A 50,828-nucleotide genomic window follows, 5' to 3' on the forward strand; every position below is an offset into this window, starting at 1 on the left:
AATGGAATGTCCTCAGATCTTTGCTTAGCGGTAGCGAAAACTAAGGTCTGATTTTAATGAGATTGATGGGACCTGGGTGCAACCTGTTTTTGTCTGGTGCAACCTGGTTTTGACTGGTGCAACCTGGTTTTGACTGGTGCAACCTGGTTTTGTCTGGTGCAACCTGGTTTTGCCTGGTGCAACCTGGTACAAGTCAAGTTCAAGTTCCTTAAATCAAACCCTGGACCTCGGTCCAACATTAGATTGACGTAACTGAACAAAGTACAAACAGAAAATTATGAGAAACATTAACGCATCTCTGATGTTGCTGGATACTGTTTCAGGCGTCTGTACATGATATGGGGTTTTGAATGTGCGCTCATAGTATAGACAATGCATGACATGAAATTTAAGCTATTCACAAAGACTGAAGAACAGTATATTGCATAATTTTTCAAATATCCATGAAGTGTTGAAGCCCTCGAACTTGAAAGAGGTAAAAAAGAAACCCATTCACCCATGATGTTAAACCTGGCTCTGATACCGTATTCACGCTAATAAGCAACCCTGTGCTGAGAAAATTGACAAAGGGGGCACTTATTAAAACCATACACAATTTAAATTTGTTTTCAGAGATCAATTTGTAGTAAATAAATTTCGTTCAAATGTCGATCAAACTAAAATGGTATCGATGATCGTAATGCAATAATAAAGCCCTTCTATGCTACTGTTTTCTGTAATATACTCTATAAGTTGCCAAACGATCTCGAGGGGTATGTGCTGTGATGTACCCTGTGTGTGAGTCTATGTACCCTGAGCCAACCGGACTGTGAACTGGCTACATGGAAAATAAGTGCCCACTCCTTAACCAATCAGAAGCAAGTATTTTAAAAGTATCTTAATGTAAGATAAAGCTGTTGTTGGTTGTTTAACGCCGCACTCAGCAATATTCCAGCTATATGAGGGCGGTGTGTAAGTAATCGAGTCTGGACCACACAATCCAGTGATTGACATCATAAGCATGGATCCATGCAATTGGGACACGATGCCATGCATCAACCAAGTCAGCGAGCCTGACCACCCGCCTCTTACAACAAGCACAGTCGCCTTTTACGGCAAGCATGGGTTGCTGAAGGCCTATTCTACCCCGGATCCTCACCGGTGTGTAAGATAAAGAAAATACGTACACATAGTGTTCTTGTCATGTAAAATTCCAGTCTTAGTAGGAACACTCATAAAGACTAATTACAGATTGGTCGGGGGTGCTTATTGGAATTAAAACGATACAATATATGCATTGCTCAGCATGAAAATACACATTTTCTCAAGCCAAATTTCAGTTCATGAAAAGCATTATTCTGATGGGCAACAAGATCGGATCAAGTGTTTAGGTTCATAATATCAAGCTTGATTTTCCATACATTCTATATATACCGTATTCGACGTAATAAGCGCCCAGGGCGCTCTCAAAATTAGAAATAGTGGGCTCTTATTAGAATATTATTTTGGTGAAAAAAAATGAGTTGAAAGGTAAATTTCGTGGTTTATGCTGACAGCCTGAAATGTTTATATACGAGAGATATATTTTTCCAGAATTTAATTGCCCATAATTAAGGGTGCATATAACACACGAGTGCGTATTATACGCGAATAAATAAGTCTTGTGTACATTGATCAATCGGAAGGGGTGCTAATTGGGATTGTTCACTAGCCAATATATTAGCAAATATCGCCGTGGGCGCTTATTAGAGCGGGGCGCTTATTATGTCGAATACGGTAATTGTTATCATAAAGTACTAAGAGAATAAGATCAGACAGGTATTCACTGTTTATCTTTAAAGCTAGTGCATCGTGATGTGTGTATCCTGATGTGAGGTATGATGATTTGTTATTGGGCTGAGAAAAGTCCAAATTTACCACCTGGGTACGGAAGTAGGTACAAAATGTCTGATTGGGAATTGTTTTACCGCAGCCCTGGCAAAAACCATTCAGATAAACTTTTCAAACGATTTGATCCTAAATACTGAAGCTTTATCTTTACTCAAACCTAAAAGTCAGAGTGAATGTGTTCAGTCAGAAAGGGATGAGTAAGTGAGTGAGTCTGATTTTACGCCGCTTTTAGCATTATTCCAGCAATATCACGGCAGGGGTCACCAGAAATGGGCTTCACACATTGTACCCATGTCGGGAATCGAACCCGGGTCTTCGGCGTGACAAGCGAATGCTTTAACCACTAGGCTACCCGACCGCCCCCAAAAAGTAATGCGAACATTAGCAGCTTGTGCGACCATGGAGCTTTATTCGTATTGTCCTTAAACAAAATAATTATGCTGTGACTAACCACGGGTCCGGGTAGTATTGTGGGTACCTGGATCCATCTCAGGACCCGTCCAATATGAGTACCAGTAGTATACTGGGTCCAGGGTGATCGCCTCAGCGCGAGGAGACATGAGGTGTGACAATATGCTGCCCTGACTACTAATATCTTAGCAAGGAATATTACTGTACATTGGTCTGCCTTATTAATCCAGTTTCATTCAAAGCACACAGTACCATCAATACTATACAATCAATACTAGATGTACCAAAACACAAATAATAACTCTTGACTAGGTTAATATGCAAAAACAAATATCCGAGGACCCGACCCCTGAGGTGGTCTGACCAGACCGAGGCCGCAGGCAGTGTCCAGTCAGAACACTGAAGGTAGTTGGGTCCGAGGGTCCTAGTTTTCGCATATTGACCTTGTCAAGAGTAATCATTCGTTTTGTTGTACCGAAATTCACTTTCAAGTTTAAACAGTCTTTAAACTGTCCTCTGTTTCATTATAGTTTCGTAGCTGCGAACCGTTAAATGTTTGATCCAGACGCCATCTTGATTCTAGCAGATGGGTCATTATTCATCACTTGACAGGTCAATACTGATCATGTGACGAATCAATATTCGAGGTCAGTGTCAGTCACACGATTTCAGGGTCTACATTGAAATGTATTGTTTTGTCACATGGTACGGATTAACCAATGGAATTGCAAGATTCTTAACAGAGGTATAACAATAAATCTTAACTCACTCACTCACTTCCATGCTAACATCGCCAGTCTTATGGATTTAAGCATAACCTGTGCATGTTGCCAAAACGGCTGCCATTTTCTATAAGTCAAACATCCGTCAGTAGTGGTAATTTTCATTCTACGATATCTCGTAAAAAGACATAAAATTTATATAATTTCATATAATAAGTGATTCTCTCAATAGGAATATGCTGTTTGTTCGGACTAAATTCAATGGTACTTGACATGCCCCTGCCGAAGCAGGGGATGTAATTTTCCTGCATGACAATAGTCGCGACAAACAGGCTAAAGAGGGTTAACAATCATAGGTACAAAGTTATCTCCCTTCAAATGTACATAAACTATTGTGACAATAATCGATGCCCAGACAAACAAGTTTTCACATCACAAGTAGTACATGAGATACGGAATGATGAAATATCATAATTTCATAAGCATAATTAAGAATCCATGTGTCCTCATGAGCAAATTATTACTTTGTTCAAAAGTAAGAGTTATTACATTTTCAGTTTGTGTTTTTAAATCCCACACACATCCAATATCACTGCGGTGAGCCTCTACCGTCAACAAGAGCCAAGGCAGTGTATTCACAAACTGGTAATGGATAATAAAGTATATAAACATGTTTGATGTGACTTTGACTTAATGTAGAAGTGGTATTTGTTACAATGGTCCAACTGGTTGATGTAATCGGAGATACCTCACAGGATATTATACACTGCACACCCATATAACCCTTGAATACATATAGCCACTGTGCAGTGTAGTAGTCATGTGCCAGTGCATCTTCTTGAAGCAAGGGAGTTAACTGACTATAAAAGTCCAGTTTCCAACCTTGCCACCTAGGCTGGAATTCCCGAGTTATATTTTGGCTGGATGAATGAGTGTATGCATTGGCCAATCAAAATCATGTATCGAACTAGACATCCGTTCATAAACAGCTGGATTTGCAAAGCATGTGTATCATCTAAAGATATGTCTTTTCATGTTTTCATCAAGGTGCTCAAGTGATTAAATGTTCTTAATGGGGTAAGACCCGTTTTATTACAAAATAGATCTTGATTATCAATCAGATCATCTTGACGGGGTGCCGCCATTTTGTTTGAAGCAAATGCAAGTGATATGAGAGATGGAATCTGATTGGTCAATTGGAGGTACATAGAAAACACATAACTCGAAATTGCCACTTGTGGCGCTATGATTGCGCCTGGAAATTCCAGCGTAGTTTGGCAAGGGTGGAAACTGGACTTTTTCAGTCAGTTAACGCCCTTGCACAGGGAAGATGGTATCAATATTACTAGTTTTAGTCAGGAAATGAAATGTGACTGTTTAAAACTCATGGAAGTCAAATGAACCCCACTCTGTGCATGACCTTTGTTTGACCTGTGCATGACCTGTGTTTGACCAATGCATGACCTTTGTCTGGCCCATGTTGTACATATTGTCACGAGAGAAACTTTGTCGTTTGTGAGACGAAAGCTGAGCTTCGATCCCACTGGAACCAGGCCGCTTGATTCGCTGGTTTAAAATAGCAACAACACTGCAAAACATTTAATATATTCACGGGTGATTGAGGAACATTGTGTATACAAACCTGTGAAGTATTGCCGATTAGGTTACTTGAGTAGAATAAGAAGCTTGTGAACAGAAAGAAAAAAATATGACCTCACAAACCTCCTGTCTAGTTTAGGATGGCCATCTGTGAGACACCCAACCCATTAAACCTGCCAGTAAGTATCACGTCCATGATAATTCAAGCCTTTGATGTACATATTGTCACAAAACAGAAACGGGAAACAATAACTCGTTACTGACATACTTCAACCTATGTGCCCTGTATATATATGAACTTGGAACTGGCGCCACAGTCTATGGTAAAACTTCATTCCTCATTCTTGCTTTCTGCAGGATCTGGGTGCGTTTCCTCCTCTCCATTGCCCGGTTGCTGACCGTCTGCTTGAGAGCAGGAAGGGTGACATTGTCTCGCTGAATGTATGCTATGTCTGGCCTGGAACATCAAAACATGTAGGATGAAGAGGTACATTTGCTGTTGCTGTTTTTCTACCAATCTCATTAAAATCAGATCTTAGTTCTCGCTACCGCTAAACAAAGATCTGAGGACATCCCATTACGGGTCACGTAAGACCGACCTTGCGCGAACTTTGACCGACCAATGGAATGACCAATCAGAAGGCAGATTTCTTGTCTTTACGGTACCAATTTCAAATTGGGGACTACGCTTCGAAACATATTTTGACAAATTCTCGATTACAAATTTGAAACCTGAACAAAAGAACATTCTGGAATGGTTAATAGATGGTCTAGATTGTATGGATTCAGTCGTTAAACCAATAACTATCGTTCGGGATATCCCGTGTTAATGTTTTCGAGGTTGTATGATTAGAAATCACATTCCGACTGTCACTTACCAGATCATCTGGTAAGTGACGCTCTGATTGGTCGGATGAAAGGTTTTTCTGACGTGACCCCTAATGGGATGTCTTTGTTTAGCGGTAGCGAGAACTAAGGTCTGATTTTAATGAGATTGTTTTTCTACCAAACAAGTCTGGGCATGATATATGTACCTGTACCTCATGATATATGCAAGATCTAAATATGTTTCGCCAGGGCAATGCTGAAAAAGTTCCCAATCGGACATTTTGAGACATCTTCTGAGACCTACTGTGGGTACCCGAGTAGGGTCGGGTAATAGGGGGACGGGTACCCGGTAGTAAATTTGGACCAGCCCTAATTTCCACTATTAAATTCAGTTCTATTTATTACACTTGACATCAATTTTTAACAGTTGCAGAGAATGCATAAGGGATGGACCATTTGATATTCAGGGGTGGGTGGAATTTTGTATTAAGATTACAACATTTTTCCGCTTCAGCTACAAAACTAGATAAAAAAACACCTTGCAAACATATCATTTTTGTGGCAGGTGATTATATTTATCAAAGGTCTGAAGCATAGTTATTTTTTACAAGAATTCCTTTTTTTTCAATAAAATCCTAGCCAGGCCCACTCCCAACGTCCCCCCCCCCCCCCCCCCCCCCCCCGTCCCACCAGAACATCAAATGGTTGGTACACAGCTCCTCAGTAATCTGTCTTACATCCTGAATGATTCCTGGGTCAGCTGGATTTGTGGGATATAAATAAACTTTCTATTTAAAAAAAACCCTCTCATTAAGGTAATGTGTGAGTTAAGTTTAACGCCACTTTTAACAGTATTCCAGTTATATCACAGCATGTCAGCTTAATGTGGGAGGAAAGCCCGAAGTGATGCAGGTCTCAGACATTTACCACCCTGGTGAAACCCACAAGTAACAATGCTAGTGACGATATACAACTTACAGTTTTCTGGTTGGGTGTTTGAGAGGTATCCTGGGTAACGCTGACTTGCTGTGTGAGTCAGGGCCACTCCCGTCTTTCATGTCATCTTCTGCGATGTAGGCTTTGGCGAGAAGGTAGGCATCTGGTGTCCACTTGTGTGAATACAGAACATCACGGAGGTCAGACTTCAAACTCTCCAGCTGTAACAAAACAGACATGCGTATAAAAAATAACAGCAACCTTAGAAATTCATTCTTTTTACAGACTAGCCCAGAGGACTAGCGAAAACCTTATTCCACATGTCCTCAGTGTTTGTAGCTAGTCCTGCAAAATAAAAGTATTGGTTCTCAGGCAATGACTCGTGAAAGTAAAGTACGGGCGGGCAGTGTTTTTTTTTCTGCTTGTTCAAACAAGGTGAGGTGAAATTGGGTTTAACGTCGCGTCCAAGATTATTGCACTTATATAGCGACCTGCATGCATGCATGTGTGTGTGTGGTAGTGTGTGTGTGTGGCTGCTTTTACTAGTCTGGACTGATGCCAATTTATAGTGCTAGCCCACTGAGATACCATGCCGCAGTTTAACATGAATACCCCACTCGGAAACAGTATACAGACTACGAGCCGACCAGTCCTTGTTTTAGCCCCTTAATGCCGAGCGGCAGACAGGGTAACAACAAGTACCATCTTTTAATGTCTTTAGGTATGACGCGGCCGGGGATCGAATCCCAGACCTTCCGCTCTCCAGGCGGACGCTCTACCACTAGACCACGGAGGCGGTCTTCTTCATACTAGTATGTACCCAAATAAACAAGCATACAAACTCCTATTGCCACCATGACCATAACAAGATCCGCAGTAAAGCAGTGCGCATGTAAAGGGAAGTAACTGCATGCTTTATTCAAGGACAACAACTCCAAACACAGGGAAAAGAATCCGGGACAGCGTTTAGGGATAACAATGAAGGTTAACCTGCCTCATGTGCTTGTTGTTCATTCTGCTGCTGTAGGTGACGAATAACACCATGACTCTCAGCCAAGGTCAGAGGTCGTGACCCCTTCTGTAAGAGGTTGATGGAGGGGACAGCGGGTTCCCCCAACTGGGTGCCGGACCCAACCTCCCCACCCTGACTCAGTTGGGCCTTCATGCTCTCCACCGCTGCTTGCCTGAAACAGATTGTTACATTTAGACCTTTAGCAGTATTTTCCTGGCTTTCAGACATGAGTTGGTTCAGGAATTTATCTAGAATTTTGGCAGGCAAATGTTTGGAAAGAAGTTATTTCATTCTAATTTGGGATTTAAAAGTCTTATTTGCAAAGGTGTTTTTACTTCGCGTTTTAACTTTGCATTTACTGAGGTAAAATTAAGCCTCTTCCTTTTTATTGGTTCGGTCATAATTTGAATACAATTCACCTTGACCAAACCATCACATTTTTACTCAAACTTGCTGATGAATCACAGACGTAAATCAGCCTGAGCAGGTCCATTTAAATCCCTGAGGTTGCCAGAATTCCATGCAAGTTACAGGAGATTCACTCTTGACTATCATGGGCTCGATTTAACTCTATGTGTATAAAACATTTACAAGTGTGACCTATTATTGAAAAATGCAAACTAATATTTATGTCTACACGCACCAAGTGCTATCAAACATTTTAAAACTTGTCTTGTCCACACTTGATGTTTTGATAAATTTCCATGATTCAACTAGGCATAAAGCCTGTTTCTATCTGCACATTGACTTAGCACAAAGCCTGTTTCTGCACATCAACTCAGCACAAAGCCTGTTTTTATCAGCACATTTTTTGACTAAGCAAAAAGCCTGTTTCTATCTGCACATCGACTTACTGCCTCTTGCGCTGCTCCTCCGACTGCTCCAGCACCTGGGTGAGATACGTGTTCCGGTTCCTCGTCTCCCGCAGCGCGTGCTTCAGCTCCTTGATTTCCTCCTCCAGGAACACAACCTTGATCTCATCTAGCTTCTCCTCTGTAACACAAGGGTCGGCAGTGTGAGGGTAGTGTGACACAAGGGTCAGCAGTGTGAGGGCATGTAACACAAGGGTCAGCAGTGTGATGGCAGTGTAACACAAGGGTCAGCAGTGTGAGGGCAATGTAACACTAGGGCCGGCAGTGTGAGGGCAGTGTAACACAAGGGTCAGCAGTGTGAGGGCATGTAACACAAGGGTCGGCAGTGGGAGGGCAATGTAACACAAGGGTCAGCAGTGTGAGGGCAGTGTAACACAAGGGTCAGCAGTGTGATGGCAGTGTAACACAAGGGTCAGCAGTGTGAGGGCAATGTAACACAAGGGCCGGCAGTGTGAGGGCAGTGTGACACAAGGGTCAGCAGTGTGATGGCAGTGTAACACAAGGGTCAGCAGTGTGAGGGCAATGTAACACTAGGGCCGGCAGTGTGAGGGCAGTGTAACACAAGGGTCAGCAGTGTGAGGGCATGTAACACAAGGGTCGGCAGTGTGAGGGCAGTGTAACACAAGAGTCAGCAGTGTAAGGGCAATGTAACACAAGGGTCAGCAGTGTGAGGGCAATGTAACACAAGGGAAGGCAGTGTAAGGGCAATGTAACACAAGAGTCAGGAGTGTGAGGGCAGTGTAACACAAGGGCCAGCAGTGTAAGGGCAATGTAACACAAGGGTCAGCAGTGTGATGGCAGTGTAACACAAGGGTCAGCAGTGTGAGGGCATGTAACACAAGGGTCGGCAGTGTGAGGGCAGTGTAACACAAGAGTCAGGAGTGTGAGGGCAGTGTAACACAAGGGTCAGCAGTGTGAGGGCAATGTAACACAAGGGCTGGCAGTGGAAGGGCAGTGTAACACAAGGGCTGGCAGTGGGAGGGCAGTGTAACACAAGAGTCAGGAGTGTGAGGGCAATGTAACACAAGGGCTGGCAGTGGAAGGGCAATGTAACACAAGGGCTGGCAGTGGAAGGGCAGTGTAACACAAGGGCTGGCAGTGGGAGGGCAATGTAACACAAGGGCTGGCAGTGGGAGGGCAATGTAACACAAGGGCTGGCAGTGGGAGGGCAATGTAACACAAGGGCTGGCAGTGGAAGGGCAGTGTAACACAAGGGTCGGCAGTGGGAGGGCAATGTAACACAAGGGTCAGCAGTGTGAGGGCAATGTAACACAAGGGCTGGTAGTGGGAGGGCAGTGTGACACAAGGGTCAGCAGGGTGAGGGCAATGTACCACAAGGGTCAGCAGTGTGAGGGCAATGTAACAGAAGGGTCAGCAGTGTGAGGGCAGTGTAACAGAAGGGTCAGCAGTGTGAGGGCAGTGTAACACAAGGGCTGGTAGTGGGAGGGCAGTGTGACACAAGGGTCGGCAGTGTGAGGGCAATGTAACACAAGAGTCAGCAGTGTGAGGGCAGTGTAACACAAGGGTCGGCAGTGGGAGGGCAGTGTAACACAAGGGTCGGCAGTGGGAGGGCAGTGTGACACAAGGGTCAGGAGTGTGAGGGCAGTGTAACACAAGGGTCGGCAGTGGGAGGGCAGTGTGACACAAGGGTCGGCAGTGTGAGGGCAATGTAACACAAGGGCTGGCAGTGGAAGGGCAGTGTGACACAAGGGCTGGCAGTGGAAGGGCAGTGTGACACAAGGGCTGGCAGTGGAAGGGCAGTGTGACACAAGGGCTGGCAGTGGGAGGGCAGTGTGACACAAGGGCTGGCAGTGGGAGGGCAGTGTAACACAAGAGCCAGCAGTGTGAGGGCAGTGTGACACAAGGGCTGGCAGTGGGAGGGCAGTGTGACACAAGGGCTGGCAGTGGGAGGGCAGTGTGACACAAGGGCCGGCAGTGGAAGGGCAGTGTGACACAAGGGCTGGCAGTGGAAGGGCAGTGTGACACAAGGGCTGGCAGTGGAAGGGCAGTGTGACACAAGGGCTGGCAGTGGGAGGGCAGTGTGACACAAGGGCTGGCAGTGGGAGGGCAGTGTAACACAAGAGCCAGCAGTGTGAGGGCAGTGTGACACAAGGGCTGGCAGTGGGAGGGCAGTGTGACACAAGGGCTGGCAGTGGGAGGGCAGTGTGACACAAGGGCCGGCAGTGGGAGGGCAGTGTAACACAAGGGCTGGCAGTGGGAGGGCAGTGTGACACAAGGGCTGGCAGTGGGAGGGCAATGTAACACAAGGGTCAGCAGTGGAAGGGCAGTGTAACACAAGGGCTGGCAGTGGAAGGGCAGTGTAACACAAGGGCTGGCAGTGGAAGGGCAGTGTAACACAAGGGCTGGCAGTGGAAGGGCAGTGTAACACAAGGGCTGGCAGTGGAAGGGCAGTGTAACACAAGGGCTGGCAGTGGAAGGGCAGTGTAACACAAGGGCTGGCAGTGGAAGGGCAGTGTAACACAAGGGCTGGCAGTGGAAGGGCAGTGTAACACAAGGGCTGGCAGTGGAAGGGCAGTGTGACACAAGGGCTGGCAGTGGAAGGGCAGTGTAACACAAGGGCTGGCAGTGGAAGGGCAGTGTAACACAAGGGCTGGCAGTGGAAGGGCAGTGTGACACAAGGGCTGGCAGTGGAAGGGCAGTGTAACACAAGGGCTGGCAGTGGAAGGGCAGTGTAACACAAGGGCTGGCAGTGGAAGGGCAGTGTGACACAAGGGCTGGCAGTGGGAGGGCAATGTAACACAAGGGCTGGCAGTGGAAGGGCAGTGTAACACAAGGGCTGGCAGTGGAAGGGCAGTGTAACACAAGGGTCAGCAGTGGAAGGGCAGTGTAACACAAGGGCTGGCAGTGGAAGGGCAGTGTGACACAAGGGCTGGCAGTGGGAGGGCAGTGTAACACAAGGGTCAGCAGTGGAAGGGCAGTGTAACACAAGGGTCAGCAGTGGAAGGGCAGTGTAACACAAGGGCTGGCAGTGGAAGGGCAGTGTAACACAAGGGTCAGCAGTGGAAGGGCAATGTAACACAAGGGTCGGCAATGTCAGGGCAATGTAACACAAGGACCATCAATGGTTACCAATTTGAGCAAACACCACTAAATTATATTATGTGTGACAAGGGTGGAAATATTCAGTGCAGGTGACATGTAATATGGCGCGAATAAGCAGAACAGCTTCTGTAGAATACATATACATGAAATGTTTATTAAGAGCTTAGAAATATCATATCTCTAAACAGTGTAATAGCAGCTGCACAATGTAACTGTGAACCCACGGATTGAGACGTGCACCTACCTCTCGATCTGACTGATTCCTCTTCCATCTTCGACTGGAGAGAATCGGAGGAAGAATCTGAGACACAAACGTAGAGTAGTACTAACAGACAGACACAAGCCATGGTGAATACGAACTATCCTCATAAAACATGTGTCTTATTACATGCTCCGCGGGACCCCGACCCCAGATAATATCATGAAGGGTATGTTTTATAGCCGAAAATATGTTTCAATTTGTCATTGTAAAAAACATAAAACATATAGAAAACAGCTGTTCAACTGAGCTTGTGCTGTGTCACATGACTTTTATTGACTCGTAAGCAACATGAAGCATGTTATCTTCAAGACGGGGTATAAGACATTTATTGTCCTGCTCAAAAATGTACCCTCCCAGGCAGAATTCGTAGTATTTTATCAAGATCACATGAACAATCAGATCTCAACATTTTGACATGGTGCTTTTTTTCCTCAGACTTTCTCAAGTTAGGAAGTCAAAAGATTACTCATATTTGTATTTCTCCAAACCGACAAATGTTATTTTTTTTAATTTCTTAAAAAATAAGCTTTAAATTCTATAATTATTTAGGCCACAAATGATTTAAAGTGACCTTATAATTTTGCTGAAATAAATGGTAATGTGATTTTTCTTATTGGTTAAGAAAAAAATCAGTGAGTGGTACCGTCACAAAACACTTTATGGCACAACCAAGAAATTAGAAACAGAAGGCTTAGTAAGTTGATTTCAACATTCCACAAGCCCCTTGAAAGATTTGCTACCAAGTTTCAGTTCAAGTCTTCTTAAGTACTGCTGCAGTGCAAATGTAAGTATAATGTACACACGTCATGGAGAAACGTACCTTTTTCCAGATTATTTCCTTCTTTTACTTCTGTCTTCTTTTCACTTCTAGAGGGCCTGCTCTGCTTCTGGCTCATTATAATACGGAACTGGAGATCTGGAAGTGGAGTTGGATGATCAGTGTGTTGCATGGACAATGTCACTGATTTCATATACCGTATTCGATGGAATAAGCGCTCCGCTCTAATAAGCGCCCGCGGCGATATTTGCTAATATATTGGCTAGTGAACAATCCCAATTAGCACCCCTTCCAATTGATTAATGTACACAAGACCTATTTATTCATGTATAATACGCACTCGTGCATTATATGCACACTTAATTATGGGCAATTAAATTCTGGAAAAATATGTCTGTTGTACATAAACATTTCAGACTGTCAGCATAAACCACAAAATCTATCTTTCAACTTTTTTTTTCACCAAAATAATATTCTAATTTTGAGAGCACCCTGGGCGCTTATTACGTCGAATACGGTTATTGGTTTAAACAGATTTATTTTCACAAAAGTGTGAAAATGGAATGGTAAACAAGCGAAGCGCTTATGTTAATACTGCTCCATTACACATAGGACATATTTCAATAAATACATCAATGAAGGTTAGATGTAACAGATGAATTGTACATGCCAAGCTAGATGTGTATATATAATAAATCTATTTGTTTGTATTAAACAATTGGTTAAACTGAAAATTTGCCAGTTTTTAATATGAAGTTTTGAATAGAATCTAATATTAGGATTTGCTCTTCCTTACTCAATTCGTATTTCGTATTTCATATAATTGTCTACAGCTTTTCGTGTTAGTTACACAGGCAGTTATCATTGTTGACTTATCTATTGATAAGAATTGATTTCCATAATGTTTTGTATTTATGGAGGTATATGGCTACGCTATCATGACGTCATTTCTTGAGATTCGAACATGTGCTCGCAACTTGATGACATCATAAATAGGACAACGTTATAGAGGGAAGTGTCTATTGATTTGTCCCCCATAAATGTGGCTGGACAGCGGAGATGAACGCAATTGTCAAACAATCGCACCCAAAAGTGAGAGATATATGACAATCGCTATTGCATGAAGAGGGGCAGATAATTGTGAAAATTGTGAGAATACCAAACTTTAACCACCTGTACAAAACATGGAGTTGTCTGACATTTCCACGGTTGGATTGTATTCGGGGAGTCATCATTATTTAAATACGGGTAAATGTTTTGAAGCCTTTCAATTTATTGACATCCTTAAAAAGGCTGTACAAAATGTTGATATCTTATATAAGAAATTAACGACGAGTGGGAGTTGTTAATCGTAAAATAAAACACTGCAGGCTGCGCCCCTCATGGTTTATTCTCCCTGCAGTGTTTTATTGTATGATAAACAGCTCCCACTCATCTTTTATTACTTGTATAAACAGAAAACCCTGCATAAATCCACTCTGCAGTGTAACACCCACCATTTACAGATTCCTGAGTGAACATACAGTTTTGCTGACATTTCTCTGTGTAGACATATCCAAAGTTTAGACTGATTTCTTCACTTAATTTAACAGTCAGGGGGACTTCTTGAAAATGGGGATTTTCATTTCCAACCACAAAATCTGATTTTTTTGTGAGACTTGGGCCAAGTTATTTTAAACCCATTAAATCACTTTGCATGGCTGTGCACTGGTGTCAATGATCCATGCATACTTTATTGATTCCAGGCTACTGTTGTGTTCTTTCAAAATGAAATAAATACAATCACCAAGAATATAAATAACTATTTATGTCTTACTAAAAACGAGTGCGTGCTGTGATAGCAAAGAGAGCATAAAATATTTAAAACAGGTCTGAAATGATCCACTGGAATTCCAACACAGAGTTATCGAAAGAGGTCACCCTGACTGTTTTAAACTGTTAAAAGTTTACTCTCAAATAAGGAAATATCCTCCTCTATAAATAGGGAGACCATGTCCAGTCCTATTACATCATTACTGGCACAGTTATTGGAATTCAAGTTAAGTTTGACTTATTTCACCAGTCACAGAACCCACATTTTCAGCTGAGGGGTTGGGAGTGGGTGGAGGGTGGGGGTTGGAGTGGGTGGATGAATGGGGTTTGGGAATGGGTGGAAGGTGGGTGGTTGGGAGTGGGTGGAAGGTGGGTTGGTGGAGGCTGTGTGGTTGTGAGTGGGTGGAGGCTGGGTGGTTGTGAGTGGGTGAGGCTGGGGGTTGGAAGTAGGTGGATGAAGGGGGTTTGGGAGTGGGTGGAGGCTGGGTGGTTGGGAGTGGGTGGAGGCTGGGTGGTTGGGAGTGGGTGGAGGCTGGGGGTGGAAGGTGGGTGGTTGTGAGTGGGTGGAGGCTGGGTGGTTGGGAGTGGGTGGAGGCTGGGTGGTTGTGAGTGGGTGGAGGCTGGGTGGTTGGGAGTGGGTGGAGGCTGGGTGGTTGGGAGTGGGTGGAGGCTGGGTGGTTGGGAGTGGGTGGAGGCTGGGTGGTTGGGAGTGGCTGGAAGGTGGGTGGTTGTGAGTGGGTGGTTGTGAGTGGGTGGAGGCTGAGTGGGTGGAGGCTGGGTGGAGGCTGGGTGGTTGAGAGTGGGTGGAGGCTGGGTTGTTGGGAGTGGGTGGAGGCTGGGTGGTTGGGAGTGGGTGGAGGCTGGGTGGTTGGGAGTGGGTGGAGGCTGGGGGGTTGGGGTGGTGAAAAACAATCATAATCACAATGGGAGACTTGCCATAACTGCGTGAATTATGACACTGAGACAGTTTACACCACAGATCATGTTCCCTGTTAATAACATGGAGACAAGGTGAAGCCGCAGAGGATAACAGCCATTGTCAGTGAACATGTGATCCATAACAATAACACACTACTCCCATCGCTGTTCAAACATATCCAATTGCATCAGTGATACGGTCCTAATGTCCTCTGTACATAAACTTTCTGTACACGTTGACTAAGATGCAATTACCTATTCACCGCAATATATGCCCTGTGAACTTAGAAAACTGACAGAGCTTAAAGGGGCGCGTATGAAAACCATACACACCCAGCTGAATTTGTTTTTGGAGATTGAGCGGTTGGACAAATTTGGTTCAAATGTTGATGAAACACAAATCCTTGTTGATTTTAGGTGCTAGGCAATCATATACCCCTTCTAAACTGCTGTTTAAAACTTCTGTAATACACACAAGAAAATACACTCTGTCATGTAAATCCTCAAGCTTAGTTTGGAGTGCTTATTATACGTGAGTGAGTTGGGTTTAATGCCGCTTTTAACAGTATTCCAGTTATATCGCGGCGTGTCAGCTTAATGTGGGAGGAAAGCCCCAAGTGATGCAGGTCTCGGACATTTACCACTTCGGTGAAACCCACGAGCACGGGTATGGTGCTAACAAACCTAGAAACATAATCAGGGCGAACCTGGATTTGAACCCACAATCATAGGTTTCTGGCGTGCCCAAGGGACGTAACTCTGCACAGCAAATCACGGCGCCTTAGACGACTGGGCCACTCGTGACCCCTGGAGTGCTTATAAATATTACTGGACTAACAAGTTGGCCAGGGGGTTGTTTAATACAGTGAATATACCGCCTCCACTTAAGGATAAGCGATATGTCTTCTTTTTCGTCTCAGTTGACCCTCCAAAGTGCACACAGGTGCTGGACCCGTGAAGATCGGGGGTAGAATAGGTCTTCAGCAACCCTTGTTTGCCATAAGAGGCGACTATGCTTGTTGTAAGAGGCGACTGACAGAGTGGTCAGGCTCACTGACTTGGTTGATGCATGTCATCGATCCCAATTGCTTGGATCAATGCTCATGATGTCAATCACTGGATTGTCTGGTCCAGACTTGATTATTTACAGACGGCTGTCATATAGCTGGAATATTGCTGAGTGCGGCGTTAAACAACAAACAAAACAAACCCAACTGGTGCTTGGATTTATCTAGACCCACTCAACATAGTCAACTTATGTGCCATCTTCCCGAGGCAAGGGGGTTAACTGACTATAAAAGTTCAGTTTCCACCCTTGCTGAACTTGGCTGGAATTATGCAGTTATACTTTGGCTGGACTAACAAGACTATGCATAGACGATGCGTAACGAAATCAAAATCCGATTCATAAACTGCTGTGCAGATTTTGGTCGATTGCAGAATTTGCAATGCATGTGTTCTGTCAACACAGCATCAACAGATATTTTCAAAATCTTGTCATGTTTTTCATCAAGTGCTCACGTGATTTAATGCACTTCGCAAGTAAGACCCGATTATTACACTATAGATCTTGATCATCGATCAGATCGTCTTGACTGGGTGCCGTCAATTTGTTTGAAGCAAATGCAAGTGATATGAGAGGTGGAATCTTATTGGTCAATAGGAGGGACATAGAAGGGACATAATTCGTCCTAGCCACTGGTGGCGCTTCGATTAAGCCAAGAAATTCCAGCCTAGTTTGGCAAGGGTGGAAACTGGACTTTGAGAGTCAGTTAACTCCCTTGCCTTGCGAAGATACTAATGTGATGACATGGTCGAGGAAGAGGTTAACTCTTAATTTTACATTACTGTAATGTTAAATACTGTAAATCTGGAAATTAATGCGTCTCCAAATTATTATGACTGCTGACCCCTAGTAAAAAATGTGACTCCCCCACCCCATATCCAGTGGAATGACACATATCCTTACCTTAATCCATTATCAAACAGCAAATAGGACTGCTTATTAGCGCTGAGTAGAGCACTTCCATAAAAACAAACAATGTTTTCCTACAAACAACACACAGTTTATATGTTTACTCTGTTGACTTGCATTAAGGAAGTTCAAAGGCAATAAAATACTTGAACCAACAACAGTTCACTGACTGGTATGCGGAGGTGTCAACAAGCTTTGACACAAGTGGGTAGAACTCTTGACCCCAGCACTGCTAACTCACCCGATGAACATTGTGTAATTCCTATTCTTTGAATGACATTGTTATATACTTGTTACAACTGCTGCTCAATAAACCATGTTTGTGTTTATATTCAAATTGGTATTTCCGCTATCCAAAGTGTGCTGTGACGCCGTCTTATTGTTGATAGTCATTTGGAGACATAAAACCAAAGTTAATTAATGCGAGCAAAGACCACTGGCATTTTTCGCATTAAATTCACGCTTGTGTTACTTTCAAGATTTACAGTACCTATGAGATTAAGAAAACAAGAAAGAAGTGAGCAAAGCTCACATACCCCCGTTATCCCCGCTGGTCAACAACAAATAGTAAATAGTTTGTTAATTAATGAAATATCCCTGTTGCTTTAAGTCAGAGGAACTGCCCTTTCCTTTGTAACCCCATGAGGATGCATTATGTTTGAAATGAACACATGTTTTTGCAAATATATTTCAATCTGTTGTGGGATAATCAATGCTTAGCACAACATACATTCTTGATGTTTCTTAATGTGTCCATGGAAACGGCAAAAATTAAAAAATTCAGAATCTTCAAACTAGCAAAAGGCACAAGTACTCATTGTGGTAAATGGGTGTAGCACGTTTGGTGAAGCTAGGGTGCATGGTTAAAAAGATATGGGCCGTACAAAACACCCACCCTAAAAGTTTAAGTTTCTAATGTTTCCATGGAAACGGCAATAATTAAAAAATTCAGAATCTTCAAACTAGCAAAAGGCACAAGTACTCATTGTGGTTAATGTGTGTAGAAAGTTTGGTGAAGCTAGGGTGCATAGTTAAAAAGATATAGGCCGTACAAAACACCCACCCTAAAAGTTGAAGTTTCTTAATGTTTCCATGGAAACGGCAAACATTAAAATGTTCAGAATCTTCAAACTAGCAAAAGGCACAAGTACTCATTGTGGTAAATGTGTGTAGCAAATTTGGGGAAGCTAGGGTGCATGGTTAAAAAGTTATGGGACGTACAAAAGCTTGGACGGACGGACGGAAGGACGGACAGACGGAACGCTATATACCCCCGATTTACTTCGTAAATGGGGGTATAATAAGAACTAAACTAAAAAATCCCTATTTTAAACAAATTAGCAATGTTTGTTCCCAGTGTGCCTGCCAAGTGCACTTTATATCCAATCCTAGATACACCTCTGCACTGATCATGAATAGAAACTATTGATTTCATCGAAAAACAACAACTGGCTATAGTGGACAACGGGGTAATGGCACATATGAGTTGTTATGAGCGATCATGAATTGTTGATAACTTGACCACAGCTTCTGACAGCCTGACCTCATTCAAGGGAACACTATCTGTGTACATTAATATAGGTACACAGATTGGAAGATCAGACACTGACTCTTTCACCTAGGTAGTGTATGGGAGTGAATTATTTATGCTTGGCAGATGCTGAATGTGAATATCAGATAAACCTCACTACACTTGATTAACATGTGTTGTTAATATGTGTATCAACAGAGATTACTAATAAACCATGATAAACTTAGATGACCATGGCTTCAAGCTGATTTTCAAAATGGCTGCCAGTAGCCATGTTTGATTTTGGAGCAAAATAAAGTAAACATAATTAACTTTGTGAATAATTGATTCTATATTAGGTTATAGTTAGAATCACATCCAGTGTGCCATCTTTCCATTATGTCAACTCTCATGACTCATTTGAGTTTATTGTTTGTTGTTTAAATTTTAACGCTGCACTTAGCAATATTCCAGCTATATGACGGCGGTCTGTAAATAATCGAGTCTGGACCAGACAATCCAGTGATTGACATCATGAGCATCGATCCATGCAATTGGGATCGATGACATGTATCAACCAAGTCAGCGAGTCTGACCACCTGATCCCGTTTGTCGCCTCTTACGACAAGCAAAGTCGTCTTTTACGGCAAGCATGGGTTACTGAAGACCTATTCTACCCTGGAATCTTCACGGGTTGAGGCCATCACTATTATTAGGAGAATGTTCTGAATCAAATAGCTGTAGCAAAGTTTGAAAAAGTTAAAAAGAAAAAAGTAAACGAAAGGATGAGGTGTCATTGAAACTTAAATATTGACATATCGACTCAAAAGAATCACGATATATTGATATATATTGATCAATTATAAAATTAATTATTCTAAATGTGCATAGATAAAAATTATCTTTGTAGACAGGCAAATTTTTAAAATTGAATTTTCTATGTTGTCCATCTTTACCATGGTAACCTTCATAAATGTAATGTTTCTCTGGCAGTGACTTATTAATTTAGTATCAATATTCATAAATTTGTATTGATACAGTTATAATTGACATTAAGATTTTATTGATTCCTCGATATTGCCATATTTGATGACATATCCAACAAAACGATACTCTGTTTAATTTGAAATACACTTTCTTAAACTATCTTTCTGAAATATTTGCTGAAAATTCCTAAACATGAATCAGCACAATCTCATTAAAATCAGATCCTAGTTCTCACTATCGCTGAACAAAGATCTGAGGACATCCCATTAAGAGTCACGTCAGAACGACCTTTCATCCAACCAATCAGAACGTCGCTTACCAGATCATGAAATTGACCGTTGGAATGTGTTTTCTAATCATGCAAGCGCAAAATATTTATTCCGAACGACAGTTACAGGTTTTATGATTATATCCATACAATCTAGGCCATCTGTAAGCCATATTCTTCTTATCAAATTTAATTTTTTTAATCGAGATTACGTCAAAATATGTTTCACTACTAGTGTAGTAAAGCTCGAGAAAGCTGCCTTCTGATTGGCTAATGTCGATTTCTTGTCGGTCATTTCGTTTGTCGGTCAAAATTCGCGAAAGGTCGTTCTGAAAGCGAAAACTAAGATCTGATTTTAATGAGATTGGAATCAGCAAAATTAGGAAATTATTACCTCGGATCGAACCTTATAACAGATAAATTCTTTTATCATATACACACACACACACAAATAAAAACAAGATAAAACTTGGCAACGTCTTTGCTCAGTTCTAGATAGCATGTATGTTTGTGAACTTAACACCAGGATGACCCTGGTCTCATAGCAACATTTGTTCATGATTTGCATTCAATTTGATATTTGAAAATAAGCATTAAAGCCTTTTTGTCTTTATTGGTCCTGTTATCAGTGAAATACAAGTCACCTCTCAAAAGTCATAACTATAAAGTTATGACTATAAAAAATATGAATTATTAATTCCAATTTGGGAATATACACAGAAATTTGCTGCAGACTTGGTGCTGAATAGCGGCCTCTGAGCAGGTCTAGTAGACTAACATCTAGTCTTTGAAATGAACATATCTTACAGAAAAAAAAAGATGTCAAATTATTTTAATACAAATTTAAAAGGAGCCCAGAGACGGTCTTAAATTCCCGATACTGCAGTAATCTAGACTTGCCAAAGATTAATTAAAGAATTAATTCAGTGAGTTTCAATCCCTCTGGGAAACTAGGCATTCAGCATAGGGTGGAGGGTCCTCTTATTCCTACCTTTATTTTCCCTCTTTAAGGCATCGATTTCTTCATGTAAGCTCCTTAGCACCTCTTGATGTTGTCGTCTAAGAAAAACCAAGCTCCTCTCCAGATACTGTGCCCGCTGTGCCGGGTTCAGCTGTTCATTCATCTCCAGACTCCCGTCCTCCTCCTCTGTATCCCGCTTCATCTCCATGTTCGGTTGCATTTTGTCTTTGACAAACGGTTTTGGGTATCTGGCTTTATCCAGCGTGTTGACCCTGGACCACTGGGGGTAATTGTTCATGAGATGGGGGTAGTGGGTCATGGCAAGGTCGTTCACCTTCTCCTGCACGAATCCCTGCTTCAACATCCTGGCTTGTAGGAAGTAATGCTTGGATAAATGGGGTTCTCTTTATATCAGCTCATCTGGAAATAGAAAGAAGGATAAAAATATTTGCATGGAATAGATGTACTCGTGGATATGCGAACAAATTTCACTTGTCCACTGACAAATATTTGCTCAGTCATTGAAATATTTCTTGAGGCTAAATCTTCAACATAAGGGATAGAGATGCTGGTTTTTAAATCTGCCATGGGGCATTCGTTAAGATGTTTAGGTGCGCCCATTGGAATTAAAGTTTGTAAACTAGAATAATTTTGATCCACCATCAATCTTATCTTCCTGAGGCAAGAGCGTCCGCTAGCCTTTTTATCAGAATCTTGTTTCCACCCTTGCCACATCAAACCCACTTTCCTGTGCTAAACATGATTGGCCTGTCAAACATTTGGACAGTCCAATCAGAGAACTCGTGATCTACGCAAGGTGGAGCCAGGGATGAGTGAGTGAGTGAGTTGGGTTTTACGCCGCCTTTAACAGTATTACAGATATATTTAGGCGTGTGAGTTTAATCTGGAAGGAAAGCCCAAAAGGATGCAGGTCTCAGGCATTTACCACTTCGGTGAAACCCACGAGCTCTGGTATGGTGCTGACAAACCTAGAAACAAAATTGGGGCGAACTGGGATTCGAACCCCCAATCATAGGTTTCTGGCGTGCCCAAGGGACGCAAGTCTGCACAGCGAATCGCAGCGCCTTAGACAACTGGGCCACCCGTGCCCCTGAGCCAGGGATGAGCCAAGAAAAGTGGCCTTGATGTGGCAAGGGTAGAAACTAGGATTTGATATAGGCTAGTGGACACGCTATACAATGCCTCGGGAAGATGCATCAATCTCAGCAAACGTCATTTCACCAGGTCTAGATAATATAAGCAGTCAATAATTGGAAGGTTTGACCCCTTCCATTTCATACAGATTGATAATACTCGCTTCTTTTTCTAAATATCTTTAATCATTTTACATAAATGAGCAGTAACTGTGCACTTAATGTGTTCACATGTTCATCATTTTCCATATCCAATGTTAAAAAATATTCTAAAAGTGCCCTTCATGCACTTGGAACTCATTTTAACTGTACTACCGTATTCGACGTAATAAGCGCCTAGGGGGCTCTTATTAGAATATTATTTTAGTGGAAACTTTTTTTCGCGATTTATGCTGACATCCTGAAATGTTTATGTACAACAGATATATTTTTCCAGAATTTAATTGCCCATAAATAAGTGTGCATATAACACACGAGTGCGTATTATACGCGAATAAATAAGTCTTGTGTACATTGATCAATCGGAAGGGGTGCTAATTAGGATTGTTCACTGGCCAATATATTAGCAAATATCGCGATGGGCGCTAATTAGAGCAGGGCCCTTATTACGTCAAATACGGTATTGCTTTTTTTACTATGCCACCAGCTCTACCACTACACCGCGGAGGCGGTCAACAATTAAATGAAGGAATCTGGTATAATGTTTAGTCAAATCAGTAGATAGGGTCTAAAGTCATCGGAACTACCATATTCCCAAACCAAAAGCATCTGGGGACCACACACATTTTGAAAACAAAATTCATGTGTCAATTAGATCTAATAATTGCTTCCAATAACAAGATATGCTTTTAAGCCTTCACAAGTACTTGTAGGTTAATACAAGATTTTACGGTACTAGTTGGGTATGTCTTCTGCCTTGCACATAAATTTCACATATTTCTCTAAACAACCAATAGATAATAAATAACTGCATACAATTATGATAAGCATTTACTACAAATTTTGTAACTACATAACAAAAGATATACATTTTAAAAGTTGAAACATGACCAGAGATTAATCATGTAAATATTTAAACATTTACACCTCTTCACTGTTCAAGTCAGATACCTCTGCATATGAAACATTTTAAAGTATACATCCACAATGGAACGAAAAAATTGATAATACATCAAATATCTTTTCTTCATATTTCATTGCATGTTGAAAGATGAAATGATGCGTAAAAACAAACAATAGCGTTGAACATAACACATGCAATACACCAGTATGCCAGCAATATTTCAGTGTAAAAAAATACTATATATTTTAACAGATGTTCATTATTACCAATTTTAACCATATTTCATAACCTAATATTACTGAGAGAAATGTCATAAACCTCCAATCCATGTTACCATTTGTTTGATATTCATTGTCATGTATATTTACTGCAATTTTTCTTTGTCTGAATTCATGTTAGAATATATATAGATATATAGATCTATATAGAATCTAGTTCCATATGTTTAGTTCAGCAGAATTAAGCAATTACTTTACAAAAATACTATGCTCAGTTATACACAAAAACTAACATCGGGATCCAACACTCACCAAAACACACACGAATTGCACATTACAGTATATTTCTTATAGCAAAACAGTAAAAGAGTGTTGTGTTATTGTCCATAGAAACTGTACTCACTTGTAGAATATCCCTCGGAAATATTATGCCATAACACAATTTCATTTCAAAACGTAAATAATATCACGATGCAGTTGCCATATATCATGCGGGGTTTAAGTAGATGACAACGTCCATTGTTCGACTTCAAAGAACCATTTTGTCATCCTTCCCTGTCACTGACAGTCAGCGATATTGGCAAGCAAAGGTATGTGTGGGAGCTCATTGATATGCAAATGTATGAATGACTCGTGGTTTCTATTGGACACATAATTTCGGGCACCTGTTCGGGCCTAGTTCCGGATTTCAGTATTTCAATAAGTGTCATTATATCAGATAAAACTTAGAAACATTTCAAACGAACTACAGTCACTCGTCATACCTTTTCCTCAGAAGCGTTTAGAGATCGAATGAATACAATGTCCAAGACTTGTCAAGGCCGTTGTCAATGACTCTTCCGACATATTTGGGAGGGTAGATAACTCTTGTGCCTTCTAAAATAAGGTGAACGCGACAAAGTGTCGACACCCTAAAGGAAGCATAACATACGACGATAAAACGTATGTTAAGTGAAGAAAATATATTTCATAGAAAGATGAAGTAATATTCGATAATTCAATGTACCTGCACCAAAACAGTACGTTTTTCTCCGGTCCTCGCCATTGTTTACGGAAGTAAATTACGTCCCTTCTTCCACCAGATGGCGTTGAAGCAATGATGGCGGATTGTTCAAAGCAAGAAGATTCGCTTGGATAATTTTTGGAAGAAATTCTATTTTTTTCGGTAATTATTTTGCCGTTTGTATATTCCATATTCTCAAATGATATAAATGATCATTATAAATCGCTATTTAAAGATTCTACAAAACCTGAAAGTCATTTTATGCAACAAGAATTCTGCTGAACATGTTTATTCATGTTTTCATTTTGACAGTGGCTTGTAACAGCACCTGTAAATACGAAAATAGTTTACCACTTCATTGAGTTACTTGCATAATCGAAACAACACGCAAAATGAGACAATATTCATAATCTCATCCTCAATATATATTTTTAAGACATGAAGCTCCATGATTCATCAGTTCATGCATTCTACACAGAATTTTGAACTTTTCGTATTTTTCTTTGTAATAGAAGGGAAGAATATGAAGGAATAAGTGATTGTAACAAATTTGTATGACAGATAATCACTGTTACTGTATGTCATATCTATTTTCTTCAGTTTACTATCCCAAACTTGACAACTTATTATTTTTAATCCATTTTAGTGTCATCTGATCATATGGTATCATTTATTAGCTGATCTCAGTATTCTTACTAGACAGAACAGAATTTTACTAGACTTGGGCTTCATACCAGTGGCTAAAGTTGGAGACTGAGTGTTACTTGTGAAGATAATAAAATAACAGATGCCTGTGCTAAGCTGTGTTCACTGGTGTTGAGTCGTATTACATATCAGTTTATTGTTAACTTGTCTGTCAATGAATTGTCTATCTGTCAACCAAGTCATCTCATGATCTGGGTCAGGAAGTACAAAATAAATTAGCCTTTTGCCTCTCACGAGGAAAATGTGTCCACTTCATAAGATGCTAGTGGATATCATTTCATCTTGAATGCAAATTTTGAATCCACGAAGAAAAAAGTCATCCATATGTCAATACTTTCAAAGGTGGAGTGTTGTTTCCCTTTAAGACCTTCCTACAATAATAAATCTGAAATTTAATGCACCATGAAATAATGCTTGGATTTGTAATACATCACATGTATCCAATGAATATGTGTACACTTGTTTCTTTTTAGCTGACTTGTTTTTGGTAAAGTAATGATATCCATCTTATCATTCTTAGGTATGTAAAAATAGGTAAAAAAAAATCAATTTCAGAACGATTTTGGTCATGATTTGATGTGAAAAGAAGCATGATAAACTAAAAATGTATCTAATTCCAAATGATTCCAAATTTTTATATTGATGACTTATTCGTTCTTTTCTTTTCAGGTCATCACCATGGCATATACAGATTTTCCTCACCAAAATCAGCTCCAGTTTAATCTCAATGTTCCTCTGAAAGCCAAGAACTTAATGGTGCAACATCATCATCTCCAGCCAGTGGTAATTGAGAGAGTCCATGACAGGAGGGGAACATTCACAGGGAGACCTAATGTCCTCCCCAGCTCTCAGTCCTCTTTCCAGTTTCAATCTGTGTCTGAGGACCGCATGGCTATGGCCATACAGATGGCCAGACGTGATTTAAAAAACAAGAAAAGCCAACAAAAGTCTGGTGTCAGAAGTCGGTCTCCATCCCCTAGATCGTCTAAGACTCGAGTGATACATAGTAAAGAGTACTTGGAAAGACAGAAGAAGTGGGTAGGGAAGAGTAAAAAGCCCTTCAGTGTGAGGGAGCGAGATTTGAACAGGCATCCAAGGACAATGAAAACTCAAACCCCATCACAGTCTCCTAAACCATTCCTGAATACCAGGGCAGTCAGTCGTCTTCCAGGTAAAATGTTTTGATTCAAATGATACCAAAATGATGCATATCTGTCATGATGGTCCACAGCGTTAGAAATTGGTACTAGTCCTATAGTCCTTGCCAAACTGCCCAATACTAAAGGTATCATAAGGACTAGTAGAAATTTGCCATTTTTAGGGGTTTTGCTATATGTTATCATTATACATGTTATAAGGACTAGTGGACTGAAACTGTTAGTTTCTAAGGCTGGATGGTTAGTCAGTAATATATCGTGATGTCATCTGTCATGTCTTCCAACACAGATGTTCAAGAAGTCATTGCCTAAGAAAAACTTTTTTTCAGCCTAATGATGCATATGGTTATTTTCCCCTCTGTTTTATGAGTTTCACTTTGAGTGATTGTATCATTACTCTACACCTGTTCAGATGTGGATATATTGCCGGCAGCAAATTTCAGTTACAAATCTCAAATTGGAATTAGAAGCTTCACAATAAATTTTAATAGAGCCACAACATATGTTATTGTAGAGGTGACTTGTATGTATTTCACTTAGGTCAATTTAACTGCTGGCCCGTTGGCCCATGGCCGGTTAAAAGTACATTTTTAAGAGGCTTAAGAAATGTAAAGTAATGGCCCATCTGGCTAGTCAAAATTTCGCCCCTTATCTGTGTATGTTTTAATTTTTCATTTGGAAACTCCTCGTGAATCATGTAGTTTCAATGAGAAAATATTTAGGGGGGACGAGGTCGTGTGAATGGCTAACCCAAAGAAAAATATGTCCCTATCATCTCGGTAGAATGACACAACCGGCGGCCATTCTGTAATGTTGTGTAAACCAACAACATGTTTATTTGCTCATAAATCGCAATGAAATGAGGCAAATGGAAGTCATGATTTAATGTCAGTGCAGGAAAAGACGTTTTATCATTTGTTTATGGGTGAGAAGTTCTCAATTTTTCGTAGTCTCCCTGGTAACTCACTTCTATGTGACCTCGGGTCCAGCCGTTTCAAGGCCTAAATCATTAAGTTGTCAGCCAGTTGGTCTGGAAAAGGGCCAGTAACTAAGGGCTTTACTCAAATTTGTTGTTAAATCTACACCTGTATATATAACAGGAACAAGGAAGAGGCTTTCACTGAAATTATTGCAATGAATGCAATGTTAAAATACCTATGAGCTTAAAACAATAAAAACTTTAATAAAATTCCTATATTGACCTAAATATTTTTTTTCTCAATTTGCCTGCCAAGGGCATTTAGTTTAGAATCCTATATAAATCCCTGTCTATAGCAGATATTTCCATCATGTCTGATGTTATTTTCTTTATGTGCTTATAAACTCTTTCCAGTTACCACAAACAGTCCACCTACCCGTGACATAGATGTGTACCCCCGCTACAAGGTGAGAGAGGACCTGGAGCCCTCAGACAACATAGAGAGACTGCAGCTGGAGCTGGAGGGCTACCTCCAGCAGATAAAGCGGGTCGGGGAGAAGGCACTGCACGGTAATCCATCAAACAGCTTCTACAGTTTAACTCTCATGGTTATCATGGTTATGATATACTGGCGTAGTATATATGTCTCATTGTGCATATCTGATATGGGTGAAAGATCTGGGTTAGAATCATGAGAATTGGTTCTCAGCAACCCATGCTTGTAAGCGGCGACTAACGGGATCGGTTGTCGGGCTCTCTGACTTGGTTGATGCATGTCATCGTATCCCAATTTCGTGGATCGATGCTCATGATGTCACTGACTGGATTGTCTGGTCCAGACCTGATTTTTACAGATCGCCGTCATATAGCTGGAATATTGCCGAGTGCAGTGTTTAACAAAAAAGCAGACAAATGATAAGGTCCATACACATGAATTTACATACCTTACAGGAGACTTTGTCAGGAACGTTTGAGTCTTGTACTCATCATGTGTATTTTGGCCTTATTTTCAGTTCAGTACATTGTAGCCAGTGTAAGAGTGAGTGAGTATGGTTTTACGCCGCTTTTAGCAATATTCCAGCAATATCACGGCGGGGGACACCAGAAATGGGCCTCACACATTGTACCCATGTCGGGAATCGAACCCGGGTCTTTAACCACTAGGCTACCCGACCGCCCTAGCCAGTGTAAGAAATCTACACTAGTCCTATAGTCCTTGCAAGACTGCCCAATAGTTAAGATATAAGGACTAGAAAAAATTTGCCATTTTTAAGGGTTTTGCTATATGTCATCATTATAAGGATTAGTGGGCTAAAACAGTTAGCTTCTAGCGCTGGTTGCCTTAGCATGTACACAGCCTACGACAATTCATGCTAATTGGCTACTAACATGTGCTGCAGACATGTAAAGATCCAGTGATTGTAGTCCTGACTGACCAGTGGCATTTGAGGGCTATAATTCTGAACCAGTTCTCAATGCTCCAAAATGCTTCAAATTGGAACTGAGTAAAACAGACAGAAAATGTAAACATAGTAAACATGTTTGCCTTGTTCACGCAGGACCAGCTACAAACTCTGCGGACAAGTGAAATAAGTGGAATAGTGGAATTTAATTGATGTACAGTAAACTATGTTTATAAAGAATACGCTTATAACGAACAGATGGATATAACAAACTGTTTTCTTTGCCCTGGCCATTTGCTGTATATATGCTTATAACAAACTACAGTTATAACAAACTAAAAATAGTGGCCCCCCTTTGTCATGGTTTGTGTTTGTTATCATGGTTATAACTGTAGTTTACTGCGATTGATTTACTGTGTTTCTATAACACGGTTTTAAACATTCTACATTAAAAATGTGACCTCCTACCAACATGACCACAGACAAAGTATGCAAATTCAATCAACTGATTAGTTTGTTTAACAAATGCATACAATATTCCACATTTTAGACATATAACATCTACATGATGTATGATTCGTTTAATGTATTGGCCTGATCAAGATGCCATCGCATCCCAGTTGCGTGGATCGATGCTCATGATATCAATCACTGGATTGTCTGGTCCAAATTATTTACAGACAGCCGTCATATCATGCATATATCTGGAATATTGCTGAGTGCGGAGTTAAACAACAAACAAACCAAATTAACAAATGATGAAGATGTTATGTTGACTTCAATAATTTCCCAGATCCTGACCACTTTGTTCATCGATCCCGAAGTCGAAAGAAAGATGGCTATCTCTCTGACGAGGAAGATGAAGAGAGGAGGGTGACCAGAACAGAAGAATTTGCCACCCGTGCTGCCCGGAACCTGTACAACCTGAGACAGCAAGTGCGTCAGATCCAGAGAGACTTGATCAACCTGGGGCCTGACAGCAAGGTCAAACAGACAAAAAAGGTGACACTTTGAAACCTATGTCAGTGTGATAAAAACATTTTGAAATATCTCAGGATAAATCCCAATTTTTGACAAGATATTATTTTCACTCAATTTGGCTGCTGGGGCGGTCGGGTAGCATAGTGGTTAAAGCGCTTGCTCGTCCACCGAAGACCCAGGTTCGATTCCTGACATGGGTACACTGTGTGAAGCCCATTTCTGGTGTTCCTCGCAGGGATATTGCTGGAATATTGCTAAAAGCAGCGTAAAATCAAACTCACTCACTCACTCAATTTGGCTGCCACAGGTATTTTTTAAAATCCTAGATAAGTCCTCAAGTTATTTTTTCTCTAACTAATTTCAGTTCTAAAAATGTGTTATATATCAGGAGTGTTTTTGGTTTATAAATATCAAAGTACCTGTGGCCATGGTGATGTTCTGAATACTCTAGGATTAAATATATGTCTTTAAAATCTGTCAAAATGTTTAGACTCATAGTAATTTTAAGACTTAAACATGGGCAACATCTTACAAAGGATTTGGTGATGGGATTGATATGTTCAGTGATCAAACAGACCGCCAACGTAGAGCTGGAATATTTTTGAGTACGGCATAAACAACAAACAATCACAACTTGTTTTTATCCACCATTGCTACAACCTGATTGACTGTATGACCTCCACCCACAGAGTCAAGCGATGTCCAAGCTGGCTGCAGCTCACAGAGGAGCAGCAAGAGCAATTCAAGCCTTTGTCACCAACCTCCCTCAACAAGACTTACGGAGTGGCCTCCCTTCCTCCTTTCATGAGCTGTCCCTGTTGATCCGCCAGTTGACTCAACTCAGCTCCCAGATCAAGCAGGGCCAGGACAGTCTGGTGCAGACAGAGTTGACCAGCATGCTGGACAAAGTGGATGTAAGTTGAAGCAAAGCATTGTCATGTTCGGGGTTGAGTCTAGGCCTGTCTGTAGTCATACAAGCTCGTAGTAATATTTTACCCGCATGTACTCTTCATGCGATTAAGGGTGTGAGATATTACTGGTATATCGGTAAATTGAGGTTAATTTTTTCCACGATACGTATCACAATATCATTTTTTCATGCTCGAAATATTAGGTGATTTCAAATTGGGATTTTTATCATGTGGGGCTCCAAGATGGGTGCGTATTTATTGAATGAGTAAACATTATGTTGTACCAGCATCTTGTTTTGTTCCATTTATGAACTTCAATTCATACCTTAATGTATCAGATTGCTGCTGAATTAAAAATTAGAATAATACAATATATCGTGATACGTACCACAATACGACCTTGTGCATTGCAAAATATTGTGATACACTTTAAACCTTTAATACCCATCCCTACATGTGATTATCTTCCCGGATGTTGATTACTCAACATACTCAACATCCAGGTCTTGTCTTTGTGTCAGGGGTGGCCCAGTCGTCTAAGGCGCCGTGATTCGCTGTGCAGAGTCGCGTCCCTTGGGCGCGCCAGAAACCTATGTTTCGCCCCGATTATGTTTCTAGGTTTGTCAGCACCATACCCGTGCTCGTGGGTTTCACCGAAGTGGTAAACGTCTGAGACCTGCATCACTTTGGGCTTTCCTCCCACATTAAGCTGCCACACCGCGATATAACTGTAATACTATCAAAAGCGGCGTTAAACCCAACTCACTCACTTGTCTTTGTGTCAAATGATAATTTTGTTCTTAATCACTATTCAGTCCTGTATTTGATATTGTATGCCTAGATACCATTATTTTACATGTGGTTAATGTAACCATCATCCGTTTATCAAAGTATAGGCATTATTAAAGTTATTAATGAGATCAGTTTGTTATGACGTTGGTTAATTAAAAAATAAATAAAGGCCGATTTTCGGCCCAAAGTCTGCAGCAAATGTCAGTCAAATTCCCAAATTGAAATTAAAATCCTTCCCAATTTATGTTATAACTAACATTTTAGGGGTGAAACAATACATCAGTGCACCGATGCATCTTGAGTTTTAATGTGATGATACGATGCACAATACATTGTTTTCTGTATCGATACAAGACGATACACTTGCTAAAATTAATTACCGGTACTACTCATTTAATGAGCCCACCCCAGCGTTTTTGTCAGTCAAATGTGGCAAAATGTTTTCAAGTTCACTAGTAAAAATAACTGCTATGAGCATGTGTCAACCATGTCTACAGCTATCTTTTCCTTTGGAACCTGCTCTGAAATATTTGTAGTCAAGAAATTTCCATGTGATTTGACGTAAATATGTGTATTGCGATACGTATCCTATCGTGATCGAGTTATCGTGATATGTATCCTAACGTGGCCTTGATGTATCGTTTCACCGCCTTGTAGAGACTTACTTCACTGATAACGTGACCAATAAGCTGATAAAGAGGAAGAGGCATGTTAGTTGTAGAGTTGGCATTGAATGCAGTTCTGAGAATACTTTAGTAAAGTACCTAATTTAAAGGGATATACTTGTTAGGACCTGAACGATGCATGGGAGAGAGAGGTGAGGCAGCGAAGGAACGCGAACCGCGAGTCGCCACCCAGGAAGCGTTCTCCGGTGAGTCGGCAACTGTTTGACAGGGAGGAGGAGAGGGTGAAACAGTTCAGGGCACAGATGAGGGGACACGGCAAGGAAAATAAACCAAAGGGTAGGTCTTTAATTGGAGTGTACCTTGGTAGATGCAGTTACGGTCCTATCTAATGAAATAGTACATTCCTTGATAGCAGATTTGGTTTCAGATTAGGGACAGTCGGGTAGCCTAGTGGTTAAAGCGTTCGCTCGTCACGCCGAAGACCCGGGTTTGATTTCCGACATGGGTACCATGTGTGAAGCCCATTTCTGTCCCTGTGACATTGCTGTATTATTGCTAAAAGTGGCGTAAAACCATACTCACTCACTCACTGGTTTCAGATTATTGCCCAAAGATTCAAGTCAGTAGATCAAAAAAATGTTTTATATTATTATTTTAAAAATTTCAAATACACTTTTGGTTTCCTCAAAATGTTAAGTAGGTTGGAAAGAAAAGTGGGGACAGACGGATTCGTCATAATTTGTTGTGTTTTGCAGCTTTTGAGATAAATTTTCCACAGGTTACATTGTAATCTGACAGTGTGAATCGATGCTCACAATACCAATCACTGGACCAGACTCGATTATTTACAGGCTGCCATCTTGAAATTTCAAGAAAAAAAGGCAGATGGCCCTGAAAGGCTTCTGGAGAATTAATTTTAATTACATATTTGCATTCCATGGGACTTTCAGCGCAAATTATATACTTATAATGTGAGACGGATGTTTCCTTACACTGTCAACCACTGACTTGCTGGGTCCAGTCAAGATTTCATAGCTCTCATTTGGTAAATATAGGCAAGGACAGAAAGAAATGCTTTGCACGATTAAGTCAGATATTTAGCATGTTCAGTCACCAGACTTTTGTTTCATTTAATATTTTATTTCCTTGAAACAACTTTCATGATATTTTTCAGGTGTGCTGAAGAAAACATTCAAGCATTCCTATCAGGCACCTGCTCCGAAAGTGCAGCCACGGAAAGGTAGTGTGCTGGTATTGAAAGTGATTATCTGGTCAAGGGGAGATAACTAAAATATTATCTCCCTTTTATTTTGCTGACTATGGTGTTTTTTATGTTTGACTATTAATTGATTAGGCTGAGTGAGTGTATTTGATAGAAAGAGCATGTAATAAAAAGAGCATTACATATTATTATCATGGTTATTATAACAATAAATATGTTTCAGGTCTACCAAAGAAAACCAGATAAGAACAACCAAACTATGGAATATGTGCAGACTGTGAATAGAAAATGCCACACAAATTACAAACAAGACACAATCCCCATCAAGTGTGGTTAAAATCAGGAACATTTTCACTGGAACTAAACACAGTGAATCCCGCAAACAGCTACAAACAGTGCATGCGCATGTCTCCATTGAAAATGTGGCAGGTTTTAATCATAATGATGCACACTTTATGACATCTTCCCGAGGCAAGAGAGTTAACTGACTACAAAAGTCCAGTTTCCACCCTTGCCGAACTAGGCTGGTATTATGGAGTCACATCTTTTCATGTTTTTAATCAAGGTGCTCACATGATTTGATGCATTTCACGATGTAAGACCTGTTTATCACAATATAGATCTTGACTATCGATCAGATTGTCCTGACTGGGCGCCACCATTTTGTGTGAAGCAAACGCAAGTTATACGAGAGGTGGCATCTGATAGGTCCATAGGAGAGGCTTAGAAGGGACCTAACTGGTAATAGCCACTGGTGGCGCTACGATCGACCCCAATAATTCTAGTTCGGCAAGGGTTGAAACTGGATTTTTAAAGTCAGTTAACTCTCTTGCCTGAGGAAGATGTCTTTATGAGGATTGTGTCAGGCTTGTAATTTAAGTAGCTATTCTATTCAAAGTCTACATATTCCAAAGTTTGGTTTGTCTCTGCTGGTTTTCTTTGTTAGGCCTGTCTCAAGTCTAGAAAAATGAAATGGATACATATGCTTCAGGTGTGACTGATACACCATCAGGGTTGTAAACATGCTTCAGAAAATGTTTAAATTGAACAATAATTAAAGAAATAAAGAAAAGTGGATTTTGAACCCTTTTTTCAAATTTGTAGAGAAGTCCCCCGACAGACAAGCTACGCTGCGAGCTGGCATCGCTGCCTTGATGCGGGACCGGGACCCGTCTCTTGAAGGTCGGCCTAGAGGAGGTGTGTCGTGGAACATCTCACTAGACAACAAGCCCTCACAGAAGAAAGGCCTGTTACTACCAGCCAAATTACAGGTGCGCTGAAACTTGTATTTCAATTGATTATTACATTTTCATCCATAGTTTCAACAATTTATGGTTTGTATTTTTCAAACAATCTGTTCAACATTGTTGAGGGGCAGTCGGGTAGCCTAGTGGTTAAAGCGTTCGCTTGTCACGCAGAAGACCCGGGTTTGATTCCCGACATGGGTACAATGTGTGAAGCCCATTTCTGGTGTCACCCGCCGTGATATTGCTGGAATATTGCTAAAAGCGGCGTAAAACCATACTCGCTCGCTCAACATTGTTGAAGGTGTCTCTGAACAGTAATCTGTGCCCAGCACTCTTAAGTCTACAAGTCTGAAATTGACTGCTCTTAGCAAACTTTTCAATAGATTTGAGTGTTATCATGGTTATGTTTTGGACAATTATTAGCTTACTGGACCGAACAGAATTTTACAAGACTCGGGCTTCGAAGTAGTGGCTGAGGCGACAGATTGGTCGACACTGTCGACTGAACCCTTGAAATTTATTATTGGGGTCCCCTTGACCCCTGGTTTTAAAGGTCAAGGTAAAACCCTGGCTACCTGTAGTTCATCAAGTACACATGGTAGTAAACGGTAAACCAGGGGTCCGGAAAAATTAAAATCCCAATCGGACATTTGCATTTAGGCAACGCCCCCTTCAAATAGCATATTTTAGTACGACTTTTCACACACATTACAAGTTTACGTATTCATAATATGATGAATTATGAATTGTTTCAATTTAAATTGTTTAATTCACCGGACAATTAATAACAAATAATATCATTTTAGATTTACATGGAAAACATACGTTTGTTTCTGTTATAATAACGATCTGTTAACGTAGTGAACGGTCTAATTAATATTCATGAGTTATATTCATGAGTCTGCTCAAGTGTACGCGTTGTAACATTTGGATCGAGACTATTATCCCATATTTGGTTATCACGTGACCTCACGGGAAAAGTGTTTTTTTAAACTAAAGATTTTTTTAAAAACAAGACAGATTATTTAATCACAAATACTAAAATATCGTTGATAGCAATAGTTATTTGAATACTTTTTTCATCTGTACTTTATTATTGACCATAAAAAAATTGGATATTGATGGTCCGAGAAAGCAAAATGGCGGTCAATCAAGATTCAATATACGACTAGCTACTGAAAAAAATAAAATGATGCGAGGTATTAATGTACAGTTGTAAACACCTTTCACTCAAATTAACAAGATGTTCTCAGTAATTAATCCTCGATTAATCAGTGTCAACTCAGTTTATTGCCTATTACAGTGATTGACCGATTGGACTATCATGTTGGTACGATGTATTTACAGCAATCAAAACAAACAAAGCTTGTCAGTGTAGTTAATCTTCATTGTGTTGCAACTGCAGACAGAAACTGCTCAGTCCTAACTGTTGATCATGTCCGGTCAAAATTTAAGAATGTCCGGACAATACTTTTTAAAATGTCCGGTAAGCAATATTTTAAAACGGACATTTGAGATTCCCAATCGGACATGTCCGGCGCATATGACGGTTTCCGGACCCCTGGGGTAAACACTGAATTATTTTCTTCGTTTGTTTGTTAGGTACTTTTTATGCCAGGAACTTTGTTTAAGGTTGCATTTGGTGATATGATCTTGTGAGGATTCTTGAGTAGGACTGGTCCACGGCAACTCTATGTTGGTTGTAAGAATTTTGGTAGCCAGGCTTGATAAGTGTTGTTGACTGAGCAATAAAACTGTTCATTACATCAATCACAGGTTTGTGTGGTACAGACTCCATTATTAACAGGCTGCCATGTTATGGCTGGAGTGGTCTTCAGCAACCCATGCTTGCCGTAAAAGGTGACTATGCTTGTCGTAAAAGGCGACTAACGGGATCGGGTGGTCAGGCTCGCTGACTTGGTTGATGCATGTCATCAATCCCAATTGCGTGGATCCATGCTCATGATATTAATCACTGGATTATCTGGTCCAGACTCGAATTATTTACAGACCACCGTCATATAGCTGGAATATTGCTGAGTGCGGCGTTAAACAACAAACCAACTAACCCACCCATGTACCTGATTATTTTTTTTTTTCCCATCCAGGCAAAACGGGAGAAGCTCCACAAGCATCATCCCCAGGTAGTGACAGACAGCCATTTTGCTGATCCAACGATAGCCGCCAATCGTAAAGCTGTTCTCCCTCTTCACAACCCGTTCGATGACGACTCCCGGCCAAACTCAGCTCCATCCTCCCCAGGACAGAGGTGTGTCTTCACTTCACAATCACACACTTACATAAGTGTGAATTTCCAATAGCACCATGAATATCCGGGTTTGAATTGGTCTTCAGCAGTCCATGCTTGTCATACGAGGCGACTAATAGGATGGGGTGGTCATGACTTTGTTGATGCATGTCATCGTACCCCATTGCGTAGGTTGATGGTCATGTTGTCAATCACTGGACTGTCTGGTCCAGACTGGTGCAGCATTAAACAACGAACATACGAATATATCTTCACATCTTTCAAGTGAACATAATTTGTGAAAATTCCTCATTTTGAATCCTCATATAGGTATAGTGATTTTTATAAAGTAGAGGAGGAATACCATGTGTTTTCTGTATGTTAGAAATATTCATCATTGAGAAATAGTTACCTTACCACGTTATAACAATGTTATAAACATGGTGAAGGTACACTTACATTCATAGTCTAGAGGAGGTCGCTGTGCAGAGTTGCGTCCCTTGGGCATGCCAGAAACCTATGATTGTGGGTTCGAATCCCGGTTCACCCCAATTATGTTTCTAAGTTTGTCAGCACCATACCCATGCTCATGGGTTTCACTGAAGTTGTAAACGTCTGAGACCTGCATCACTTCAGGCTTTCCTCCCACATTAAGCTGACACGCTGCGATATAACTGGAATACTGTTAAACGCGGCGTTAAACCCAACTCACTCACTCACTTCATAGTCTAGAGGAGGTCCTGTAGGAGGCCCAGAAAAAGAGTTTGTTCAGCACCTTCTATATTAAAGGTCTGACTGTACAGTTTAGTCCAGGAGAGCTAACTGAACATATCTAGGTACTATGTGATCCCAAAATTATAGGGAGGGGAAGAAACTAAAGGTTGTCTAATGATTGGCTGAATTACAAAATAAACTTGACTGATTGACTTCCATAATTAGGAAAAGTTGTATGAAAAGGGTACCATTTGTGAGTTAAAATTGAAACATTGCTTTTATCAGTATTTCATTTTGTAACAGCAAGTAGGCTTCTTTATAGGATTATATAATTAAATTGAATTTTTCCGGTCATGCTCATGCGTTTTAAAAAAATTCTTTCATCATGGGTATTTAGATATCGAAGCCAGTCTCACAGTCCAGGCAGACTTGGCTCTCGTCACCCCTGGAAACCCCCAGGCACCCCGACCAAAAGTCCTGCCACGCCCAAACATCGGAGTCGCTCTTTCAGTCCACCAGGTTCTCGTATGAGGTTCTTTGTTGAAGATGTAGACAAAGATATTGTGAAGTAAGTGGACTAGAATTAGATGTTGCTTATCTCGTGGGGATTCCAGGTTAGAATTGTGCCCATCATGCTTATCAGGCAACCATATGGATTGAGTGGTCAGACTCAGTGACTTGGTTGAGAGCGTGTCATTGTACTACGATGATGTGGATCATTGTTCATAATATCAATCACTGGTTTGTCTGGTCCTGACTCAGTTATTTACAGACCTCTGCCATATAGCTGTAAAATTGCTGAGTGTGGCTTTAAACAGCAAATATAGAAACGAACAAACAAAGAGATATTGCTTGGGTGTCATTTGGTTTTCCACTGATCCTCATTAAAAAGGGACTAAGTGGCCTTAGGTGCAGCAATTCGCTCTGCAGAGTTTTGTCCCTTAGACATTGTAGGATCTGCTGGTCATTTGTTGGAATTATAGATTCAACCTGATCGTGATAGATGTGACCCATGGTAATGTCACTTTCCTGCCACATCCAGCACCATCCCGTAGTAGAACTCAAATACTGTTTGAAGCTGCATGAAGTCTTCAGGAACCCATGCTAGCCGTAAAAGGCGATATGCTTGTCTTAAGAGGCGACTAACGGGATCGGGTGGTTAGGCTCGCTGACTTGGTTGATGCCGTCATATGGCTGGAATATTGCTAAGTGTGACGTTAAACAACAAACAAACAAAGCATAGCTATAAGAACTTGATTTGACTTTATTTCGTATTAACTTCTTACTTGTGTAAGAGTGTCATTTGTAAGCTTTTGAAATCGTTATTACCCATTTGATGAGTCTTTAAGGCAGTTAAAAGTTTGTTGTAAACATGACAAGGAGTATTATGGATGACAACTTGTGGATTATTCCTACTCAACGTTTCAGGGCTACTTCTTGCCCTTCATCATATGAATGACAGGGTGGGAAAACATGAAGCATATATATCTACATCCAAATGAAGCCAGTTATTATTAGATATATTATAAGTGAATCTAGTTATGATAAGATGTGTTTGATGAAGCTGATGTGTCATCATGGTCATGTTAAAACATGAGATAGTAGAAACCCATTTGCTGTTAGCTGAAGTATTGTTAGTAGTTTATAGTAAAGTCTTTATGTTGCTGCTTTCAGACAACTGTTTCCTGATGACGAGAAACAAACCTTTAAGGTAACATACATTCCTACAACATGTCTGATGGTGACCTAAATATCATTCGTATCAAAAATTATCATGTGAAATTATCATCAGACCTTTTCATCATTTCTTAAAGAATTTTGAATTAAGGGATTTTTTCCTCTCGGAATGATGTAAAATGCACTTATTTTAATCCTCGTTTTTAAAATTTTCTTGTGTGTGGTGGCGGGGCGTGGGGGTTGGTTGGGGGAGCATGCCCCCAAACCCCCTAGATTGGTGATGTTCTTGCAAACACAAGTTTTGCTGTTCTCATGTCTGTGGTTGTAGAATTGAAGGGGTGTGTTGTCTTTGATAAAGCTGTCTGTGGAATTATTCCGGTAATACAAAGAATGCATTGCCTTCATATTGCAGCACAATCGTAAATCAAGAAGTGTTTCATCCCCAGGGAGAAACAGGTCTCCTAGAGCATCAAGCATGTCAAGGTAATGATGGGGGTGGCCAATAATGATGTAGCGTAGATATGACATTTGGATAGTTATCTTTTTTAACAGAATATAGCTGGACAATGTAGTGTCTGTGACAGTCTCATTAAAATCAGATCTTAGTTCTCGCTACCGCTAAACAAAGATCTGAGGACATCCCATTATGGGTCACATCAGAATGACCTTGAGCGAACTTTGACTGACCAATGGAATGACCAATCAGAAGGCAGTTTTCTCGTGCTTTACGGCACGGATTTCAAATTGGCGACTACGCTTCGAAACATATTTTGACGTATTCTGGATTAAAAATTTGAAACCTGAACAAAAGAACATTCTGGAATGGCTAATAGATGGTCTAGATTGTATGGATTCAGTTGTTAAACCCGTAACTATCGTTCGGAATACCCCGTGTTAAAGTTTTCGAGGTTGTATGATTAGAAATCACATTCCGACTGTTACTTTCATGATCTGGTAAGCAACGCTCTCATTGGTCAGATGAAAGGTCGTTCTGACGTGACCCCTAATGGGATGTCCTCAGATCTTTGTTTAGCGGTAGCGAGAACTAAGGTCTGATTTTAATGAGATTGTGTCTGTGAATACTGGTATTGCAAAATGAGTCAATTAAAGGACATCCATTGAAATTCTACATTGGAATAGGCCCCCAGTAACCTATGCTTTGCAAAGAGAGATTCTGTGACTTTATTGATTGTGTGTCATCATGTACACCTCAATGACCTTGACCATATTTCTCAAAGTGATCGTAGCCATATGACAATCATATCTCCCATACTTTATCATAAACTTACGATAATCGTAGAGCACCAATTCTTTGTGATATGGTACACAGGATGTTGCTCATAATTTTAATCACTGGTTTGTCTGGTTCAGACTGAATATTTTACACATTGCCATTATGGGTCTTGAATAATGCCTAGTGACATGTAACAACAAATATTTGTACTTGTCGGAAGTCAAAACACTTCATCACATCTTCATGCCTAATACTAGGGGTACAAATAAGTCCATGTATTTGTTATGGAGAATAACTAGCGTAATTCCTGGTGTGTGAAGGAATAAGTTTAGCCACAGTTGATGAGTTAATTTGGAAATACTTGTAGACATTTTGATGCTAAATTTGAGACAATTTATGGATAACAACTTCTTTATTTACTGTAAAGACGATGTTTCGGTATCGATTCTTCCTTGACAACTGTATTAGGATCTATACCAAAACGTCGCCTTTACAGTAAATAAAGAAGTTGTTTTCCATAAATTGTCTCTACTTTGTCATCCGTCAACTTCTAAGTAATGCCCAGCAAACAATTAAGTTTGATGCTGTTAAACTGGTTATACATACCAAAAGATTTCAGAAATGTGAATGTATATGTGTGTTCCGTTTTGAAAAAGGTAATGAGATTGTTGTTACAGACGGAGAGAACCGCTGCGGAATTCCTTTGTGTCAAGCGTGGTAGACGAGGCTAAGAAGAGGATGAAGCCATATCTCAAGAAGGTGCCAAGCTGATATACTTGTACAAACTATACCTGATGTCTTTGGAGTAAAGGAGTTTATGAAGTAGTTACTGAATTGTAGTTTTACTTCTTTACTCCTTATAATCAAATTCATGAATAAATGCTCTTCTGACTCCATCACCCCCATGAAGAAACGGGTTCAAACTGGACTTTTGCAACCCATGCTTGTCATGTCACTTGAGGGGAGGTCAGGTAGCCTAGTGGTTAAAGCCTCGCTCGTCACACCGAAGACCCGGGTTGGAACCCCGACATGGGTACAATGTGTGAAGCTCATGTCTGGTGTCCCCCGCCGTGATATTGCTGCAATATTGCTAAAAGCCGCGTAAAACCAAACTCACTCACTCACTCATGTCACTTGAGTGAGTGTGTGAGTTGGGTTTAACGCCGCTTTTAACAGTATTCCAGGGCCCTGTTCCACAAAGCGCTCTTAGTGCTACGTTGATCGTAAGCCTATGGTAATGTATGGGAGTTACGACCAACTTAGCACTAAGGTCGCTTTGTGGAACAGGGCCAAGTATATCACGGCGTGTCAGCTTAATGTAGGAGGAAAGCCCCAAGTGATGCAGGTCTCAGACGTTTACCACTTCGGTGAAACCCATGAGTATGGGTATGGTGCTGACAAACCTAGAAACATAATTGGGTTGAACCGGGATTCGAACCCACAATCATAGGTTTCTGGCGTGCCCAAGGGACGCAACTCTGCACAGCGAATTGTGACAACTGGGCCACCCGTGCCCCTGCTTGTCCAAAAAGGCTGTGGTGGATGCATGTCATTGTATCCCAATTGAGTAGATCACTGCTCATGATGTCAATTACTGGATTGTCTGGCCCAGATTTGATTATATACAGACAGCCTTCATATGGAATATTGCTGTGTGTGGCGTTAAACAGACTAACTAACTCTGACTCCCTCTTGCCATAGAAACTGGGGAATATGGTAAACATCTATAATAATAGCATCCATCCTCTTGACACAGGGCGCTGCTTCATATCCTGGCTACCGTCAGTCCCGGAGGTCGTCACCATCGCCCGACAGAGTGAGTCATGAGATCATTTTGAGATCAATTTGGATAACCTCGATTATTTTCTTGTAGTTAGCTGTTCCAGATAGTCATGGGTAATGATCGTGTAACTATGGAATTGAAAGTAGAGCTGTGGAAATCATGATAATGTGAGCTGTCAGTTTATAATATCTGTTATGTCTGATGGACACCTTCAGAAATGATTACCCAATAAAAGATATGTTATCATGACTATTTAACATGGAAGTAGATGGTTTTGAAAGACTATTCGGTACATCTGTGAAACATGTTTGTCCGATTTCATTAAAATCATTTTCTCGGATTTGATATATATGTCTCTCCAGATTAAGGTATCATAGAAGAAAAAAACATCTGATTTTAATAAGATTACATTTGTGTCCTGGGTAACCATGGTAACCAACAGTGGTATCTGGTTGTCTTTGTGTCTTATCTGTCGACTCAGCTTGGGTTTGGGTGGTTGGAATGTGTGTCCTTCGTGTGTCGTTCGGAAAGTGTGTGGAAGGTTGCTTGTTCTATCAACCATGATTTGTCTGGCCCTGATTCTATTAACGACAGGCTGCTATAGTTTGATGAGGGGCGGTCAGGTAGCCCAGTGGTTAAAGCATTCGCTCGTCACGCCGAAGACCCGGGTTCAAATCCCGACATGGGTACAATGTGTGAAGCCCATTTCTGGTGTCCCCCACCGTGATATTGTTGGAATATTGCTAAAAGCGGCGTAAAATCAAACTCACTCACACTCACTTTAGTTTGATGAGCCAGGGGGGGATTACGGATGAAGAACTGGACAACAGTATCACATGCTTGTCATAAGACTACTGTGGTCAGGAGACTTGGTTGATTGCGTGTCAACGGACCCCGTTGTTGGTAGTCACATACTATCAACAGGTTCTTCCGGTTCACACTCGATTATTTACAGGCTGCTGTCATACAGCTGGAATATACCTGGAGGAGTTGGGATACTGGAACTCCTCGAACCCCTTGAACCCTGTAATAGTCATACCTGTATAAAACAATCAGTGTTTTCCCATGGGGATTTTGGTGTCAGATTGGCCCCTAGCAACCTATGCTGGTCGTAAGATGTGATGACCTTGCAGAGTTAGAAACTAACAGTTTTTGTCCACTAGTCCTTATAATGATAACATATAGCAAAACCCTTAAAATGGGCTAATTTCTACTAGTCCTTAGGATACCTTTACTATTGGGCAGTTTGGTAAGGACTACAGAACTAGTGCCAATTTTTAACGCTGGACTTGGTGTCGACTCTGTTTGGGTTTGAGTTATTGGAATGTGTGTCCCTGCTGTGTGTCGTTCTGCAAGTGTAGAATTTTGCTTGCACTATCAGCCAGGGGTTGTCTTGTCCTGACTATATTAACAACAGTCTGCTGTTTGGGTGGATTCAGCATTTTGAATTAGACACCAGTAACATATGCTTGTCATGAGAGGTGACTGATCTGGTTTGGGTGCTCAAGCAGGGTGTCTGGGTTGATGCTGTGTCATTGTACCCTGCGACCTGTGAAGATTCCGGGGTAGAGTAGGTCTTCAGCAACCCATACTTGTCGTAAAAGGCGACTATGCTTGTCGTGAAAGGCGACTGACGGGATCGGGTGGTCAGGCTCGCTGACTTGGTTGATACATGTCATCGATCCCAATTGCATGGATAGATGCTCATGATGTCAATCACTGGATTGTCTGGTCCAGACCGCTGTCATATAGCTGGAATATTGCTGAGTGCGGCGTTAAACAACAAACAAACAAACAAACAAACATTGTACCCTGCAGCATGGGACACTGCTTTTACTATCAACTAGACTTGGTGTTTTACAGGGTATTTTCCTGGAATAGTGCTGAATTCATAAAACAACATTCAGTCACTCCCCACTCCTTGATGTTTGTGTGAAACATGGTTGCATCGTCATCATCATCATCATCTCACAGCACATGCATAACAAAGATTCTTTATAGTATCAAGAGGATACATCATCATCATCATCATCATCATCATCCAGCCAATAACATAGTCCTTGTCTGTTTCAGTCCAGTATTTATGACGACTCTGTGAGTAGCCAGCTGCTTGAGGACATCCTTGCAGAAACAGTCCATGATCTTCACAACATGGATGAAAGGGAGAGGGTACGCAAGAAGGCTGTGTCCATGCAAGATGCACCGACTCTTGAGACTATATTCCAGAGGTTAGAGGAAATGGAGGTGAGTGAGAAATGAATTATGTCCATCTTTTAAAATTCTTTTCTCTCCGCAAATCATGGCTGAAATATTGCCGATGTGACTTTAAATCTTAACTCACTCAATTCTCTCAGCATATCAGGGAAACTTCAAGAATTTGGTGTCAATATTTTTTTCAGTTCTCGTATAATGATATTTTACGTTATACTCATTTTGGTTACTGTCTGTCTTAAACCCAGCAAGAACAGGTGGACATTCGACGTAGATGGGCAACGGTCAGCTATACAAACCCCCAGCCAGTGTCCAAGTACTTCACCACAAGTAGGTAGTAGTAGTGGTAGTAGTAGTGGTAGTAGTAGTACTGTACTATTATGGCTAAGTTCCTCATGCCTAGTCTTTTGTCAGTGTAGCTTTTCTCATACCTCATATCAATGAAACAGGGTATTAAGAGAGTTGAGGGATTTGTCTTCCCATGTGACAGAACACAAATGATAATGATGGAAAGTTGATCTTGCAGTATGATTTAAGTTGACTGTATCCTTGATACTATAAAGAATCTTTGTTATGCATGTGCTGTGAGATGATGATGATGGTGATGGTGATGGTGATGATGATGATGATTGTGATGGTGGTGGTGATGATGATGATGATGATGATGATGATGATGATGATTCCAGAGGAGGTTTTGTCAGATCGCCCGCGCTCTCCACCAGCTATTGAGGTACACAGGACTGGTGGACCATCAACACCACCCAGACATGTGTAAGTACACTCGGCCAATATACAGGAAGTGAATACTTAATGCCACAGTCATTAATATTCCAATGCTCAAATTGGCACATTCTTCTGGCATAAATAGAATGTCTCACTTGTCTTAGATGCTGATATTCACCCAGCCAACATTCTCCCCCTTCCCTCCTTTCCCCCCCGGGGGTCAGAATTAGGCTTCAGCAACCCATGCTTGTCATAAGAGGCGTTTAAAGGGATCGGGTGGTCAGGCTCGCTTTTTTATCTATGTCATCATATTCCATTTGCCTAGATCGATGCTCATGACGTCAGTCACTAGATTGTCTGGTCTGGTCATCCTTAAGCAGCAAACAAACCTGCACTTGTTGGAGCTTTTCTCCACCCTTTGTGCAGCATTAACTGGACATGCATCGATAGCGATGAAAGCCTCTTTCAAGTGACATAAGTTAAGCTTGCTTGATCACTCATTTTCAAAGGGTTATTGACATTTTCCTACACTGAATCATGTTTCAATCATCTACATCAATTAAAACTGGGATTTCCAACTGTGCAATCATTTACAAGAAACTAAAAGAAATCCTTTTTAATAATAAATATCTGAAACAAAATCCACATCAGATATCAATAATGCTGCCTCTCTTCAATCTTGTCATATTCCAGTGCCGTAGCCAGCTGGAGGGGGGTGGGTTTTTTATTTGAATCAAGTTGGGGACAAGTGACACTTGTCCAAATATTTGCCTCCACCCTGTCAAAAGTTAACTACGGCCTTGTATTCCATATCAAAATTACCAAAACGTTTTTGTTCCATCAGCAAATTTTCACAACAACCCCCAGAGCAGCCAATAGTGTTTACCAAAGAATCACAGCGGTCCAAATGGACTGAGAGTTTCTCCCACAAGGTTCCCGAGGATGCCAGTGAGCGTGAGCCCGTGACAATGCCCAGCATGTGCAGACCTCGGACGTTGTTGTCCATCCCCCAGTCTGTGGCCAGCAGGATCGACAACCACCAGGAGGCATACAGCAACTACCTCAAGAAGATGTCCCATCACCCACAGGGGATCTTCCAGCCATGGAAACTTGTCCAGCAGTAAGTTGTCAGTAGGGACATCAATGTGTGAAAAAGCCTCAAAATATTGGACCAGTGGACTAGCTACCCTTACAAGGTACTAGCCAGTTTCAACTCTCACAAGCTTAAGTGAACAACAGCTTGTTTTTCCAGAGATGTCAGTCTGTGAGGTATCCATTAGGGCTGGGACAGGTAACTTGGGTACCCGGGTCGGGGGGGTACTGAGTAGGACCCGGGTACTCACAGGACTACCCGGACCCGTGGTTAGTCACGTGATATATTGTTTAGTGACACAAATTATCTATAACTCTATGGTTACACTACAAGTCACTAATGTTCGCATTTCTTTCTGACTGTGCACCAATTCCTTCTGATTTTTTATATGGCTGAATATAGACATAACTTAATTCAAATTCTGTGTATGAATGACCAGATTGTTTAATACGTGTATCTAAATACGTTTTGCCAGGGTTATGCTAAAAATGTTCCCAATCGGACATTTTGAGACATCTCCTGAGACCTACAGTGGGTACCCGTGTAGGGTCAGGTAATAGGGTGGTGGGTACCCGGGTAGTAAATTTGGACTCATCCCAGCCTTAGTATCCATCAAGTAAACCCAAATTGCAAAGTATGAGTCAGGCTACTATGAAGGGGGATAACTCTGAGCTCGTGACCTCACAACCTTGATTCATACAGATATTTTGACTGGGATAACTGGAGAACGGTGTATGAAATAAGACAGTGAGACAGGGATTGGGCTTGATAGTAGTTAGGGTATTTGTATCTATAAACGATTTTGACTTGTCGCTACACGGGTGAAATAGGGTTTAATGTCGCGTCCAAGACTATTACACTTATATAGCCAAGTGCAGGCATGTGTGTGTGGCTGCTTGTACTAGTCCGGACTGATGCCGATTTATAGTGCTAGCCCAATGAGATACCATGCCGCAGTTTAACATGAATACCCCTCAGACACAGTAAACTGACCTCAAGCCAACCAGTCCTTGTCTTAGCCCCTTAATGACGAGCGCCAGACAGGGTAACAACAAGTACCATCTTTTAACGTCTTTTGGTATGACGCGGCCGGGGTTGGATCCTCGAACATTCCCCTCTCTGGTCGAAGTCGTTACACAGAGCTACGGGCGGGTCCAAAACATTTTAAAGAGTAATGAGCTACACTTTATTGACGAAAAGCAGTGGTACACAACTATTTTCGAACTGCTTTCATTAAGTCCATGGGGCGGTCGGGTAGCCTAGTGGTTAAAGCGTCCGCTCATCACGACGAAGACCCGGGTTCGATTCCCGACATGGGTACAATGTGTGAAGCCCATTTCTGGTGTCCCCCGCCATGATATTGCTGGAATATTGCTAAAAGCGGCGTAAAGCCACACTCACTCATTAAGTCCAGTATGTCCAGATAGAATTGTGTCACTATTTTTTTGCATTAATCTCATGTCATATACCTTATGTTTGAATGAATATTGCAATAGACTTAACCTGCTTGCTTCCACAGGATCAGTGATGAGATTTTCACAGAATGTTTGAAAGAGGTAACGGGAGAACTGGATGACTTCAACGAAGCAATTGCAAACCATTTGTACAAGTCGGAGTTCATGGAAGCCAAAGGTCAGACCCCTTCACCAGAGGTCAGGCAATCTATGTCAAAGTTCACGAGTAGGACCACTTCACCAGAGGCTAGAGTGTCCTTGACCCAAGCCGAAGAAAGGCTTGTTGGGAGGGATATATCTCATAATGCGACTTCCAAGCATGTGAGTGTGTCTTCACGACCCGTTGAAGATGTTGAGGATGAGGAAGAGGATGACGAGGATGATGATGATGATGATGATGACGAAGACCTCGGGAGTGAGGACTGGCAGACAGATGATGAGGATGATGCCAGCTAGTGCTGGGACTGGTGTCTGCATGCCCTGTGAGTTTGTGTGGAGATCCAAGTCAGTTCAGCATGGAGAGGCAGTGTATCTATGAAGACACAGTCCAAGCACATAAGCTTGGCTTGTAAGATGGTTAAGTATGTATGACTGACTTTTAGCTGTGGGACAAACTGAAGATGTGGAACATCTTTGTGACTTTTATCCCTTGTTTGATTTTGTATGATAGAAATATCCACATGTAATGATAATCCTGTTGATGTCTTTCCATACCAAGCTGTGATATTTATTCAGTGGATCTTGTGAATCTGCTGTTGATGGAAAGTGATCTGTATTTGCCAACCTGTCGTGGACATGAGGAACTTTGCAGATAGGAATGTGTTGAAGACAGCTGGGTTGTTTGTGTGATATGCTTCACCCCAGACTGTCCAGCTGACGGAGTGTTCCGTGATTGTAACCCACGGTGGTCATATTTCCCCACAAACTGTTTACCGTCCAGATATTACTATGTATGTCAATATTTATACAAGGCCATGGCAGGATCTACTGTTGATGTACACTCATGTCAAGGTTGACAAATGTAGGATAAATGTCAACATGAGTGAATAACAAATATGTGGTACTTTTCAGGGGGGGGATGTTTAGTTTTTGTTGGGGTTTTTTTTGGGGGGGGGACTGTAATGATAATATTCATACTTGTTAATAATAATATAGCCCTTGTTTGAAACCTTGGATTGTAGAGGGTCAATGTCAATGTGTGGGGCTTCATGTTACTGATGTTACTAGGGTGTGTAGGGCAGGGGTCAATATTCGGGGCTTCATGTTACTGATTATACTAGGGTGTGTAGGGCAGGGGTCAATATTCGGGGCTTCATGTTACTGATGTTACTAGGGTGTGTAGGGCAGGGGTCAATATGAGGGGCTTCATGTTACTGATGTTACTAGGGTGTGTAGGGCAGGGGTCAATATGTGGGGCTTCATGTTACTGATGTTACTAGGGTGTGTAGGGCAGGGGTCAATATGTGGGGCTTCATGTTACTGATGTTACTAGGGTGTGTAGGGCAGGGGTCAATATTCGGGGCTTCATGTTACTGATGTTACTAGGGTGTGTAGGGCAGGGGTCAATATGAGGGGCTTCATGTTACTAGGGTGTGTAGGGCAGGGGTCAATATTCGGGGCTTCATGTTACTGATGTTACTAGGGTGTGTAGGGCAGGGGTCAATATGTGGGGCTTCATGTTACTGATGTTACTAGGGTGTGTAGGGCAGGGGTCAATATTCGGGGCTTCATGTTACTGATGTTACTAGGGTGTGTAGGGCAGGGGTCAATATGTGGGGCTTCATGTTACTGATGTTACTAGGGTGTGTAGGGCAGGAGTCAATATGCGGGGCTTCATGTTATTGATGTTACTAGGGTGTGTAGGGCAGGGGTCAATATTCGGGGCTTCATGTTACTAGGGTGTGTAGGGCAGGGGTCAATATTCGGGGCTTCATGTTACTGATGTTACTAGGGTGTGTAGGGCAGGGGTCAGTATGTGGGGCTTCATGTTACTGATGTTACTAGGGTGTGTAGGGCAGGGGTCAATATTCGGGGCTTCATGTTACTGATGTTACTAGGGTGTGTAGGGCAGGGGTCAATATGAGGGGCTTCATGTTACTAGGGTTTGTAGGGCAGGGGTCAATATTCGGGGCTTCATGTTACTGATGTTACTAGGGTGTGTAGGGCAGGGGTCAATATGTGGGGCTTCATGTTACTGATGTTACTAGGGTGTGTAGGGCAGGGGTCAATATGAGGGGCTTCATGTTACTGATGTTACTAGGGTGTGTAGGGCAGGGGTCAATATTCGGGGCTTCATGTTACTGATGTTACTAGGGTGTGTAGGGCAGGGGTCAATATTCGGGGCTTCATGTTACTGATGTTACTAGGGTGTGTAGGGCAGGGGTCAATATGAGGGGCTTCATGTTACTAGGGTGTGTAGGGCAGGGGTCAATATTCGGGGCTTCATGTTACTGATGTTACTAGGGTGTGTAGGGCAGGGGTCAATATGTGGGGCTTCATGTTACTGATGTTACTAGGGTGTGTAGGGCAGGGGTCAATATTCGGGGCTTCATGTTACTGATGTTACTAGGGTGTGTAGGGCAGGGGTCAATATGTGGGGCTTCATGTTACTGATGTTACTAGGGTGTGTAGGGCAGGGGTCAATATGCGGGGCTTCATGTTACTGATGTTACTAGGGTGTGTAGGGCAGGGGTCAATATGAGGGGCTTCATGTTACTAGGGTGTGTAGGGCAGGGGTCAATATTCGGGGCTTCATGTTACTGATGTTACTAGGGTGTGTAGGGCAGGGGTCAATATGTGGGGCTTCATGTTACTGATGTTACTAGGGTGTGTAGGGCAGGGGTCAATATTCGGGGCTTCATGTTACTGATGTTACTAGGGTGTGTAGGGCAGGGGTCAATATGAGGGGCTTCATGTTACTAGGGTGTGTAGGGCAGGGGTCAATATTCGGGGCTTCATGTTACTGATGTTACTAGGGTGTGTAGGGCAGGGGTCAATATGTGGGGCTTCATGTTACTGATGTTACTAGGGTGTGTAGGGCAGGGGTCAATATTCGGGGCTTCATGTTACTGATGTTACTAGGGTGTGTAGGGCAGGGGTCAATATGTGGGGCTTCATGTTACTGATGTTACTAGGGTGTGTAGGGCAGGGGTCAATATGCGGGGCTTCATGTTACTGATGTTACTAGGGTGTGTAGGGCAGGGGTCAATATTCGGGGCTTCATGTTACTAGGGTGTGAAGGGCAGGGGTCAATATTCGGGGCTTCATGTTACTGATGTTACTAGGGTGTGTAGGGCAGGGGTCAATATGTGGGGCTTCATGTTACTGATGTTACTAGGGTGTGTAGGGCAGGGGTCAATATTCGGGGCTTCATGTTACTGATGTTACTAGGGTGTGTAGGGCAGGGGTCAATATGAGGGGCTTCATGTTACTAGGGTGTGTAGGGCAGGGGTCAATATGAGGGGCTTCATGTTACTGATGTTACTAGGGTGTGTAGGGCAGGGGTCA

The 50,828-nt window shown here is 41.6% G+C and overlaps 2 protein-coding genes across 5 annotated transcripts; one reads left to right on the forward strand and one right to left on the reverse strand.

Annotated features, from left to right (window-relative positions):
* Positions 1-1,655: 1,655 nt before the first annotated feature.
* On the reverse strand, positions 1,656-24,295 carry LOC124137845 (coiled-coil domain-containing protein 74B-like). 3 transcript variants are annotated; one of them, XM_046504319.2, is made up of 8 exons: positions 24,225-24,295; positions 20,814-21,203; positions 12,395-12,490; positions 11,557-11,613; positions 8,232-8,370; positions 7,360-7,549; positions 6,408-6,586; positions 1,656-5,058 (listed from the first exon to the last, which is right to left on the reverse strand). In XM_046504319.2, exons 2-8 carry the CDS (start codon positions 21,145-21,147, stop codon positions 4,920-4,922), a joined length of 1,134 nt encoding a protein of 377 aa, XP_046360275.2. In that variant the 5' UTR covers positions 21,148-21,203; positions 24,225-24,295; the 3' UTR covers positions 1,656-4,919. The 3 variants fall into 3 exon arrangements, with proteins under 3 accessions (XP_046360275.2, XP_046360274.2, XP_046360273.2); XM_046504318.2 differs by lacking the exon at positions 24,225-24,295 and adding an exon at positions 23,983-24,071; XM_046504317.2 differs by lacking the exon at positions 24,225-24,295 and adding an exon at positions 23,622-23,838.
* Positions 24,140-49,145, forward strand: LOC124137844 (protein moonraker-like). 2 transcript variants are annotated; one of them, XM_046504316.2, is made up of 19 exons: positions 24,140-24,383; positions 25,596-26,097; positions 27,417-27,572; positions 29,199-29,407; positions 30,076-30,300; positions 31,880-32,051; positions 32,890-32,955; positions 34,042-34,208; positions 36,293-36,453; positions 37,544-37,714; positions 38,821-38,857; positions 39,236-39,306; positions 40,735-40,816; positions 41,814-41,873; positions 43,914-44,084; positions 44,300-44,381; positions 44,738-44,822; positions 45,619-45,894; positions 47,387-49,145. In XM_046504316.2, the coding sequence occupies exons 2-19, from the start codon at positions 25,605-25,607 to the stop codon at positions 47,775-47,777; spliced, it is 3,075 nt and encodes a 1,024-aa protein (XP_046360272.2). In that variant the 5' UTR covers positions 24,140-24,383; positions 25,596-25,604; the 3' UTR covers positions 47,778-49,145. The 2 variants fall into 2 exon arrangements, with proteins under 2 accessions (XP_046360272.2, XP_046360270.2); XM_046504314.2 differs by lacking the exon at positions 24,140-24,383 and adding an exon at positions 25,140-25,268.
* The last annotated feature ends 1,683 nt before the right edge of the window (positions 49,146-50,828 follow it).

This window comes from Haliotis rufescens, unplaced genomic scaffold (assembly GCF_023055435.1).
Source record: "Haliotis rufescens isolate VD_foot unplaced genomic scaffold, xgHalRufe1.0.p SCAF_138, whole genome shotgun sequence".
Taxonomy (NCBI): domain Eukaryota; kingdom Metazoa; phylum Mollusca; class Gastropoda; order Lepetellida; family Haliotidae; genus Haliotis; species Haliotis rufescens.

Coding starts and splice junctions, on each gene's coding strand:
- LOC124137845 (XM_046504319.2), bottom strand. CDS start 21,147: ATGTTGAAGCAGGGATTCGTGCAGGAGAAGGTGAACGACCTTGCCATG. Junction 6,587..7,359: donor ATGAACAACAAGCACATGAG/GCAGGTTAACCT, acceptor GTTTTGTTACAG/CTGGAGAGTTTGAAGTCTGA. Junction 5,059..6,407: donor AAACACCCAACCAGAAAACT/GTAAGTTGTATA, acceptor TTGATGTTCCAG/GCCAGACATAGCATACATTC.
- LOC124137844 (XM_046504314.2), top strand. Junction 36,454..37,543: donor CCATCCTCCCCAGGACAGAG/GTGTGTCTTCAC, acceptor ATGGGTATTTAG/ATATCGAAGCCAGTCTCACA. Junction 41,874..43,913: donor CGTCACCATCGCCCGACAGA/GTGAGTCATGAG, acceptor TGTCTGTTTCAG/TCCAGTATTTATGACGACTC.